The following is a 72,089-nucleotide window of genomic DNA, read 5'->3' on the forward strand; positions in this document are numbered from 1 at the left end:
TTGACATGCAAGCAAATGAAAAAGCTTAGGGCTTAGTTGGTGTCTGCCGGCAGCCAAAGCGGAAAGCGGACTGCAGACTGTAGTTGACCCGCCACATGCATACGCTATGAACACCACGCTCAGTTATCAAGTGGTGAGGGGGAGGCAATAACAGCAATGAAGCTGAGAGCTAGCCAATGTGGATGAAATTGTAGAAGCTCAGAGCTGCATACAGTCTTCTCTGCAGATTGCACGTCCTCCGCACTTGACCCGAAACACACGTGTGCTACACATTTTGGAGATGACACTTGCTGATTACTATGGCCTGCCACTCTTCCCCAAACCTCCCTAGGTTGAAAGGACACACCCTATCCGAGAGACCCTGCAGTGCAGATGAGCCAGGATACCTGTTCTTCCACATTGAACTGGACAAACCACATTTCGCACTGTGTTCACTGCACTGGAACCAGTAGAACCGGCCGGTGCTGCTTTTGACCTGCAACAGACTGGATGGTTGGCGATAAATGCATATTGGCCAAAATAAATCGTACTTGTTCTATAAAGGATCCCCCAGATGATAACAACACGTCGGTAAAACTTGCAAGGAAGAACTACAAGAAACTGATTGAAGTAAAAAAACACAAGATGAAATGGATAAGAAGTGGAAAGTGCGTGAGAAGGCTGTGTACGCAACAGACCAAAAAGCCTTCGGGCAAAGAGTGATTGAAGGATCTCTGATATTAATCCACATGATTAACATATAGTAGAATCATGTTGATATTCACGTTATTAACTTGTACTCCTCTTATAACGGGAGTGCAGTCTCAAATGAGGACTCTGAGGAGACAATATTACACTTTGGTCCATGCATACACAGACACTGAGTTGTTTTGCTTCACCAAAACTGGGATTATCAGTTCACTGAAGGCTCAAAACCAAACAAAGCTCCAGGATTGGATTGTATCCTTCCAGACCTTTTGTAAATGTTGGGATTGGGGGCTTCAGTGGCTTGATTTTTACTTCAAGAGGTGGCCCATTGCCTCTGCGGGACGCTAAGCTGTGGACAGCACATTCAAATCATGAGTGCCTGGAAACAGGAAGGACAAAGCAGGTCCAGGAAAATGATCACCAATGTCTCCGTTTTCTATGCCAGTTTCAAGCCGTTGAAATATGTCCACAGTGAATGTTTCTGGGATGTGTTATAACATTGCCATTGTATTTCCTTTTCTTTATTTGTTGCATATCAGCGCCTCATGGGAGATGATACTAACGCTTCAGGTTCCTGCACTAAGTAATTAACTGCCATGTTTCCAGTCTAGCATGTCAGTGTGTGTCTTCTTACTGAGGGAGTGGGGAATTGTTTGGTTTAAGGCGGAGCTCTGTGTTAGTTAGAGCGACAACAGTAGGGATTATTGGCAACACTGTATTGTCCTTGTTCCTAGAGTATTGAGGATGGTAGAAATCAGGACGTAGGGGTGGTTCAATGGAGAACATTTTCCAAATGAATGTACCATATATTTATGGGGTACAACTCTTTTAGTATTGTTTGTAATTAAATGTAATGTTCTAAAACAAAACATAGAACGCGTCTCCTTATCTTCCTGTAGCACAACAGCCATGTCCCAGCTTTCACGAACAACCTAAAAGAGATGCTCACTCAAAATCGCCCCGAGTTGCCAGAAACTGTTGCAAGCACAATTCAAACGTTCAGAATATGTTTTCTCTATTAAAATAAGTCACATTCCACAGCATTTAAGACTTCCATATAAAGAAGAATATAGGGCAATAGACCTCAAAGTTTCACTTTTGCAATTGTCCTAAGAATAAAAACAAGATGTTTTTTGATACAACCACATTCGGTTGACAGTAGAAATCCTAACTCCTTTGCATGCACCAACACAAGTTCCCCTTTCCCGATATATTTCCAGACAACTTTGTATAATAACCTCACCCACTGGGCTGCCATTGCACAGTGAAAAACAACATTGCAGGTTAGTTTTGCTCCAGAGGTTTCCTTATGGTACACAATACGGAGACACGGGTTTTTGTTAAACTCCAAAAAAGAGCAACTTGTAGTCTAATCATGAAAGCTTTCTGTGCAAGGGACCATTTTAAAAGTGTTTTCTACTCTTCCGTACATACGTATACATTATCTGAGGAGTAGCAACTCAAGTAATACATGTTGCCACTTTTTTTTAGCAAGAAACAAGCAAGGACAAGAGCGATCTTTAAACCCAACGTGAAGCACGTTATAATAAAAAAAGAAAATAAGATAATAATGCAAAGTAGTATGACAGTCGGGAGAACCTTTCACAATTGCTTTTCTCAGCATTATGTCAAATATGTTTACAGAATAGCACAATTAATACAGAAACTGCACCAGAATCGGTAATTACTATTCCCCACACAGGCAAGACTACCTCTTCATTATCCCCTCTTGGAATTGATTGTGTACATCAAACAGTAGAGATATAAATAAAATATGCCTGCATGCATAATGCACCCACATTAAAGCAGGAGCCAATTAACCTATGATTTTTCATTAATGAAAATAAAATCCATCCCTAAAATGTCTCAAATCTAAATGGGTTTTTCCAACGGGTTCTATTCTGTCATGTGGTGCAGGTTGCCTTCATAATTATCAGTCAAATAAAAGTATGCTAAATCTTACTGATCTTATCAAGTGGTGTCAATTGCCTCATGCAACTCGGGAAATTCGCAGGAGAAAAGGGTAAGCCCACAATGTTTTTGGTATCTAATCATTTTGGAATGGCAGTTTCACATGCAGATTTGGTTTTACTTTTTCACTGTATTTGTATGTTTCAATATGTACAACATATTATAATAAATGGAATAGAAATTTCACTCAAAATTGAATGCAAAATTGCATTTTTTGTGCTACCATGGAAAAATCGTTATATGGCTAGATAGGTGTAAAGGTACTCAAAAAAAGAACACATACAGACATTAAACCCTTTCAATGTAATATGATTCATTTCAGGTTGAGCTTAATAGGTGAATTGTAAGTCAAATTTACAAACAAATGATTATAGAGCACAAAGAAGCAATACTAAATATATGTAAATCTCACTGTGGCATAGCACCAAAAGTAGAATTGCTAATGATGCATGCCAAACGCAACTGCTCACTGCTACCCTAGAATCCATCAAGACTACATTGTACCCAGATGACATTCCCCTCCCTCCATACTCAAAAAGCTTCCCAACGAAAGACTAGACACCTTGTCCCTGTTGGGATGCACATACAGCTCCCATGCAAGGCCAAACGATTCAGGCTCAGAAAAATATATTAGTGCACGAGAAAAAGTGAAGGTGCGCGGCTGCAGCGGGGCGGGGAGCGCAATTGGGAGCAACAAATGTTTTTTTAAAGTAGTTATACAAGCGTAGGTAGGCACAGGTATAGGGCATGGGTGATATTGTCTAGCAGTAGTGAAATATAATGTGTAACGATGAGGATGTAGAAAAAAGGGCCTGGGTGGGGGAAACACTGAAGCATCGCCATATTGGAAGTGAGGGCTAGCATTTTATATTTTCTGTTGGAGGTGTAGCAGCATGGCATAATGAAGAGTTTGAATCATTTTCCCTTTCCCAAGCCCCAGGAGTGTAGCTGAGAATAGTGTCATTGTTTAATTGAATCAAGTTGTAGGCCTGTGGAACCAGATGGGAATGTGAAGGACAGAGTGAGGGTAGGGCTGTGCCCTTCCCAAAGGACAAATCCATGGGAGCCAGACCAGAGGGCTCGAGCTGCCAAAAGACTTGGTTTAGATTTAGGGCACTGCCCCCCTCACGCCCCCCAGGACAATTGCTGTCCCATTTGAACTGACAGGTAGCTGGAACATAGAGTACATAAATCCAACGGTGTTGGGACAAATTAATGTGGTCCTTGAGAGAGCAAGGAGGTGTACCGTAGGTGTGCAACTGATAAGGGGGGAGCGAGGAACAGAACATCCCATGATTTGTGATCTGAAATGCAAGAAGTGATCCCAACAAATCTAGTCCAAAGCTGGGGAAGCATTTCTGGGGCACCTGCGTGTCTGGTATCAAGAAGAGTGCACTCTTATTTCAAAGGGCCAATTTGACCTCAGAGTTGTCCACCAAGCTCATGCTAATGGCCAGGTGCACACCATGTGAATAAACCAATGAGGCTGGGAGCAGGGATGTCATTTGGGGGATGCCAGGGGTCACAGCCGTGACCCCTAAGGTATCCCTTGCTACCCCTGTGGTCTCCCATGATAGCCCTAGAAAAATAAAAAAAAGTAAAACTTTTTTGGTGTGTTTTATTAGATGTAAGCTCCTGGGCTGTGGCTAGCGCCATGTGGCTATTTCTTTCTGGAGTGGCTGGCTTTCCTGTACAGGCCTCTTAAAAAAGAGTGTGTTCCACAAGTGTAACACTTTGTGAGCAGTGACCTTGAATAAGAAAGAATAGGAATAACAAATAATTTGTCTTTCTAGAATTCTATACAATAATTGCTAGACTCATTAAGGGTTTATTGCAGTCACACCTCAGGGGGTAAGTCACTGATTTAGTCTGTTCTTTAACACCACAACTCAGCCTTTAATAGTTCTGAGGTCGATAAATGAGTACCAACACAGGTTGGGTGATATTGTATGTATGTTTCTTCTATAGAAAGCACTTACGCGTAAGTGCTATATAATAACACATCATTATCATTTGGCATTGGACGTCTGCTTGCAGTCACAGTCATTTGTTAATATGGGCCAATACACACTGATATTAACGATCCATATGGTGATCCATTCTTGTATGAAATGTATGTCATATTATAATGTAGTGTACTTAGAAACAATGCTATGTGATACCACTTTCAGTTTTGTCAAGGGGTGAAAGGTTATGTTCCTTCGCTTCCTGTGATGTCACTTCAGTGGTGGGGTCAAATGACATCACTTCCTGTGATGTCATCAGAGGTCAAGGGTCATGTGATCTCACTTTCGCTACCCCTGGCATTTTGGTGAAATTACGTCCCTGGGTAGGAGATTATTACTGTATATTGTCCACGTCATGAGTGACAATTTCTTCCTTTAAAACCTCATAATAGATTTAAACTAACAGAGAGCTTGGTACCAGTTTGGTTCTATGGAACCTTCTGACACCTTTTTCCTTTTTGTATACAAAATAAATCTTGTTTTCCTTGCAAAGCGGTGCTCCAAGACTTTTTCCCTAGAGGGTGTTTTTATTGTATGGTTCTCTGGAAGTCTTGGATAACTGAAGGGATGGCCCAAAACAGGGTCAGGACTATGGGCTTTGAATAGATTCACACTAGAAGGGGGGCGTCCTGTCTGTAGTAGTTACTGATTGCAATGATTTAGATGCAAATTCATTTAACGGTGTCAAAAACATCCATGGCACATATTGCTTTTTGCCATGTAATGAACCAACGTGCAATATATAAACACACACTCGATTTTAGTACTGTACTACAGCTTTTTATATTGCTGTGTCTATTTTTTATTATTTTAAAGTTCTAAAGACAGAATTCTTTCTGTTATAGAAATTCAACCACACTTCTTTTGACAGAGGGTGACATAGCTCTGCAAAAGTGCACAAATCAAATGGTGGAAGACAAAAACAAAAAATGGACAGCGTAAAGGAGAAGTACACAATGTGCATTACTTAAGGCAAGAAAACAAATTAGTGCAAAGCAGTGTAACACATAGCAAATTGAGGCATAAATGCACACACATGAAACATATCTTAATGCATGTCAGTATTCTATGTGCATATAACAATCTTGTCCAATTTCAACAACCCATAAAAGAGTAAGTACTGTAGCTTATCTGGGCGAGAGACCTTGGGTAGGTCTACCGAAGCCAGGCTAAAAGGGTGACCTTATGGCAGGTCGACGTCAGGAAAACTAATCAAAGTCCAAAGTTCAAAAGGTGGAGCACGGGTGCACCAGATGGCGCTGAAGTCCACTGACGCTTTTCGGCTTTAAGAGATTAACAGCCTTCTTCTGGAGCCAAGGCATGGTCTCCCCTACAGAAAGTGAAGGGGGAGGTATATTAAAAGGTTCGTTTTAAAATGTGGTACTTAGTGCAGTTTGCGAACTAGATGTCACGGAAGTATAAACACAGGAACAACAAATAAAGGAGATGGCTAGGTAACATAAGTCCGGTCCTTCACTGACCTTAACAATGGCAGCACCCTGTGTGGGCGCCAACTGGCTTAGGAAGGATTGTTGGAGGGAACAATCACTAGGGTAGCAGAGTCTCAGATCCTCTTATGTTCATGCTGATGGTATGGCCCTAAAGAATAAAAGAAATATATGTCTGTGTCAACACAAGTGCTGATTTTACAAAGTAGGGGTCAGCTGGGTGCTGTGAGCAGGGGGACCACATTGAGGGCAGTTACCTGAATGCCAAGGTCGCCGGTGTAATGCGGTCAGGTCGCTTCTCAGTGCGCTGCTCTGTGCATTCTCAAGCGGCTGGGGGTAGAACCCACGCCAAAGATCAGCTTGTAGCTACAAATAAAAGTAGAACAGAAAAGATGGGCCGTTAGAAAGGAGCCAGTTAATGGTACTGTGAGCAAAGGAAAAGTACCTCCTATGCTCGGGGGGAAGTTCTTACCTACGTGGTGGAGCTTCCAGGATCCCGCGGGCAGCGTCTGTCCCAGAGCGCTGGCAAGCACGAATAGAGCTGTGGCTGACGATAGACTGCGCATGAGTGAAGGAGTATTGTGTATCCTTCCGCAGCTATGGGAACGTATAAATAACTGCGGATGGAAACCTGTAGAATGCATGCGAGGCTGCCTAATGAGAGAGGGGGCTATGAGCCCCAATGATCAAGGCTGGTGCGGCAGCATGTGTATAATCAGTCTTAGATGCGTAAGAGACAGGAAAAAAGAAAAAGAGAAAGGAAGACAAATGGCTGGTGCAACAGCATGTGTCTACACTGTCTCCAATAAGTTGGAGACAGGAAAGGAAAACAAGGGAAAAGGGGGGGCAGGTTGTCCCTATGCAAATAGTGTGTGGAAAGTAGTTGTTGTTCTAATAGGGGCCACCCAGAGGTGAGGAGCCCGGGGCGGCGGGGTATCTAGCTGTGGCAGGTAAGGATACCTGTTGTGGTGGTGTGGACTAAATGTACAGACGGGCTGCATTATGTTTGCACATAATGGCTGCAAAAAATGGGGCAATCGGCACCCAAGGATAAGGGCGGGTGGCATGCAGTTCAAATGACGAGGCCAGCTGGTTGTGCCTCATTGAGTCCTGTGGATATGAATTTGAGCTTGAAAATCCACCAGGATTCTTTGAAGTTAAGTGAGTTGGTGGTATTGTTGGTGTTGAGCACTTTATCTACCACACACCATAGCAAATTGTCTGGTCCATGCTGGAATTCGAGAAAGTTGGAGACAATGGGTGCTGTGTGAGGTTTACATCAGATTTTAGATCTATGCTCACCAATTCTTTTGTGGATAGGTCTGGAAGTATGTCCCACATAACGTAACTTGATTTCTTCTGTGCAGTTGTTTATCCAGTTGAAGAAATCAGTAAGGGTGTTGTTCTCTCCTTTCCAAATGAAGATAATGTCGTCAATATAATGATGCCATAATGTGATCTGGTCAAGAAAAGGATTGGAGGTTAAGTACGCAGTTGTACTCATATTCCGCCATAAAGATAATGGCCATACTGTGGGCAAAGGCTCTGGAAGTCTTGCCTTACAAAATTGGTGACCCCGACCTGATCCAAGACCCTCTGCAGTGACTGAGGATTCATGGGCGCTAATCTGGAGAGGCTATGCCCACCTGCAGTGACCAGTCCCCTGTGCACAAACTGGAGAGGTTTACAGGAGCCGTGTTCCCTGAATTGCTGTCTTCTCTTTGGAGCGGGGCGCTGCTCCCAGATTGTGCTGGCCGTTGATGGAACCCCATGACAGAGGTACTTGGGAGAGCATGTTGATGTAAGTGCACCTTTTGTGGTAGAAAACAATTAGGGGACAGGGTGTGAGAGTGTTGATGGTGAAGTGGATGTGGAGTGGAAAGACCATGTGGCATAATATATGTATTCTTTTTTCATTATATGTGGTGAAAGGATACGAATGTAACAGGATTTTCTCTGATTGGGTGAAGGTAGTGCTGCAGATCTAAGGAAAAAAACAGGAATAAGGCACAGGATTTTGAGAGGGCCTGGGATTACCCTGCCCCATATATATACACGGGGCGTGAGGATGAATAGTATATTATTTTGTGGAATGATGGTAAAATAGTATATTATTTTGTGGAATGATGGTACGGTGTGTATAGTTAGTGTGAAAGTGTATGGATTATAGTAGTGTGGTGAAACGAGGCATGAGTGTGTAGAGGGATAAGTGGGAAGGAGGGAAAGAAACAGGAAAGGGGTGGGGAAGGTGTGTTAAGGCACCGCTGGAGCAGAGCCTGGGTTGATTAAAGAGGTTACGAGCAAGTAGGGGAATCCAACATGGAGCCATGGACTCCATTGGAGTATATGTGTATGGCCCTCCATTTATATCGGGACAAAATTGTTAAGTGCTATAAGGAGTGAGTGGTCGAGATGAGAGGAGGAATGTAGAAGCCATGACCAGAGCAGTGTAAGTGATTTCAATCCGGCACACACCCAAGTCAATGCCTAGCATGTAATGCACAACTGTAATCCTTATTTATTTTTGTCTAAAGGTTCTTTATTCTGAACCATATAACACTTATATCACGCCCTTCTCCTGGAGCCCCCCTCCCCCCGGTCACACTGAACCAGGAATCAGGCTGGTTTGCAAAGTTAAAATATTTATTTAGGTATTTACAATTTAATCACACTATGTTTTAATGGGTACACAATAATCACCAATGGGGTGATGTAACACGGAAAGATCTCTTTAATACACAAGGAGTAATAGTAAGCAAAACAATTCAGCACTAAAATAATACTTTTGTGTGTGTGTTCAGATCGGATAGCAGTGTGGTTAACGGGTTCCCACTGCACACCCCTCAACCCCCAATAGGCAATGTAAAGAGATAGAAGGAGAGAGCAGGTATTCAGGAATGGCAAAATTCAAACAAAATAACAATCCCACTTTCCCCCAGCAAACACAAGAGAAAACGGAATTGACTGTCAAGCTGTCAGAATGGCTTTTAAAGTTATCCTTAAAATGAACTGGGCAAAACACTAATATGGTCAAAATTTCTGAAATTGCTATAAATTCTTATGGGATCCACTTTGGATAGTTGCACACAAACACAAGCAATGATTTAATACCAAGAAAATCCAAGTCGGAAGCAATCAAAAGCTGTTTTACACAAGTAAGAATTTCCCTAAACGAAAATTTGTGGCAAACTTCACTGCGTGATAATTGCGATAGCGGGTGAATTGTATAGATTTGGGATGCTGTTTTAGATGCGATTTAAAGCTGTGGATGTTAGCTACAAGCCGTAATGGTATGCCTGGCACAGAGAAGATAATGCTGCCAACCCTTGAAGGCGATTTGATGGCTAATAATTCTTTATCAGTAACCGCATAGTTTAACTCGGGTGCCGAGAACTTTCTGGACCAAAATGCTACTGGGTGAAGTTGACCGGTTTCAGGATCCTTCTGGGACAGGACAGCTCCCATGGCTAAACTGGATGCATCAGTTTCAACTATGTATGTAAGTTCGGGGCATGGATGCTTTAAGACAGGTGCAGATGTGAATTTCACTTTCAGCTCTTGGAAGGCCTTTTCAGCTTCTTCGGTCCACAAGAAGCGTTTGTTTTTTAGCAAAAGTGCTGTGATAGGGTGTACAACATGTGAGAAATCCGGAATTAATCTGCGGTAGAAATGAGCAAATCCGAGCATGCTTTGTACCCGTTTAACTGAACTGGGTGATGGCCACTTGAGGATTGTGTCCACCTTTCGAGAGTCCATTCGGACTCCTTTTGGAGTCAGGATAAATCCAAGGAATTCAACTTCCATAGCATGAAAAAACGCATTTTTCCAATTTTGCATATAACTTGTGCTGGCGTAGTTTCTCAGGGACTGCACGAACGTGCTTCACATGGTCTGATTCTGAAGAGGAGTACACTAGAATATCGTCTATGTATACAACAACACAGACGTCAATGAGTTCACGAAGGACATTGTTCATAAAATACTGGAAGGCTGCTGGTGCATTGCACAACCCGAAGGGCATCACCTGGTATTCGAATAACACGTACTTAGTGCGAAAAGCAGTCTTCCATTCGTCGCCTTTCTTTACACGTACCAGATGATATGCCCCTCGGAGATCTAATTTAGTGTAGATGCAAGCGTCCTTTACTTGGTCTAGTAATTCAGGGATCAGAGGCAATGGGTATCGGTTCTTAACCATGATCTGATTTAATGCGCGGTAGTCTATGCACGTTCTGAGGTCACCTTCCTTTTTAGGCACGAAGAACAAAGCTGAAGATGCAGGGGACTTGGATGGACGAATGAAGCCATTAGCAAGGTATTGGTCCAAGTATTGTCGTAGGTGAAGGTTTTCGGGTTCCGTAAGGGAGTAGATCCTACTACATGGATGTTGTGCACTGGGTATGAGATCGATTTGACAATCGTATGATCTGTGAGGTGGTTTGTCTGTTACTTTTGGAAAACATCCTGGAATTCTTGATATTCCTGAGGTAACTGCACGACTGGAGTAGCGACTGTGGCCAGGCCTTGGTTCAAGGTTTATTTTGGATAACAAGTATGTGCACAATCCGGGAAAGTTATTCTCTTCTCTCGTCAATCAATACAAGGATTATGTGTTTCCAACCAAGGTATCCCCAGTATTATTTGGAACTGTGGGGCTTTGATTAAATCAAACACAATAGTCTATCGATGCCCATCCTGACCCAATAGTGTCATCTCTGCAGTGGAATGAGTTACAGGCCCAGAGGCAATTTCAGTTCCATCGACTGTGGTGATGACATCCGAAGTGGTCTTTTTGCAGGGAGATAGATTCATCCTAGAAGCCAACTCGTGGTCCACATAGTTTCCTATGGGCCCGCTATCAATGTATGTCCTCACTGCGTGCATACGTGATGGCTGCCTTGGATCTATAAGGACCATTGGTATGATGAAGTGCGTGGTCTGAGTATCCTTCTTCAAGCTCGGCAAGTGGACCTCTACGCTTGTCAGGCGTGGTCGTTTCCCGAATCAGGCTCTGTTTGATTTTTATCAGCATCTCAGACTACTTTTTTAGATGTTTTTATAGGGCAATCCCGTCGAAAATGTCCTGAGGCCCCACAGTACAGACACAATTGCTTCTGCCGTCTTATTTCTCTTTCCTTTTGAGTTAAGGTTCCCTTGACCCCCCGATCTGCATCGGTTCTGATACATCTGTTCCTTTGAGGGTAACATTGGGTTTAACCAATACCCGATTCTCGAACTTAGCTCGATCAGCCTTTCTATTCTGAAGTCGGTGGTCTAACTGGACCACTAAGTCTATATATTCTGCACAATCCTGAGGTGGGTTCACAACTTGGGCCAAAACGTCTTTGAGTTCACCCCGAAGTCCACGATGAAATAATGTAATTCGTTTTACCTCTGGCCATCCGGTTTCCACCACTAACCTATTGAAATTGGCGATATAGGTTAGTAGATCCTGGTTACCTTGTCGTAATGATAAAAGTTTGTTATCCAGGGCCTGTCCCTGTGAATGTCTGGCAAACAGTCTTTTCATGCTCAATTGAAAACCTTGAAAATCCCGAAGAAGAGGGTCATCCTGGTTAACTAATGGAATTGACCAATCTGCTGCGCTGCCACTAAGATATGATAGTACAAAGGCTATTTTGGTTTGGTCGTTCGGAAAAGCTCCAGGTCTGCATAAAAAGTGCAAGCAGCATTGGTTCATAAACACGGCAAACTATTTTGGGTCCCCAGCAAAACGTTCGGGTGGAGCTAAAGGAATGCTCCCTGGTAGAACCACTTGCACAGGATTGCTCGATGAAACAGGAGTTGGATTCCCCCCGAGTCTAGGGAATGGTGTTTGCCCAGCTTGGTTTTGCAGTAATTGTCTAGCAAGATCATCAGTGCGCTCCTTTGACACAATCAGTTCTCTCCTGAGGGCATTAGTCTCTTGGCGCGCGGAGTGCACTTCTGCCCTAAATTACCCTAACATTAGGGCTAGTTGGTCAGTTTCTAAGGTTTCCATAACGCCTGGGTGGGGATTTGTAGATAGGCTTCGCGTTCTGTTACGCTCACCTGGCTCCCACAGGGGCGTCGGTTGGACCCGGACAGCTGCGATCTCCACCCACGTGATGCGTAGTGCAGCAATGACTGACTGGATCTGCCCTCCTAATCTTGTCTGCTTAACCCGTAGAAATATTCTCCTTATATTCTTGAAAGATGAGCTCTCCATCCTGCGTGGATTTGCAGGGGCGCATCGATTCCAGTTACTTCACTGGTTTGAAGGCTCGGGAGAGTTCCGGAGAGTATTGACTCTGAGGTTCCTGGTGAGGACCAGTAAGTATTAAGTTCATAGAGTTCAATATGTCTGATGTTCACTCTTGTTTCCCCCCTTCCTTTTTTGTCTTGCAGCTGGCTCGTGTGGCAGCTGGTGGCGCTCAGGTAAGAGTCTGTATTACCCGGCGCTGTCCGGTAAATGTTGCACGAGGAAAACGTGTTGTTTTGTCTCTCTTTACAGATGCGGCATGTGCAAATATGGAGAGTCACAAAAGGATGCCTCCAGTGGTAAATCAGGTAAGTCTATGGTGGTAAGAATTATATTTGTTGGTTCCCTCAGCTCACCTTGTGGTTTTCTTTTGTCTCCTAGGTGCCGAAGTTCGGCGAAGAAATGATGGAGGCAGCGCCGACCCGAAGGATGCTGTGAAGACTGGTGAGTATGGCGCGGCGCTGCAGCTGGAGGTGCGGCGCGTTCCGAAATGATGTTCTTTACAGGTCCGGAGACAAGATGGATCCAGAATCAGGTGTGGAATAGAAATAAGTTTGTTTTCTAACCTTGTCCCTTTCTTTCCTCTTTGTTTTAGGAGCTCCAGATTCGAGGCGGGCGTGGCAGAAGACTGGATGCAGGCTGCAGGCACGGTGCGTGTTACGCTGCTGGATGCAGAATAACGCGAAGCGTGTGTTGCTGGTCGGGTGTGGTTTAAATAGACTCAAAAGTAGTCCCAGGTAAGAGGTCCTTAGAATAACACCCGAGTAAAAAATAGTCCCTGTAGAAAAATAGTCCCTTTCAGGCTTCATGTTGGATTGGAGTCATTTGCAGCATGGTCTGCCTGAGGTAAGTAATGACTATGAGCCTGGCGCCTTAGGCGCCTGGGGGTAGGCATCATGACATTATCTTGAACTTAACCAATATTGCCACAACAAAAGCAACCAATGACATAACTTCTGCGGCGATCAGCCCATCACCAAAACACTTAAAAGTAACTTTGGGGACAAAGCCCACTACTCGCACTGTTTGCCATCCCCATTGCATGAGGGGTGGTCTTTACCACCCCCACCTAGGACCTCCTCACCCTATCTACATGGGCACTACATTTCCCATAAGCACCATGCAGCCCAGTAGTGCACAGATGCCAATACCAAGTCATCAATTCCAATACCCATGTGCAGAAAGACACGACGCAAAATGCTTTGCCTCCCGCACATGCGCACGCATACCATCACGTACCGCTTTAAACAAGCTGACCAGTTGGATCATTACAGAAAACCGAACGTGGAGCAGGGACCCCTGCTTAGGACCCAACTTGCCTTGGGTCAGTGCCCACATGGGCACTACAGGTCCCAAAAGCACCACGCAGCACAGAAATACGGGAGAACAACTGATACCAAACCGCTAGCTGCAATACGCATGCACAGGAAGACACAACACACTTGTCGCCTCCCGCGCATGCGCATCCCTGCCAGCACTTACAGCATTAAACAAGCTGACTAGCAGGACCTTCACAGAAAGCCTAACGCGGATCAGGAAAGAGCTCCAGGCTCCAAGTAAGCGTGGACAAACCCGCCTGAGCCCAGACGCTCTCAGCTTGCCCCCCCCACACAGTTCTTAGATTACGCACCAGTCCAACCATCCCACTTGCACTGCACCCCGAGTCAGCAACTACGCTCAAGGGTGCACCATGAGCCCATGGCACATTTGGCCTGCACCAAGCCCATGCAGCCACTATGGAAGGCGCTAAGCACGCCACTAAGGCACCAGCCACAGCAGGACCCACACACACGTCCATGGGCAACTACCAGGCACGGGCCCCTAAAATGGTCCACACTGAGCCCAGTTCCCCATGTGGAACGGCACAAGAACACCATCAGATGACTAGGAATGCAGGACAACACACCAAGACTAACCATGAGCCATGGCATATCTAAGAGAACAACTGGTCCCGACCTATCAGGCCCAAGCACGCTGAAACAGGCACCCACAATTGATTTGTAAAGAGTTATCCCTACATGCCACCACGAGATTGATAAACCAGCCAACTCACTTGGGCACCATTCACCACCCCTTGTACAGGCACGGCACTAAGGCACCACCGTAAGAAGTCCAACAGACTTCCCACCATACTCACTCTAGGAACCTCTTGTTGTTATTACAGGGCCCAACAAGAGCAACTGTATACACGGGACCACCTATATGAAACCAGAACCCCACAGGGGGCGCCAGACCGAACAACATAGGTAAGGACTATCAAGACCCCACCCAAATTGAATTCCAATTCAACTATGGATCTCTAGCTAACCTCTGCCTCTTCCTTCCTTCCCTCTCTCTGGTTCCTTCCCATCCCTCAACACAATGGGATCAATACGTATATATGTGTATATGAGTAAATACTTGACAAATTGACATACACCACTCTCCACTCCACACCATGCACTATGCACAAATGCAATGTATAACATGTCACCTGAATAATACACTAAAGACCAATTGTCACCAAAAATGATTTTGAATATGTATCAGCCTTGAGAAGGACCTACGGGTCGAAACTCGTGCCGGCTGACCACATGGGGCAATAAGCACCCCTTCTGTACACACCAAAGGTGTATATAACTCTAGAAAATAAACAAACCATGCTACAAGCGAGCACTTAAAGCACAAAACTGTGTGGACAATATATTATTCCATATATCCGACGAAGACAAGGTATCCAGGTTTCCTCCTTTTTCTACCAATTAAATGAGGTGTGGGCTGGACCTCAACCCTAACCTGTGACCTTGCCGCAACTCTAGCAATCAAGGAGCCCCACTACCAGAGCTCAGCAAAGTTGGTTCCACTCTAGAGCCCATGCTACCCCACCTCTTGTTTCCATTACACACAGCATCTACCATACCACCAAATCAAACTGAAATGTATCACTTTCTGGAATTCCTCCATCATAAGCTGAGGCATTAGGTGGGACTGCTCTTTCGGTGAATACATGGATCATTATTCCCTTTGTGCGATCTGGACTATGTCCTCTGTGTTGCTCTGCTGATGAAACACTAATACATTTTATGTTAATTTGCCCTACTACTCTTACTTTAAGGCACTTGTACCAGAAACCATTATTTATCAAACAAAATGTTCATACCACTAATGAAGCCATGCAACTGTGAATGTATGTGCATCAGGCCTGGTTAATGAGGTAAAGACTTATGGGAATTGTTTTTGACAGAGAGGCTGCGACTGTGCTTTCCTCAAGAAGTGCTCTCCTCAAGAATGTGATATCTGATGATGGTGACATCATTGTCCAAAATCGGTTTTTACCATGTATCTTTTTTTAACTTATTGTATGAAATTTATAATTTTGAATTTGTTTTTTATAAATGTTGCTTTCGAGAAAATAAACTCTCTGTGAAGTTGGTGCGCAGGCGAAGTGAATACCCACCAAATTCAAAACTTACTCTCGAAGCCACATTTCTTGATCTTGTAAAAGCCTAAGTTTGGCTAAATACAAGTGCATTTAAAAAAATTACAAATACATTTTTTTTAATCAGTGTTAATGGTCTTTTATCAGTGCTAATGGTTGTTATGCTGAATAAAGCTTTCATGGTGCTGATACAGAGTTATTTGGATGCCAAATAATTAATGTTAGTACACCTGTCCCACAAGCCCTATCAGTTAGTTGCTTCTCCAAAGCGCATGGGATGAAAGGGAAGATCCATTGACCAATGAATGGAATCATGAAAATTAGTGCACAAAGTCACCCACCCCGTCTAGGCTTTGTCGCAGGTGAAGTTAGATATAATACTATAATACTATGGCCATAAAACCAAGCAGAGTCTGAATATCACAGGCCATCATATTGTGATAAACCATACTATGTTTGATGATAAGCAGAGTATCTAAGGAAACCAGTCCCAATTCGAGTCTTATTGCCTCGATCAGTAAAAGCGGGGAAGGGCTAGGGAAGGGCTCCATTGTTTTCGAGGGAAGGTTTCCCGACCATAGATTATGGTAGGAATTATGCTGGGCTTATACATTTTAACAAAGACCTCAATAGAATACCCACCTTGCATGCATATAAAATGTTTAATTAACCTACATTTGTTGCAAGCCTTGTGGGTGACATCATTTTCTATCAAGTGACCAGAAGGAGAACTGCATAACAGCTTACCCAAATAGACGTATTGATCAATTTGCTGGATAAAGTGACCATCCAAAAACCTATTAAATGTGTTACATTTTCTTTTAAAAATGACAAGTATCTTGGTATTGGCATAGTTAATTTTCAGTTCATTGTTTTTTATTATAGTCGGCTAGTACGTGTCAGGAACGTTGTAATCAATCAGTGTCCTATCCAAAATGACTGTGTCATCATTATATTTTAAACAGAGTGTGTGTTGTTTACCAATTTTTAGAGGATCATTATTACAAGTATCAAAGAATCTATACATGTCTGCAATTTATAGCTTTTAAAGTAGCAGAACAAGGACACACCAATGCTTTAGTCTGTTGTTTGTCCATCTCAATGAAAGGAGAGAGTGTGCCAGAATTGTCCAATCTAATTGCAACTGAAGTTGAACTATATAGTTGCCGAACAAGATTTAGTAGAGGACCTCAGTTGTTTAGCTTCTGCCAAAGTTGTTCTCGATTGATGCTATAAAAAGCTGAAGATGAATCTATAGTGGTCCGGTGAAGGGTGCAGGAGCAGTTGTTTAAAGTCTTATATAGAATGTGAAGAAATACCCAACAATATTAAGCCAATTTGCTGGAAATGTAAAAGTCAGTTATACGTCCTGAGCTCATTCAGCAGTATGCTGCTATAAACCTTACTCGAGGTGTCTAGCAAAGCTAATTGACGATAATTGGAAGGTATATTGCACGGACCTATTTGTGTGCACCGAGATGAGTAGGGATTTCCTCTATCATTCAGGGAAGATGACCTCATGAGAGACCTTCCTAAATAATGTGTTTAGTAATTCTGCCCTTAGGATATCCATCCAAACAAAGATGAGAACCAATCGTCTCTGGCTGTTTCATCAGCTTCATCTTCCATCTTTGTATGTAGGGTCGTCAGCATTGTTACTGCCTCTGTCAGGGTCCCATTTTCTCCATCATGAGAAGGTATAAATGTACAGTCAGATGGTCCGACCTTGGTGCACACGCCTCCCTCCATTGCTGTTATCAGATCCTGAACATACCTTCAATGGCGAGTCATCAGCCTGATGGCTCTCAACTCTTCCTTTATTGCATTTAATTCTTTTATTGTTGCATTGATCGTCTGTAACAGCTCCCATCTTGTAATCTGGAGCCACTTGGTGTTTCCTGCAGCTTGAAATCCTGCTGTAAATGTAGATGCCATTATCATGGCAGTCTTGCTGAATAGTGTATGCTCACCAGGAATGTCTTCATAAGCCCTTATAGATTTTAATGAAACATAGTTCTCTCTCTTTAGTCGGCGAAGATGAAATGATCTCTTCTTTCTGTTATATTCCTTCATTTTTGAGAACATTTCAATATGGAGGTCACTTTGGGGAATCACTGGTGCTGGGACATGCACATTTACAATAGAGCACACTCCTCCCCAGTCTTCAGGCAACTGCATATAGGCTCTGGATCTGCAAGACCAACATAGATCCATAAGAACTGCAGTTCCTCCATTAATTCCTGGTATTTCAATTGTGTCTCCACATCCTTTGTTCCTTCCAACATAGACCTTGCCATCATTCTTGAAACAAGTTGTCGCATTCTTTATTTGTAGTATATGCACTGGTCCTGCTTCATTGGCAACCCAAGTCAGCACCTTTGCATGTTTATCCCATGATTCCAAACATTAATTATTGCCCGTTTGCACCCTGTGGACCGAGTTTTTCTTCAGTAAGTGTGCAGGGAATGATATTAGTCCATCTTCCCATCCATTTCCAGTTGTTACAGACCCATACACCAACAGCTGTGCTCCTTTCCAACATCCAGGCTCTGCTGACTTTTCAGTCATGTCTGCAAAATTCATTCTCTTCATGTCAACAGCTTGTATCTACTCTCCAAATTGGGAGGGATACATACATTTTTATTTTGTCCACCCTAATCCACTCTCCATCCTTTTTTTCTTTACATATGTATCTCCGTATGGAAAAGTCTGTCTTGATCGCCATCTTAAAGTTGCCCACTTCCCTTCAAATTGGCCTCTCGTAGTGCAGGCTGCTGGATGACTGAGACATTTTGCATCATGTGGGGACATTTCTTTTGCAATAAATGTTCTTGCCGCATTCATGGCATAGGGTATTAAAGAACAGACATGGCAACTTTCTTCTGACGTTCTCTCTCCCACCTCTTTCATGTTCTCATACCATAAGTTATTTGCCAAATGAGCTGATTTATCTAAATATACTTTAATTATCTTCCTCAGCGACTCTCTTTACTCAGGAAAAGGTTTTTTTAAATTTCAGAACATAATGGCTTTTTTGGGTTCTTAACAGGGACAATGGGAATAATGGCACTAGTGGAAGTTGTCTTATTTTGTGGCTCTTCACTGCTTAACGTGTAAATGCTAATGTTATAAGGGGAATAGTCAAAATACAAATGCCACATAAAACTCCAGTAATTATTTTACATTTTTGGCACATCTTTTTCGTGGAGCTACAGTTGTAACCTCTTGGAACATTTCCATTGTTACCACTTCATTTTTAATCAATTGTTATCGTTTTAACTGTAAGTCATACGTTTATAACAAAAACTGTTAAATGATTGGCAAAACAATTCTGAAAATGATTAAGCCATTCTTTGGATCTCTGGAAAAATGTCACAATTTTTGTAGTTCTTTGTATTGAAGCTGGATAAGACTGAAGTATATAGGAAAAAACAGCAAGTAAGAATGTATGAATGATCGGCAACATAAAAGCTCAAATATTATTTTCCTTCGTTGATTATTTCATAGTCTTCTCTATCTTAGCCTAGGGAGGATGCTTCGGAATACTGCAGATGATTTAATGCATAAAACAATCCTAATCTAAAAGTGTTTTGCTTTCTTTATCCCAGTTCTTGACCATCCCTCGCAAGGTCATTCTTTGTTGCTCTTCTCTTGCTTCACTGTGGGGACTTGCTTTGCTGGGATACTTTTGTCACTGGATATGCTTGCTTCACTGTGGGTGGGTACAGGAGAGGTCAATTTTGCTTCACTTTTCGTCTGATATCATATAGGTGGATCCACGTCCTTCTTCCGTTCAGCTTCACAGCAGTAGTGCTTATGTCCTCCACCTCATTTGGGCCTTCAAATCAAGGGGTACTCCAGGTTCGCACAAATGTGCGTATTAGCCCTGGTCCTCTATATATACTAGCAATGTCTTTAATGCATTTTCCAAATTAATAGGCAAATTGTCTTCTTTGTTTAAATTTGTTTACATTTGACCCCTCCCGTTGACATTTAATCTTTTGAGAAATCAAAGAAATACTTTGAATGATCATTTTTAAATAATCATGCATTTCATCGCCTAGTGCCCTGGCTACACTGTGTGTGTCTGGATTTGCCCTTGTTCGGGTGGCGGGGGGGGGGGTGAGAAGAGTTCACATTTGGTGTCCAGTCACCAGCTCATGGGGCGTTAAATGGTGATCTGGACCAGGTTGGTTTCTTAGTGCATATAATGCAAGGCATAGGTAATGTAGCCATCCTTTCTTTAATGTCAATTTAATTTCTCACATATCTCGTTGGCTTCCAGGTGATAGGCCAAAGCAAATGAATGCTTAATGCCTAAGAGTGAGACTTTTCAAAAAGTTCATTCACAAAATCAGATCCTTTATCGAATGTCAAAACTTTGCACACCCCCATCTTGGAAACACCTCACAGACTAAAAACTTTGCAGCTCATGCAGCATCAGGATGCATGCACGGACCTGCTTCAATCCATCTGGAAAAGCGACAAACTGCAACTATCATGTAACGATAACCATTACATGTTAGCAACATATCCACAGTTGGAAGGGGCCGTTAGGTCTGCGGATTACTCCTCTCACCATTTGCAGGTTGCGCCCTGCCATGAATTTCTGTCACACAATACAGTTTAAAATGAACTGTGCCACATCTTCACTGAGGTTCGGTTTGAACCAGTGTTCTGCTATGGTATGTGTTATGGTAGCAGCTAGACTCTCTCGAGTCACATGCATGGGATAGTGGAGCTGTTCCAATGCTACCCTCAATAATGCTAGAGGCATAATTGTTTTTCCTGTACTGTCCTGTCCCCAGTGTGGCATAAAGAACACCCCCGCTTTTTCCATAGCTCCTTTTCTTCTTGTGATGCTCATCCTTGTATCTGAACTGTATCTTAACTGTACAATGGACGTCATATGTTAATGTTAATGTTAATGTTAAAGGATATTTGTACTGCACACTATCACCACTGGAGTAGTCCCCTGGTGCTCTGGCGGCTCTGAAAGAGGAAGGGAAAGATGGTTAGTGGGAAGTAGCTGGAAAAGTGCAAGAGAGCAGTGATGTGCTGTTGGCGGCCTCAGACTGGTGTGTCCATTGGCTGGGCCTGGGTTTTTCTTTTGCGGCCGGTAGTCGTCGTGTACTGTTGTGCAAGTCTATGAGTGTTTTTTGTTTTGTTGTTGAAATGTAGTGAAGTTTTTGTGGTTTGTTGTGCTGTAGGTTTGTGGTTGTGTTTGGTTTGGGGTTTGAGAGGTGTATGCAGAGGGGGGAATTGTTAGTGCAATTGGTTAGTTGGCATCTTTCTCCTGAATTGAGGAGCTTGCCTTCTGTAATTTCCCCAGGTGGGGTTCAGGAGTGCCCCTCGGCCTTTGTCTAGATCTTGGTCCGTCCGGCCTCATTCCCGCGAGAGATAAGTCTGTTCTTTGTGAATGCGCTGTGCATTTCACAATGGCTATGGTTGCTGGAAAGCTTAAGGCTTCAATGAGTTTGCCTAATAGCCCGATGTGTTGCACTGGAGTACCATCTGCGTGGAGGAAGCCCCTCCTTTTCCAACGCACTAGGTTTGCGTGCACTGTTGATGTCACATAGGCGGAGGCAGAGTATACTGTCTCTTCCTCATCCTCAAAACCTCGTAGCGCATCAATAAGCATGGCTAAATATGCAGCTATGCTGAATAGGTTGATGGTAATCATTGGCTCATTAATCCTTCAGAGGTGCCGTCTCGGGTCACCCTTACTACTGCCGATCCTGAATACCTCACTCCAGTCTGCTGGTTAATTTAGCATGAACCATCATTGAAAAGCACTTTCCCTAACATGGGGAATATCATTGTAACATTGAGAGTATGTAATACAATCATGCGCATCATCTTTTCCCACTGGTTCAGCTATGAATGTTACTGGATTCACTATACTACACCTTACAATTTTGATTGCATGGTTGGAGATAATTGCCTCATACCCGATGCTCTTTGAGTGGTCAAGGTATTTTAGGGTTCTCTAAAATTACAAATAGTGCATGCTTTACAAATAGAGTTACTGAACACCCCATAGTTATACTTGAAGCCTTTTCTATGGCAATGTAGCAGCCGCCAAAGACTGTTCGCAGGGATAGTCTCCTTTCGTAACTGGGTCTGGAATTTCACTGTAATAAGGAAATGGTTTATGATGTCATCTTCTGTGTCAGGACAGCTGTCATGACTTCTCCATTTGAATGGGAAAATAAGTACAATTCTTCACCGTATTTTGGGATCCCTAATACACGAGCTGTACTAATCACGTTTTTTTAATCCATTAAATCTTTCAGTCGTGTCTTCTGTCCACACTAATTTAGTTTTAGCTACATGTGCTTCTTTGGGCACTTTTAAAAGTGGTCACATATATGTATTGTATTCAAAGACCCAGGCCCAGGCCCTGCAATAATTGCATATACCTAAAAATTGCTGCATTTGTCTCATCTTGTTTGGCTGCATGGTTCTCATAATGGCTTCTGCTCTTTCAGGTGTTACTCTTTTGCCTTCATGTGAGATTAACTGTCCTATGTATAATACCTCTTCTTGACAATATTGTAACTTTTCTTTGTCTACTTTGTACCCTTTCTCTGCCAAGTATTGTCATAAGTTTGACCATGTCTTCTCTAATTTTTTCTTCTGTCTCACTGCACACTAAAATGTCATCCACATATTGAATGGTGGTGCTTTCGAGCTCAACATTTCCTAAGTCCATCTGAAGGACTCTATTAAAGATACAAGGTGACTCACAGTACCCATGAGGTAATATATATATATATTCAGTAAAACAACTTTGTTAAAGGGACGTTATGGTTAAGTTGCACTACTAAAAACCTATGAAATTCAGTCACAAAACTGTGTTAAAGGGACCTTATGGTTCCAAGTAAAACAGAAAAACCCCTGAAATTTGCCAGTTATGGTAAGCTAGGAAACCGTAACTCGCGCCACCACCGTGCACTGCTAAGACTAACACCCACGACATCAAAGATGACATCACAAATGTCATTGATGACATCACTGATGACATCACATGTCTGTCTCCCTCTTTTTTCCTTTACTGACACATCTAGGCCACATGGTTTTCTTCAGTAACAGTCAGGAACTAAACATTGTAAACGTACTATATTTGTAGACTTATCCTTCAAGTATGTTCTTACAGTAATTCTCTTAGGGTCCAGTCATATCATATGAAACATATACATAGGGGAAGATACAAGCTTAAAAGACAGCAATCCTTTCTGTGCATGAAAATAATCAGTAGAGTTATTAGCACTTTCTGATAGTTCTGTTGTTTTTTTATTACTATACTAGACTTTCCCTGTATATGTTCATATTTGTAGACATTGTACTCACACTACTTTCCTTAGAGTCCAGTCACATCATGTGATACATATACATAGGGTAAATAGCAGCTTTGCAACAGAGCAATCATTTATTAGCCTAAAGATAATCAGTTAGGTTATGAATTGTTTCTGCTACTACTTCTGCTTTTTTGCTTACTTCACTTTCCCTGCATATACACATATTGGTATGCATTATTGTGTCTTTGTGTTTTGTCTGTAATAATGCAATTATGTAATACGTGGGTTTTATTCGCTACTTATTACATATTTCACAGTACACAAAACTATAATAAGAAAACAGTTATCATTTCATTATTCAACATATCAACATTATGAATATTATACCTTCATCATGTATGCTGCACACTATGCCTAGGTTTCTGCATGAGTAGCTTACTATACTCGATAGAACACTATAATAGAATGCTATTTATATCAATGCATTGCGTAATGCACTAATTAGCTCATGATATTTATTCCAATGATCCTTGACACTTTTTTCTCAACATTATAATAAGAATCCCTTATACAGACATTTCATGAAAAGTAAATTCATATGTGATGTCATCAGTGATGTCATCAATGACATTTGTGATGTCATCTTTGATGTCGTGGGTGTTAGTCTTAGCAGTGCACGGTGGTGGCGAGTTATTGTTGCTTAGCTTACCATAACTGGCAAATTTCAGGGGTTTTTCAGCTTTACTTGGAACCATAAGGTCCCTTTAACAATGTTTTTTCACTGAATTTCATAGGTTTTTAGTAGCGCAACTTAACCATAACGTCCCTTTAACAAAGTTTTTTTACTGAATTTCATAGGTTTTTAGTAGCGCAATTTAACAATAATAACTCTGACTTTATGTACAAGTAACATAGAACTTACTGAACCCCCTCTACTGAATTTGATGTCCGCAAACTCTTTTAATGTCCGCGGACATATGCGGAGAACAGCACCACTACCCAAAAAGTCTGGGGGGTATGTTTAATTGTTATATCATAACATATGAACATTTTACAAATTCACAAACCAGCACACATACACATTATATGTAGTAATAAATACGAATTGTAACCCATATATATAACACACTAACCATTCATTTAAATACAATATGTTCTAAAATGGAATATACCAAAAGAAGAAAGATAGTCTTCCAACATGATTACCTCACAGAAACTCCACAACTAAGAGCAACAGCAGATCTACAGACCAGTCAGAACACACCTTACCAGAAGCTAGTAAGTGTACTGCATTTTACTCATATACTTGTAAACTTTCTGTATTAGATAAAAAAAGAGAATATGTTTTTTTCTCACAGAAATGTCTAGTACTCTGGAGTGGCTAGAGGAGCATTTCCCACGTGAGGAAATGTCTGAAGATAGTGAACCTAATGGTAGACACTTTATTATATAAACCAATTAATAAATATTATTTAATATACATTTAACATATACATTTTTTTTGTACAGACCATACAAAAATTGAAAATACTAAAGAAAAGCAGTATTGGATAAGACTCTTCAGCACTTAGAAGAAAAAATGGACCTACTCATGGCAATTTTAACAATTTAAAAAACTTTGTGGAGGATCACTTGAAACAAACAACTACATACCATTGTCCCACATGTACCTGTCCCCCCTCACCATATCCCACTCAATTATCCCCAAACCCCCTCCATGAACCAAAATGTTTTGATGAGACCCCATCCCTTCTTCACCTCATATAAATCCTATTGAAACCCCCAATTCTCCTGTTTTTGTTTCAGTTTCTGCCTCACCTTCTCTGTCATAAATTTAACATCCATGTACAATAAAGTAAAATTATTATATTGTGTCCTAATTCATTTCTTGTCTTTTTTAAAAAAGCAGTTCAAGTGTCCGCGGACAGCGCGGGTGTCCGGAATGTCCGTAAAGAAACGAAAATGGGAGTATCCTAAGGACACTGTATCGGTCCGTAATGTTTACATGCAAGTTGAAACTGTTCTAAGAACACACGCGGTGTCCTGAAATGTTCGTAAATAAACAAAATGGGGGTGTCCTGAGGACGCTATGCCTGTCCGTATTGTTCGCAGGCAAGTTGAAACTGTTCTAAGAACAAACGCCTGTCCGTAACTGTTCATTTCACTTGTGACACACTTTTAATCACTTCAGGAACCGAACAGTGCCCGTAGAACACCAACGCGCATGCGCAAAACTGTTTCAGTGCATTTGGTGTCCTGCGGACACTCGCTCCCTTCGCGGACATGTTCGCAAACCTATCATGTGACCACGCCCACGCTGAGCGTGTGTTCTGATTGCGAACACTGTTCGTGATCCCGAACAATTTAAAACTACATTTTCAAGCAATCTACAATATTTTTCAATAAAAACTCACCATAGCACAAGTCCCACATAGTAATACTGAGTTTCTACATACTTTATGTGACTTTTTGAACCCTTTTTTCTGTTCGATCTGTCCGCAGACAGCGCGCATGTCCGCGAACCGTGCACAAGCACCCCTATAAAAGACCACACCCTAGAGCTCATTCTCATTGTGTTTCTGGCTATCCTACAGAACAGAGCGAATTTTGCTGGCAACTTTGCAGATTTTCATCTCGAACCTGATGGCTTCCATGGCTCCATTCATGCCACCTGGTGCTGCATCTGCCTCAGCACCACCCCTGCCCCCTCCACCACCACCACCTCCCCAAAGGCCTGAAGAGGGAAACAGGAGTGAGGATGCACAGGAGGATGAAGAGGATGACGAGAATGAGGTAGTGGAAGTTCCTACTACCAGCACTTAGCGTGAGTCTTGGGTGTGGCGGTTATTTACCATTCGTGGTAATGGTCCTAAGGCGCGTGCGAACCAAGTCACCTGCAATTAGTGCAAAATGGTACTCAGTCGCAGGAGGCCTGGTTCATACAGCTTTGGGACAACTACCATGAAGCGACACCTAAGGTCATTCTCACAGTTAAAAAATAGAAGTGAAAATAAATGAAGCAGGGCCCTGTGTATTTTTTAGAAGTCTGCGGACAGTCCACGAACATCTAAAATTTTGGAGTGCTACCCTATCATAACCATTGCAGTTTTATCTGGGAGGAAGTGGTGGCTCTGAAAAGAGCCTTTTGGTGGTGTTTGTTTGTGTTTGAAAAATGTGAAATGCTCAACACCTACTACAAAATGGATGCTGTAATTCCAAAAAAGGTCGCAATGCATTTTGTACATTTCTCAGAAAAATTTGATTGCCAGCATAAGTAAGATGGACTCCATGCCAAAATCTCTTAGAAAGGGACAACCAGCCTTATTGACATTGTGCCTTGCTTTCTCCGTTTGTGGACCAAATGAAGAAGAACAAAGCCACATTTGTCTCTGCGCAATGCGTGAAAAAATTACTTGAGAATTTGGAAACATGTCCATGAACTTCCCAAGTCCTTCTTTCATTGCAAATTGCAAAGAAAAACCAGACACATGTCCTAAACTGTTCCCTCCACAATGAATTACAATTATGTCTGGATGTTCCTCTGTCTCCAAAGTAGCACAGAGAGGTAGCAAGTCCAACCACTTCATTTCACGTACTCCATGCCAGTGCACTTCCACATGTGGGAATCCAAGATCTACAGATACTCCACAGCTTTCTGCATGCACCTTCAACCAATGTATCCACGAGTCTCCAAAATCCAAACAATCTGTTTTCTGAAACACACAGCCATAGCTATCTGTTCTTCTCTCAGCAAAAAGAGTATCTGAGAAACTCTCTCCTGGCACAACACACCCACTAAACTTTCCTGACCAATCTCTTTCTCTGCTCATTCTCATTTGCATGGCTCCCCAACCCAAAATCCCCAGATGTAACAACCGATGTCCGTGGACTACCGCCATGTCTGCGGACATATCATAACATGGACAGTCCTTCTACCATTTCCATTTCACTTTCTGTGCCATTCCCTCATTGGATATACCTAAGAAGTCACATGACCATCCACCAATCACATCCAAGACCTCTACATCTAACTGCATCATCATAGATCAGCACTTCAAATGTACTGTTAATCTCTCTGAGTACAAGTGTCATATCATTGGAAAGCACCTTCTACAAGAAATACGGGACAAGTCTCCAAGATTTCTACTTGCAGCTGCATGCATATCCATATGCATGAACACAAAATACAGGTATGCATATTTTCTGTATAGTACATGTACAATTCTTATAGATTAATATAAACAGATTAACTGACTTTTAGCTTGTATAATCTATAAAATGAATTTACTGTCATTTTTGTCATCTCCTAGAATCAACTGTCACTTCCAAACCTATCTGCTATTTAATTTCTTTTTACACACACATTTTCAAAGCATGTTGAACTAACATATTTAAAATACAATATAAAGAGTTAACATACTCAAACAAAATTGCATGCAGACAGTATGTTCAAATATCAAACAACAATACTTGTACAAAAACATAAAAATGTATTAATGTATTTATTAATTTACTTATATTCATATAGTGTGCACGCAGCCCATGGTATTGAGGCGCTGTTACATACAAGAGCTTAGTTACAGAAATAGTGGTATTCAGTGGTACATAATGAATTCCACAAGGCATAGAAATTGTATTTTGGTTGGTACAGTTAGTCATTACAATACAGTTTATGCATTAAGAACATATGATATGTATTCAACTGGTGCGACGCATCTTATGTGAATAAGATAGTTTTCATGGTTTTGAGGAAGGCGCTGAGGGTCAATGTCAATTTTAAAAAATCAATGTCTGAATTAAAAACAGTGCTATATACAAACAAAATTACTAATTTGTTTCCTTCACAATTGCAGTGAAGACCATTCTCCTGAAAAGAAGCAGCCACATTTGAAGTACAAAGAGCAACTAAGAAGAAACCTGCTCATTTCAGACAAAAAGTAAGTTTAATACAACCATATTATTTGTACTATTATTCAAACACACTGTAAGGTTAATTCATGCTATTTCTGTGCCTAAAAATAGAGATTGTGCACCATTCTGTCTACAAATCCCCATTTCTTTAACAGAGATTTACAGGCAGAATGGCGCAGAATTTCCTATTTTTGATATTATAGAACAAACAACTGTTTTAATTGTATACCATTAGATTTACTATTTGTACTTCTCCACACCACTAGCTTACATTTGACTGTCATCTGAACCCCAGTTTAGTAGCACATAAATTCAAGAATACCCATCCCAACTAGTTGTAGTTGCCCAATGCACAATCACACACCATTACATACATCTTTATTATCTTACTCAGACACTCATGCACACAGCACACATACATTAAGAACACCCCAACCCATACCTTATTTATTTTTTTCAACAGACCCTAAAGAATGCCTACCAAAAATCAAGTCCGTAGAAAGCAACGGAGAAGCAGAGGAAATAAAAATAGAAGTGTCCAAAACAAGCATCCATCTCTAGCAGAATTTGTAAAAGAAAGTTAAAACAAAACAGCTTATACAGTCATTTAGCGAAACAAAACAAGCTTCAAGTACAGAAACTTTACATCATCTATCAAAATGTAAAACGAACCACAAAACAATTAATAAAAAATCAGCTACCACTACAGATAAAACTGCTCCTATAAATCTTGATATAGTGCAAAGTAAGCATACCAAAAAAAGTATTTTAGCAAGAATGTTCTGTCACAGAGGCCTTCAAAATCTTATAAAAACAGGAGAGAAATCAGGCTCAACTCTTAAAACCTATCGTAGGAAATTAATCTTAGAAGCCTTGATAGACAGTGCAATCCTTCTCAAAAGAAAGTTATTTATTTTAGTGTTAAACAAAATGAAACCACTAACAAAACTAATGACTAAATTACAAAAAAGACTTCTCAATAAACGAAATGTCAACAGAAATAACTTCTTAAGTATCTGTGGAGGTGAGTGGAGTCATACTAGGAGCACAGAACCATACTTTAATGAAGAAGTATAAAAACAAAGCAATTCCTCAATCAACATCTGAAAAGCAAAGACAAAATCAAAATTAAACTACTGCAAAATATGGATACCTGTCCAGTGCGCAAGTACACAGGACTACAAGGACATTCATTGGCCTGCATTTCAGGACCTACTTGCAAAACAACCTTCCATTATATCAAAATGATATCAACACATCATTCAACTATAAGAAATCTAGTATATAAAATGTACTATGCTAAAAGTCCTGCTTTAGCACTAGCCAATTTAAATAATATTCTTCTACATCAGGGGTGCACAACTGATTTTGACAGAGGGCCGAAAGTACCTTACATGAGGGCTATAGTGGGCCGAAAAGTAAATGTGGGTGGGGCGGTAGGCGGGGCGTGGCAGGAGGCTTTTTAAACCCCCAATTTGTACTAAACACATGGAAAAAGAATGTTTTTGAGGGGTAACGATTTTTATTTGCATTTCAAACTTACATTTTGTACTACACATTTTCCGTTGTTATAATTTATTTCTATTTAGTTATTGTATCTCGCCTGTTTAATTAACTTATATATATTTTATTGACCCTAGATTGGACATGCCGTTATTTTGGACTGCTACAGATTGCTATTTGGGTTGCCCAAGAGGAGTATGGCCTTCGTTGAGTCAGGTTTCCTCAAAAAGCTAAAGATGAACATCTCCTAACTGTGCCTGTTTTAGATTTATTATCGGGTTCACTCTTTGAGTGCAACACTATGCCCCATGGCCCCCTCACCCCCAACCAAACACTATGCCCCATGTCCCTCACCCCCAACCAAACACTATGCCCCATGGCCCCCTTACACCCAACCAAACACTATGCCCAATGTCCCTTACCCCCAACCAAACACTATGCCCCATGGCCCCCTCACACCCAACCAAACAATATGCCCCATGGCACCCTCACCCCCAACCAAACACTGTGCCCCATGGCACCCTCACCCCCAACCAAACACTATGCCCCATGTCCCTCACCCCCAACCAAACACTATGCCCCATGGCCCCCTCACCCCCAACCAAACACTATGCCCCATGGCCCCCTCACCCCCAACCAAACACTATGCTCCAGGGCCCCCTTACCCCCAACCAAACACTATGCCCCATGGCCCCCTCACCCCCAACCAAACACTATGCCCCATTGCCCCCTCACCCCCAACCAAACACTATGCCCCATGTCCCTCACTCCCAACCAAACACAATGCCCCATGGCCCCCTCACCCCCAACCAAACACTATGCCCCATGGCTCCCTCACCCCCAACCAAACATTATGCCCCATGTCCCTCACCCCCAACTAAACACTATGCCCCAGGGCCCCCTTACCCCCAACCAAACACTATGCCCCATGGCCCCCTCACACCCAACCAAACACTATGCCCCATGGCACCCTCACCCCCAACCAAACACTGTGCCCCATGGCACCCTCACCCCCAACCAAACCCCCCACCCCTCAAATCAGCACACACAAACCAGCACCAATACAGACCCGAACTCCCATCCCCCAACTCAGCACACACACAAACATGCACCCATATAGACCCGAACCCCCCACCCCCAACTCAGCACACACACAAACATGCACCCATAAAGACCCAAACCCCCCACACCCCCAACTCCAAACTCCCTACCCCCCAACTCAGCACACACACTCTCAAGCATGCACCCATACAGACCCGAACACCCCACCCCCCAACTCAGCACACACACAAACATGCACCCATACAGACCCGAACCCCCCACACCTCCAACTCAGCACACAAAAAACATTCAAATTAAAACATTCATACACATCCAACACCCACCCCCACCCCCGCATCTCAACATACACACAAAAAACATTCAAATCCAAACATTCATACACATCCGACACACATCCCCCACCCCCGCATCTCAACATACACACAAAATACATTCAAATCCAAACATTCATACACATCCGACACCCCCTCCACCCCTGCATCTCAACATACACATTCAAATCCAAACATTCATACACATCCGACACCCCCAACCCCCGCATCTCAACATACACACAAAAAACATTAAAATCCAAACATTCATACACATCCGACACACATCCGACACCCCCTAAACCCCCGCATCTCAACATACACACAAAATACATCAAATCCAAACATTCATACACATCTGACACCCCCTCTCCCCCGCATCTCAACATACACACAAAATACATTCAAATCCAAACATTCATACACATCCGACAACCCCCCACCCCCGCATCTCAACATACACACAAAATACATTCAAATCCAAACATTCATACACATCCGACACACATCCGACCCCCCCCCTCATCGCAACATACACACACAAACATAAAGCAAAACAAACCCGACACACAAACACAAACAGACCACTTACCGGAGACGTGCTGGAAGGCAGGCAGGTAAGCGGCAGGTAAGCTGGAATCGTACTACGGCTGGCGTGGTCCAAGGCTGAAATGCCTTCCGGCATCAAGCCTTATTGACCACGCCAGCCGTAGTGCTGGCCCTCCATTGGTGCAGCACACACGCATTACGTGGCTCGTAGGAGCGACGTGGTGCGTGTGTGTGCTGAGCCAATGTGGGCCAGTGTTTTGTCCGGCCCGGAAGACAAAAGAGCGGCCGCCCTCCATTTGGAAAGTCTTTGTGCCTTGCGGGCCAGACAAAAGAGCATGGCGGGCCGCAACTGGCCTGCGGGCCGTATGTTGTGCACCCATGTTCTACATGGTTCAGCAAAAGACCTACTTGAAGAAATCGACTATATCCAGAAAAAATATTTTGGAAGTGAAAGCCACTTACCGAATGAAATAGCTTTAAAGCAAATTAGCAACAATTCTATGCATGGCAACCTTCTACTACACACATACAAAAAAGAAATACTGAAATTTAAAAGTACATCTGCTGAAGTACCAAACCATGTGTGTGTATGTTGCCATAGAACTTTTTATAAAAGTAACACAAAAACTGTAGACCTAACATACAAAATAGAAGACAATGAATGATACTGCACTACAAAACTTGACAACAACCAAACTTCTTCACGTGCTATCACAAATCATTTGGAATTATTTCCACTACCATAACCCCTACAACAACTCAATTTATATGAGGGCATCATAATTCAAACAGTGCACCCCTTTCAGGCAATAATACGCCTTCAACCAAAAACAGCAAAATTACCTCCCTCTGAATTAGTGAAAGGTATTCGTGGAAAAGTAGTGTATTTACCATTAGATCTAAAAGAAAATGTGCACACTCTAGGAGTGTAACGTCCAATGGAGCAATCTTTAATTATCTTAGTAAATGGGGTACCTCCAAAAGACAAAAAAATTTGGCAACAACTGGTAGATTTACATAAAGTTAGACAAGCCTTGCAATATCTAAAAGACAATAATGAATACTACAAATAAATAAATATTGAAGAAAACTTGAAGGATACCACTGAAAAAATTCAAAAGACACAAGAAGCTGGTCAATTTGAGCTCCTAGATCCTGCTATAATATGCAATACTTTAGACCATTATACAATTCACCCATTGCACTCTAATGACACTGTAGAAGATGCACTAGAAACGTAGCAAATGAGTCAAACAAAAGGATCACCAATCAGCATATGGGAAAAAAGTATAGAAGCACATGCTTTTCCTCTACTCTTTCCTACTGGCAATGGAGGAAGGTATGACAATAGACCTATTTAAATAACAGCATCAGAATACCGCTCATTATGGATTTATTCTGAAGATCCCAGATTTAGACAAAATGTGGAATACATATTCCACCTACTCTTTGAAAGTGAACTAGCAACTTTATGTTACGGAGTTGCACACACATTAACATCAGGATCCCACTTTCAAAAAATGTCAGCTACACAATTATTACAAAAAGTGCAGCAAAAAGATGAGGTTTTACAATCAAATATTACAAATCTATTAGAAAATATGCGTGGTACTAAAGAGTACTGGTTTCGACGTCATGGAGATGTACGTTGTATGATAAGAAACCTTGGCCCACCCACTTGGTTTGTTACATTAAGTTGTGCAGAATATGCATGGGAAGATTTACATGATTTCCTACTCATATCAAACAAAAACAAAACAAACATAGATATACTAACACCTGGAGAACTTTGTTCTCTAGATCCTGTTAATGTTTCAAGATATTTTCACCATCGCTTCATTGCTATGCTACACTTTATTTGTAATAAAACTACTCCTCCCCTCGGAGAAGTGCAACACTTCTTTTGGAGAAAAGAATACCAAGCCAGAGGAGCACCACATATCCACATGCTTTTATGGATTAAAGATGCTCCTAAATTTGGTCAAGACAGTGATGCCACTGTTTTACAGTTTATTGAAAAATATATCACTTGTGAAATTCCATCAGAAGCAACAAATAGTGATCTTCATGCACAAATGTTACAATTTCAAAGACACAAATGTGGCAAATATTGTCGTCGCAAATACAAAAACAAAGGGAAATACCACACCAAATGCCAATTTGGTTTCCCTAGACCAGTTACAAAAACAGGTCAAGTGAACAACTTCATGTCTTCAGTTAGACATAGTGTTAAAGGTAAATCACCCAAAAATACATATTACATAAAAAGGGAACAGAAGAAGAAAAATATATCAATGATTACAATGCAATCATTGCTCACTTATGGAATGCAAACATAGATGTGCAGTACATTGCAGAAAATTCCACTGCCGTTGCACGATATGTTACAGCATACTTAACAAAAGCAGAAAAAACATAGCTCCAAGACCTCTGGAATGACCTGTCATCAGACAAAAAACTGTCTCAGAAATTATACAGCTTGGGCATAAAAATGCTCTCCCTTAGAGAATGTGGCTCCTATGAAGCAGCAGATCATTGAACTGGTACTGTTCTTTATGGAAAATCTGAAAATATAGAATGGCTAAGTCTTGGTCCTGCTAAATCTAGAAAAAGAGTTCTAAAATCATACGAAGATATAGAAACAATAGCCAAACATGTTCCCAACAGCCAAGACATTTTAAAAAACAATTTACTGGACACATACTACCCAAACAGAAGTAACACATTGGGAACCATGTATCTATACCACATAGCCCAAAACTTCACATACAAACAGAATATAAAACCCGATGAAAAAAAAGGTAAATACAGAGTGACAAATTGTGAAGGCAGCTTAGTAAAACTCACCAAATGAAATTTAATTAATCATATCAAATTGTCATTAAAGACTCCTCAACATAAAGAACTATATTTCATGACCCTGCTACAACTCTTTAAACCATGGAGAAAAGAAGAAGAAATACTAGATACCTATGAATAACTATGAATCATATGAAGACGCTTTCAAAGCAAATGAAAGCACCATAACTGATGTAAACTTTACACAGTACAAAACAATGTTGCACAATGAACAGCAACACGAAGAAGAACTCCAGGCCCAACTAGATAAGGACACTCCTGACAGTAGTCAACTTTCTGCAACAGGAAGCCAAGAACCACTGTGAGAGCTACTAATAACAAATATGGCAGAATTCGCTATGACAGAAGTAGAAAACACCATGTGTCAGTATGAAGATAAAGAAGACTTAGCTAAACTACAATCAAAACTAAACAATGAACAACATAGCATTTTTAAAAAAGTAACAAAAGAAATTGCACATGGTGTACAACATGAAAACAAAGAATGCACCTGCCAACATTACAAACCTATACTACTGTACGCCAGTTGTGAAGCTGGTTCTGGCAAAATATTCTTAATCAAAATCATCTGTAAGATCCTTCAACAATTGACAAACAACAAACTGTCAGCTGTTGTCACTGCCTCCACAGGTTTAGCTGCCTACAACATAGGCGGTGTCACTTTACACCGATTACTACTCCTGCCAGTGGAACACCAAAATAAATTAGACTATTACAAACTTTCTACAGAAGCTGCAATGGTACTACGCAGAGTATTACAACAAATGAAAATCCTGCTAATAGATGAAGTGAGCATGGTCTCCAACCCAATGTTGGCTTTGATTCACCTCAGACTACAAGAAGAACTCAAAACAAACTACAAAGAGCTCTTTGCAGGAAAACACATTATGGTTTTCGGAGATCTTCTTCAATTGACACCAGTGAAAGGTGAGCCTATTTTTAAAACATTAGGACGCAAACTCGGCCGTAAAACCTTTGGCAGGATTGGAAATGTTAGCCTTTGGCAACATTTCGAATGCAGAGAATTAACACAAAATATGTGGCAATCGGCAGGTCTCACTTATGCCAACATCTTAAAAAGTATTAAAGTTGGGATACTATCTCAAGAAGCACAAGCAATATTGAAAACCCAGCACATTCATGCACTTTATGGCGATAATGTATGTGTTACAGATGTTATGGAACAATTAGCCCACAAAAATGTCAATTGTATGGCCTTAATGCCAACTCTTGCAAACTGTTTCAAATTCAATTAAACAATGTTAAATAAAGAAATGCAACCAATAATGGAAATTAGTGCCACAGACGAACTAGACGTACATGGTATGACACTACCCATGTGTGACTAAGCCACAACAAGACTAAATAGTTTAAAAAATTCAATCTCCAACACAGCTGGGTCAGAAAAAATATTAAAATTATCCTTAAATTGCAGAGTAATGCTTAAACATAACCTTGACTTGGAGCCAAGGACTAGTTAATGGAGCACTGGGTACAGTTGTTGGCTTTCAAACATACCCACGTGACAACAACATTCAGTTTGTCAATATTCTCTTTGACAAACTTTCAGAAGTAAAAAGGATAGGACGCTCAACAGCTCAATTCCTTCTCTTCAAAGACATGTATGTACGTAGAGAACAATTTTCTCTAACTTTTGCATACGCAGTCACCATTCATAAATCACAAGGTCTCACCGTAGACAAAGCATTAACAGACATTGGTAACACAGTCTTTAAAGAAGGCATGAGCTACGTAGCACTATCGCGCTTACGTACACTTGACGGTCTATTTCTAATCAACTTTGATGCAAGTAAAGTAAACGCTGATATTCCTTGCATTTTAGAATACAACAGACTGTGTTCAATATACACCCCCATCTAAAAACATATCCTGTTCCACAAAAAGTAAAACACTGTAAAAGAAAACGAAATCAAACAGAAATAAAACAGGATATCACTGCAAATCCTCCAAAGAGAGTAAAAGAAACTAATACTTCATCAAGTACCACAAGCAACAAAGAACCAATTAGGGAAAGTAAACCAGGTACTTCATCAAAGAAGGAAGACAAACTAAAAAAAAAATCACTCAGATACAGAATTACCTGGTCCATTTAAATTCTCAAATATAATTGGTGTAAGTAGCTACGCAAATGCAGCAATGAATATTCTATTTCAATTACCACCAATTGTTGACAACATATACTTACACAGTACAGACCAATTGTGTTTGCAAATGTTAGTACTTCATAGAAATGCAACAAACAATCCTAATAACACATATAGTGTTTATGGAATAAGACAAGAATTGGACTACTGTGCTGGAATGGTGAAATGCACTATAAACTCAAAGGAAGATCCGCATTAATTTCTAATGTACTTACTACAAGCATTGGAAAACAAAAACATACCTATAAATGAAATCTTCCAGATTTCATACATGTGGAAACAAGAACAAATCCCCAATGAGCGTTTCGTATATGTATCAATACCTAATTGTGAATCTGTTCCATTTCAGCAACTTCTACAAAATGCAAACCATGGTAGATTATGTACTACCTGCAATTCGGATAATTACTCCACCTTACTAATACAAACATATAGTAAATACGTAATACTAATGCTTTTACGTTACAATGCAGATGGTACCAAAAACAACTAACTGCAAGCTGACTGGATTCACACATGGTCAAGTATCACTTGGTAAGAAAACCTTCACAACAATACGTATAATCTACCACACAGGAGACACAACCAATGCAGGTCACTATACTGCATATGCATAAAAAAAATGTGGATGGTTCCAAAGTAATGATAGTACAATTACTCTAAAGCAGAGATTACCTGCAAATCTTACAAACGCTTATTTTATCTGCTTAAAACCAAAATGTATTAACTAAACTGTACTTAAACCTTAACTGAACTTCTATTAAAAAACTATAAACTGTTAGAATATGCCAACAGGTATCTAACTGCCCCAAGATTCTACAACAACTAAACAGATAAATGAATACTATTAAATTATATCAAAAATAGATAGTTAGAATACACCAACTAGTATCTAACTGCCCCAAGATTCTACAACAACTAAACAGATACATGAATATCACTAAATTATATCAAACAATAAACAGTTAGAATACGCCAACTGGTATCTAACTACCCCAAGATTTTCAATAACCAAACAGATAAATCAATACCACTACATTATAACAAAAAATAGACAGTTAGAAGATGCCAACTGGTATCTAACTGCCCCAAAATTTTACAATAGCCAAACAGATAAAGCAATACCACTTCATTATAACAAAAATAGACTGTTAGAATATGTCAACAGGTATCTAACTGCTCCAGAAATCTGCAACAAGCCAATATATAGAGCATTAACCAGAAACAACAAGTGAACACTGAAAACAAACAAACAAATAGACTGTAGCATAACAAAAAAGGTTTTTTTTTAATCCAACATGGATTTCTATTCTCCCACAGACCCAATGATTTTAGCAACAAACACAGAAACCGAGCAAATTGCACAGTACACTCGTTTGTAATATACTAAATATGAGGGTAAAAAAAAAAAATGTTGATTATTCAATGTTATAAGTCATTACAAAATACCAATACTAACATGATCTTTTCTTTTATCACAGAAATGAACAAGAAATACATGTACTTCAGTTACTAAACAAACAGTATATTATAATAAGTACAACCATTGCAGCAAATCACACCCATAGTGACTTATAACTTCGGTGCTTATAAATTTGGTGTTGTCCATGCACCCAAGACTATACGCCCTGCCCACAACCACCACAGCATATCACACCCATAGTGGCTTACAACTTTGTTGCTTATAAATTTGTTCTTGGATCCCAAAGTTATAAGCCACTATGAGTGTAATATGCTGTGGTGGTTGTGGCCAGGGCACAGAGTCTTGGGTGCATGGCCATATGGCCATGCACCCAAGACTCTGTGCCCTGGCCACAACCACTGCAGCATATCACATCCATAGAGTCAAACATTTTGACTATGCCATATGGGCACTTTTAATGTCTGCGGACATGATGAGTGTTCTTAGAACACTTTCAGCTTGCCAGCGAACAATACAGATAGCATCCTCAGGACACTCCCATTCCGTTTATTTATGAACATTTCAGGACACCGCGAGTGTTCTTAGAACAATTTCAGCTTGCTTGCGAACAGTACGAACAGTCATACCGTCCTCAGGACACCCCCATTTTGTTTATTGACAAACATCCACCATCTTCAGGACACCCCCATTTTGTTTATTGACGAACATCCCAGGACACATGATGAATTCTTAGAACAGTTTCAACTTGCCTGCGAACTAAACGGACAGACATACCGTCCTCAAGACACCCCCATTTCATCCATTTACGAACATTTCAGGACACTGCGGGTCTTCTTAGAACAGTTTCAACTTGCCTGCGAACAAAACGGACAGGTATACCGTCCTCAGGACACCCCCATTTTGTTTATTTATGAACATCCCAGGACACATCATGTGTTATTAGAACAATTTCAACTTGCCAGCGAACAATACGGACAGCGTCCTCAGGACACTCCCATTTTGTTTATTTACGAACATTTCAGGACACCGCAAGGGTTCTTAGAACAGTTTCAGCTTGCTTGCGAACAGAACGAACAGTCATACTGTCCTCAGGACACCCCCATTTTGTTTAGTGACGAACATCCACCATCCTCAGGACACCCCATTTTGTTTATTGACGAACATCTCAGGACACATGATGAATTCTTAGAACAATTTCAACTTGCCTGCGAATGAAACGGACAGACATACCGTCCTCAGGACAACCCCATTTTGTTTATTTACGAATATCCCAGGACACATCATGTGTTATTAGAACAATTTGAACTTGCCAGCGAACAGTACAGACAGCGTCCTCAGGACACTCCCATTTTGTTTATTTATGAACATTTCAGGACACCAAAAGTGTTCTTAGGACAGTTTCAGCTTGCTTGCGAACAATACGGACAGATGTAGCATCCTCAGAACACTCCCATTTTGTTTATTGACGAACATCCCAGGACACTTCATGTGTTCTTAGAACAGTTTCAACTTGCTTCCGTACAGTACGGACAGTCATACCGTCCTCAGAACACCCCCATTTCATTTATTTAGAACATTTCAGAACATCTGTGTTGTCCGCTGACAAATCGAACACAACAAGGAGATCTACCACCTAAATAAATGCAACATTTAACCTATCTCTTACTCCCCCACCCTCCCCAAACAGTCTTACACACCAACACACTCTACTAAATAGCATTTCTCCACCAAGTTTCACCACGCTGTCCGCGGACGTCCGCGAATTCAAGATGTCGGGCGTTCCCGAAAATCTGACACGCTTCACACTCTTCGCCATCCAATCAGCTAACACGTTGCATGTCCGCAGACATGACGCAAGCCGGTTGGCCAATCAGGAACCCTGTCCACGGAGTCTATGGGAAAAAAATTAGTTTTGGGACCTCCCTTATAACTTTGCCCCCCTGGACCAAACCTCACCAAACTTTGCAAAAAAATTCAGAGTGACCCATATACTTTTTTTTGCAAAGTTTGGTGAGGATTCGTCCAGGGAGAGCAAAGTTATAAGCCACACAAAAAGGGCTCTTCCTATGGAAACAGCAACTTAACCATAACTACACAGCCAGTAATATGGCTGTGTAATATATATATATGTATATGTTCGCCTTTACGTACATCTTTCCCCACTACTTTAGTGGAATCCTTAATGTTCCAATATGGAACTACAGTGTGTGACCTTTCCGTCTCTCTTGAGCCTGTGAATTTCAGGTATCCTTATCTCTCTTCCTTATATAATCCCCAAAAATCCAGTTACTCTTTATGTCTCTTATTTACAACATAACACAATTACAACCCCTCCCCCCATATGTTTTCACCAACTACGATGGTCTTCTTACATCTAGTACTCAGATTGAGTGCTCCGGCATCGACTCTCCTGTAAGCAACCAGTTCGCCTTTCATCCGCGGGACACCTGCAGGGACTGAACAGGAATTTCTTCAAAGGGAGGACCTGTCGAGCATATGTTGATCACGTGATACTTTTTTTAGCGTAGGAAACTTTGTGCTCATCTGGCTTATGGCGGGAGCTGTCGAGTGTCCGGGAATCTAGGTCTGGGTTCTAGCTCTGAGCTCTAGGTCGATTACAAGCCGGTTAAGTGGTACAGCAAGTAGAGCGCTCGCTTTGACATCCGTGCAGAGCCTGCTAACGCAGGTTCGAATCCCGGCAGGGCCAAACTCAGCCTTTCGTCCTTCCGAAGTGGATAAATGAGCACCACACACTGTGGGTAATAATAAGCAGTGCTCAGATATTTGAGGGTTCGTAGCGCTATATAAATGCCAAATTATTATTAGACCAGAACCATCTGCACTGCTACGAAATGTGCTCTAGCTCCTTGAAGCATCTTTTGTGCTAGATGGAGTTACCAATTAAATTATTCAGACTAAATAACCGGACAGACTCAAAGGAGGTGGTAAAATACTACTTTAATCTCAGGAAGTAAAGCAGGGTGAATAGACACTCATTAATTCGACTCATGCAAGATCACAATGTCTTTTTGTTTGTATTTAGCTGATATAATGCTAGATGATTCATCTATGATGTCATCCTATGTGGCAAACAACAAAACCCATCAAAGGGTGGGAATTAATTAGGGGATCATGTCTAACTTTAGAATATATGTGTGTTTGTCACTCATTGGTGGTTTCTTCTCTGTGAGACACACCCTGAGCTACATCTATACACGTGGTGTAAGGCCCTCGTCATAGGAGAGATTGTTACAGCGGAAGATTACTTTGCAACATTTTATGTAAAAGTGCATGGCAGGCTATTATAATTGGTTGGCAACCCAAATTCAGCCTTGGACATTCGACTTGCTAGCAGCACGTACATAGAAATGAAATGCAGGTGCTTGGAAATACGTCAAATTTCCAATTGTTTTCCCCAATTAGTGTACCCTCTCTTAGCAGTAGGCCTCATGCCAGAGTCTTTTGTTTGAAGGTTGATCTTGCCAGTCTGCACTCTTAGAACATTCGAGGGAGTGTAAGCACATCACTATCTTAGCTTCAAACTTAATTAATAGCCATTGTTTGCGAGCTCTTCGTCACATGTTACAAGACAATGCAATTAACACCATTTGATCCAATTATGCTAGCTGCAGTTGCCTTTAGAGACTTGCTCACTCTATACCATATTAACTTTATGCCCTGTTAATTGTCCAATATTTGGCATCCGCAAATGATTTTGTTACTCCTAATCTTTGGGAAATATGTCCTTGCGCATGGTCTGCTCGTACACTCCCTTCGTGCTCATCCTTCATCTCTCGAAAATAGCATCCTTGATTCCGGGTCAATGTACTCCTTTATTCTGCAAGGGAAAAACAACTTCTTTATCATCTTTCTACGTTAAGATCCTGGGCTCATGTTTTGAGGTACTTGGGTTGATTGACATGAGCCATCGTCCACCTTGTTCTAATGGTCATCCTAAATGTTGAAAATGTACCTCTTATAAGCAAGCTTCTCTGTATTCTTTCTACCTTGCATTGCAGCGTATTTACAGTTATTGACCAGTGAGCCACTTCACTCTTCTTTGTGTGATAAGTACTGCATCATGGAGTACGTATTTCTCTTAGTGCTTCAGTTACAGGATCTGCGTGATATTTCTGTTGTGGAAAAGTCAGTGATGGAAAGGTGTGCATGGGAAATGTAAGCACTACAAATGTTCGTACATTTCCTATGCGAACATCCAATAGAAAATCATACATACATACACCCCCACCCACACCCACTGAGCCTCCCAGTGATTGAGCGCAACACCTACTACAATCAATCTCAATCACAATTGACACTCTTGCGCCAGAAAAAATCATATTGATTAAATCAGACACTGTCAAGATGGCTGGTTTGATCATGATATCATCGAGGCCAGGAAACAAAAAAGAGCCGTGGAAAGGGAGTGGAGGAAAAACACTTGCTCTGGTTCACAGATGGCCAATAAGGAATCTATACAAAACTTTAAATGTATCATCACTGAGGCCAAATGTACTGATTTTAATAACAGAATCAATAATACCAAGTCCAACTCTAGTGAACGTTTTAAAATCTTAAAAGAGTTTGCGGGTAAACTCCCAGCATCCCTCCCTGTAGCGAGGAATGTAACCTCAGTTCAGGAAATACAGGGCGAGTTCATACGGAAAGTTGTCGGCCATCGACAGTTAATTCTATCTTGTTAAACTTCCTTGAAAAACTCAGGTCTAAGGAATGGGTTCTCTCAGACTTTAGACAAACCTATAATTAAGCCCACTGTTCCCAAGTTTGAGTTCAGGCATTGCATTGAAACTGAAATTCTTGAAATAGTATCTAACCTGAAACCAACATCTTGCATTGGAGACGGCTGTCATGTGAACATCTTTAAAGAATCCCTTGACCTGCTTGCTCCTTGGATCACTAGTATCATCAATACTTCTTTGAGAGATGGAGTGGTTCCTTTATGCATGCCTGAAAGAAGCATGGATTACTCCACTTCTGTAGAAAAGCAGTCTGGACACCTCATTGCAAAAAACGATTGTCCCATCGCACATGTCCCATACCTTCTGAAGACTCTGGACTGGGTTGCATACCTGCAGCTCCAAGAATCCATTGAAACCAATAGCATGTTAGGCAACCGTCAATCAGGATTCAGATCTAAACATGGTACGGAGACAGCACTACTGGATTTAAAGTCCAATATTACCAGTATTGTGGAAAATTGACATCTCCCACAATTGATGTTGTTGGACCTCTCTGCCGCCTTCAACTTTGTGGACCATACACTACTAGTGGATAGCCTCAAGGCCACTGCATGCTGCTCTGAGTCAGTTGCCCAGTGGATTCAATCCTTCCTAGGTCCTAGAAGATCTAGAGTGGCAACCAAGAATGCCCAAGCTGCTCCCATCACTACCACCATTAGAGTACCTCAAGGCTCCTGCTTGCCACTACCCTTATTCAATATATGCATCAGACCTCTTGGATAATTTGGAGGATGCCCAGTACGCCAACTATACTGATGACACCCATATTCTCCTTGAGCTATCAGGTAATCACTCTCAAGACACTGAGACCATAAACAGAGTTTATTTAGCGATTCAATCTTGGATGGCCATAAACTCTCTTGCTCTCAATAATGAGAAGACAGAGCTCCTTGGGGTTGCCCTGAGCACTCGACTGAAGAATCTAGATCCTCTTTATAGATACTTCTCTATCTGGGGTTGCACGATTCCAGGGCTGGGCAGGTTAAAACTCTGGGAGTCTACCTAGATGCGGAGCTGTCCATGAAACCTCATGTTTCTAATCTACACTCCTCTTGTCGCTAAGTAGCAAATTTCCTACATTAGATAAGGCCATATCTGTCTGTTGAAAACAGATCCTTTCTTGCAGCTCCTCTTGTTAACACATGACTTGATTACTGCAATAGTCTTTTGATTGGAAAATCTCGAGCTAATGGTCACGCTTTCCAGACTTTGCAGAATAGAGCCGTAAGAGCCATCCATGGATTATCTAAACATGGTCATGTAACACCACCTAGACGAGCCTTGCACTTGCTCCCTGTGGTGCATAGGATCACCCACAAACTACTGTCACTGACATACAAATGTCAAACAGGCTTGGCCCCCTATATCTAATGAGCCACCTTGTAACTCATAAACACAGGTGAAATCTGCAATCCAAGAATAACCACAAACTTTTACAACCACATTTTAAGCTTGTGAAGTTCAGTGGGATGACCTTTGATGTGCAATTCCCCAAAGAATGGGATGTCCTTCCTTTATCCCTGAAGACATCAACCTTTTTGTCTGTGTTTAAGAAATCCATCAAAACTCGCTTGTTTGTTCTGATGACAAACTGAGCGGAGCAGATGTACCTACCTTCTTCTCCTCTCTTTCGTCTGTAAAAATTGCTTGTTTGTCCTTGTCTGTTATATATGCACCTTGAGGACCATAGGCATGTAGGCGCATTATAAGAATTACATAATAATAATACTGTTTAGATGTTTTATTTTTACCCCAACAGACTTTCGATTTATGGCTGTAAATTCTTGAGAGCTTTATTAAAAGAAGGATGGGAGGGATGACATTTGAGAGCAAAGATAGCATTGGGACAGTACTGGCCAAGAGTAGATGAAACTGATGAACAGCTGGAGTTGCTGCAGAAATCAGCATTGGCTGTAGACAACTCATCAAGAGACAGAAGCTCCTAGGAAATTGATTCAACAAGCTCATTAATCAAAATATGTCTACGATAATGAGGATAACAGTTGTTCTTTACAGAAATTGGCTTATTGATAAATGGGAATGATAGGCAAAATATGAACACAGATGTAATATATAGAATCCATACTTGGAAAATCAGAATAAACAAAGATAAGATCCAAATTGCCACCCTTAGTTTGTGTAGGGCTGACTGAAGAAGTGTTAGGTTATACAAAGTAGTATGAGAAACCAAAGGGGATACAGCAACACGAGGATGAAGATTGGAAACATGAAGATTAAAGTAGGAGGTCCAAAGAGTGTTGATGAAAGATTAAGAGCAAAAGAGCGAATGATAACAAAGAATCAAATTCATCATAGAAATGTGAATTTGTTCAAGACGGGTGATTAACAATACAAATGCGTAGGGTCAAACAGGAGGAGACTAACAAAATGGAATTCAAAAGAGGACACAACAAGTAAAGCATAATATGTATGAGGTACAATCCAGCTGGAACTTTACAGTTACCCAAAACCTCTGCTAAAGCAAGAAGATATGGATGTGTGAAGGAAGGCATATTGGGAAGAACTAATCTGTGAATTGTATGGATAATCCATATTTCCCTAATACATAACAAAATGTAAAACAAGAAGGAAATCCAAAGAAATGTCAGTTGTGCAGACTAAAGATCTAGCATTCTAAAGACCAAAACTAAAATGGAATGGTAAAGTATAACAAACTGGATAGTGTAAAGTATTCAAATTAATTCTATTAACATGTTGAAAAGTAATTTCCATAAAATGCAGGTAATTAAAGGAAGAAACAAGATCACGAAAGGCAAGGCAGCATAATGACTGAAGGAATTATAAACTGTAATGTCCTACCAGTGCTAAAAGTGCAAAGAGGTACAAATAGGGCAAGAACGTCTTCCTTTAAAAGACATCCTTTGAAAGGGCACTTCAGGCTGAATGCCCAGAATGTCTTTTAAAGTAGTAATTTAAAAGAAAAGATCATGTGGCACACATGAAAGAGCTTTACTGATTGGTGGGGTCTGGAGTGATGGCACCATTTTGGCTGTTAAAACAGCTTTAAGGTGACACGGAGAACACAAAGAGCAAACCAATGCTAAGTGGTCTTGAGAAAGCACACTTCCTGATAGCACTGATTTCCAGGTCACGTGACAAGATCATGTGACACACTCTTGAAGAGCTCTGTGGGTGGGCCCAGGAACAATGACAACGTTCTAGTGGTTGAAACCATGGGAAAGTGGCACACAGCACCGAAATAGCAAACCAATGATAAAAGGTCTTGAGTGGGCAGAAAGTAAAATACTCTCAAATAATAAGAGGACAGATTAGACTGGGTGGCCTATCAGGAAGATGTTGGCAGGAAGATATATCTGAGTGGATGAATATAGTTGGATTGCTTTTTCATTCAGAAAATTGTGAAACAAACAGGAACTAGTTTTCAAATTCTTGTTGTAAATGTATCCACTGACTCTCATGGCGTCTGGCAAACCATGTTAAATGTGGAAGAGCTTGACAGATGGGTGGGGTCACCGGCAATGGCAAAAGTATATTGGTAGTTTAAGCAAATGCAGGCATATTTCAAAACTGTGGCAAACAGATCTATTTCACTTTGGTGTTGCTGGTACAAACATTCTGCTCCGAGCATTGGGTCTGCCCAATTACCACTGCAATTGAAACTAATAAATGGAGCATAGTTGCCGTGCCAGAAGAAGTCTTAGTGGTTGGGGGTGTGGCAGATATTTTTAAATTATAACACAGAGATCAGTAGTTTGGTGACTTGCTGATTTGTTTATGGACTTGTTTCAAATATTCCTTCAGAAAGTGTTTAGTTCCTCTACACGTGTTTCACCACTGAGATCAAGCGGCTCATCCGGAGGAAGATAAAGTGGATAATTGTGCATCAATCAATTTCAATAGATTGGCTTCAATGTACATTTTCATAATCTGTTCAAAGGTTTTGGTGTATCTAAAGAAAATTGAACAATTAAAAGAAGAGTAAGATAAGTGAAAGTTAAAAGGTGAACTACTGCAAAGCTGTAAAATGCAGCATAAAAAAGAAGATTTTTGCCAACTCACCCTTATTGCTGTAGCATTGGTACAAAAATAAGGGAGGCAAAACCTCTGTGCAACATCGATATCCCGTTATATGGGATGTTTTCAGAGGGGCTAATTTTCGTGTAGGATGGATGGCCCTGGTTTGAGAAAAATAAACATAAAGCGCACCCCCAATTTTCGGGACATGTAGTTCATAGCCAAAAAGTAAAGATACAGGGATTCAGATTCCAGTTTTTAAAGTGATTAGTGATGTAACACATAGTCACTTATTGTAAGGTAGTCATGTGATTCATGATCACAAAGTGTACATTCAGGGATACAAATTCAGGATTGGAAAGTGATGAGTGAAGTAGCACATAATCACTGGTGTCAAAGGCAAACAGAGAAAGTGACTCACCAAAAAGATGCTGACCTACTGAAAATTATGTTTGTCTTCTTGCAGTCTCAGAACACTGATATTCAACATTCTAAAATGGCCGCCATGTTAAATAGACTCTGTGACATCATCACGCACGGGTACGTGATGACAACACCGTGGGGTCGCAACGCGCATATCCAATGACATCATCATGATGTTGCTACTCTCGGTTTTTGGCTTATAGATGATCCCAGTACTGACAAAAGGTATTGACAGCAGTTACCAATTGGCAGAAAGTGCAAAGCAAAAAAAAGGGGTGAGAGTGTCTAATGTAGTTTGGAGGATTCAAAATGAGTTACACAAAAAATAATATATATAACAGCAATTACAATGTATGTATTGAATTGGACCACAGTGATGGGTCAATCTACCTTGTCTGAGGCATGGTGTTAGTGTTGTCTATGGGGAATGCAGGAGATTGCAAAGGTTAAGGAAGTTTCAATAAAAATATGGCAACGGTATAATAAGTTAAAAAACATAAAAATAGAAAAGGGTAAATTGAATGGTAGGGAATAAAGAAGTACACTTAGAAACAAATATAATATGACTTGTACTAAGTTATATGGGCAATGTAGGAGATTGCTAAGGTTATAGAAGATGCAATGAAAACATGCTAAGGGTACAAAAGATATAAATCGAAGTCAAATGGTAGTAGGAAGTAAAACAGGGCAAATGGAGACAAGAATAATTGGACTTTTAGAAAACTTAAATGTTCATTGTCTTAGTTTAAACCAGTGGAACAGGTGGTCATGGTGGTAATCCTCTTGGTTTATTTTTTTTGCAATAGCTTTTCCCTGTTGCCACCTCTTGGGGACATGTCCAATTGCTCCAGAACAGCACATTGCAGTACTTGTAGTTTTTCCTCTGGATGCTCTATGGTAAAGTGTGCTGCCAATGTCTATCTTGTGCCTTTATTTTGTATTGCTCTGAAATGCTCCGTTAGCCCCATTTTAAGATTGCGTATAGTGCTACCAATGTACCATTTGCTGCAGTGACATTGAATGCCATAGATGACACATTTTATTTATTGCATTTGATAAACTGGTGAATCTTTTTTTGTGTTCCATTTGGCAAATCTATACATGTTTTTCCATTCATCATATCTGGATAAATGTTGCAATTGCCACGTTTGTAGTTTTCTATGATAGCGGGGAGATTCCACGTGCCTGCCAGAGTTGTTGGTTTCATGCAGCTTGGACTCACCTGGTCTTTGATGGTTATTGCCTTCCGTTAGGTGATGCATGGCTGTTGATCCAAGTAATCACTAATGTGGCTTTCCAATTGCAGTAGTTTCCAATGTCTCTTCCAAATCTTCCTGATAGTAGTGCGCTATTCCCTGGTGTGAGTTACTGATAGTGTCATCTGTATTGTGTTGTTGATGATATAGAGTTACAGATCTAGAAAACAGAATTTCTCTGTGCTTTGGTTCATGGTGAGTTTCATATTGAAGTTATTGGTATTCAGGTAATTGACATATTGTAACAGGGTTGGCCTGTATCCATCCCAAATGAGTAAAATGTCATCAATAAAACTTCCCCAGAAGACAATGTTATTGTTGTTGTTTTTATTGTTGTCGGTAAAGGCTGGATATATCCATGCATTCTAAATTTCGTAGTTCCCATTGAAAAGATTGGCGGACGGTGGCACATATTGCAGTTCCTTGTCGTTGCTAGTACAGTTGGTCATTGAAGCAAAAGATGTTATTTGTGAGTGTGAATTCCAGCATGGATAATTGAATGTTGTTATGCTCATAGTATGAGATAGATCTTGCTTTGAGGAAATAGCTTGTAGTTTCTATGGCTTTTGGGTGTTGGATGGGGGTGTAAAGGGATGTCACATCCAATGTTACTAATCTGTAGCTTTTAAGTCAGGTAATAGAGTACAGTTGCTGTATCACATCGGTAGTATCTTTAATGTAGGGTGCCAAGCTTGATGCTAGAGGATGAAGATGGACATCAATGTATGCTGCTATTTTTTCTGTCAGTGAGCTAATTCCATGAATGATTGGTCTGCAGGGTGGGAAACGGGTGAATTGTTTATGAATTTTGGATATGAAGTATATTGTCACCATTGTTGGAAATTCGGTATTCATGAAATTATACTCAACTTCATTCAGAAAACCCAGGTTCCACCAGTTTTTACTGATTGATCTCCATTGTTTCATCAAGTTCAGGATAGGATTTGTTATCAATTTTTTATAGCTATTTTTGTCATTCAATTGATGTTGTGCTTCTCTAATGTAGTCTGTCTTGTTCATTATGACTGTTTTGCCACCCTTATCTGCAGCTTTGACAATATAGTTGCTAATCTCTTCCAAGATCTTTAAAGCTCCTTTCTCTGTTAATGTCATATTATGGTGAATTTCTGGTTTCTGATTTTTTAGATAGATTTTTCTCAGATCCTCAATTACTGCTCTATGAAGAGGTCCACTGTATTGTCGGTGGTAAAATCGGTACAAAGGTGGAATAAGGTTTAAAGTTAGTTTCTTCTTCTAGATTGAGGGATATATTCTGTTCTCTCATGAATATTTTCAGGGTATAAAATTCTTCTACCACTTCAATATTCAGTAAGTTGACTGTTGACTCAGGCATTTACAGAGTTAGGCTTGAGGGGATTCATATTGGGTCTTCTTGTGTTTTTTTTGGTGCCATTCCGAAGGATTTTTTTGAGTCTGAGTCATCTACAGAATTTGTAAATGTCAAGGTTGGTTTGGAAATAGTCAAATTGGTTTGCTGGACTGAAAGAAAGCCCTTTGTTCAAAGCTGACTTTAAGTCCTCATTCATGATTAGGTTAGAGAGGTTCATAACTAAATCTATTTGTTGCGTCCCGTGTTTTTTTGTTGTGATCTTGTTTGCATTCCTGATGGATCTGCATTTAGGTTTTTTAATGCCGCCTCTCTTCCCTCTTTTGTGGGTCTTATAGAGTTCAAAGTATTTGGGTTTGACAAGGGGTTCTTGCTTGTGTAGTAGGTGTCTGTCTGGGTATAGCCACATCTGGTGCTCTTTTTGTACCTTCTGAGTTCTTCTAAAAAATGACTTTCTCTGTCTGTGGTGGTTGTTTGTGGGGTGACTTCTTGGTCTGTGTCGCTATTGCTTGCCGAGTCTGCCTCTGAAGATGAGGGTGATGATGTGACTACCATTGGTGTAATTATTTTTCATGGCGTTGGTGCACGGGTTGATGTTAAATAATGTTTTTTATGAAAAGTATAGATCCGTTTGTTTTAATAGTTGTTTTCGTCTATAATGAACGTCATCTGTTTTTGTATTTCAGTTCTGCAGTGAATTTCGCCTTTAGTCATAAAGAATGTGGTAGTTTTAAAAGGTTACATCAGGTAGATTCAAGTTTTCTCTCTGTTCGTTTATGATAACTATTTCTGACATGGTGCATTCATGTGTTTTGGAGGACTAATTGATGATTCTTGTCTATTTACTGCAGTGGCCATTTTAGAATGCCAAATTATAAAGGATCAGAATTCTGAGACCACGAGGAGACTGAAACACCATTTTCAGTCGATCAGCATCTTTTGGTGAGTCAATTTCTCTGTTTACATACTTTTGCCTTTGACACCAGTGATTATGTGCTACTTCACTAATCACTTTACAACCCTGAATTTGTATCCCTGAATCTACACTTTTTGAACATGAACCACAGTACTACCTTGATATCAGTGATTATGTGTTACATCACTAATCACTTTAAAAACTGGAATTTGAATCCCTGTATCTATACTTTTTAGCAATGTACTACATGACATGAAAATTGAGGTTGCGTTTTAACTCTATTTTTCTCAAACCAGGGCCATCCATCCTGCTCAAAGGATTAGCCCCTCTGAAAACAGCCCATATAAAGGGATATCGATGTTGCACAGTGGTTTTGCCTCCCTTATTTCTGAACCAATGCTACAGCAATAAGGGGGAGTTGGCAAAAATCTTCTATTTTATACTGCATTTAACAACTTTGCAGTAGTTTACCTTTTCACTTTCACTTATCTTACTCTATTTTTCATTTTTCACCTTTCTTTAGATACACCAAAAACTTTGAACAAATTATGAAAATGTATATGTAAGTCAACCTATTGAAATCGATCGATGCACAATTATTCACCATATCTTCATCCTGATGAGCCGCTTGATCACAGTGGTGAACCTCGTGTAAAGGAACTACGCACTTTCTTATGGAATATTTGCATCAAGTGCATACATTAATAAGCAAGTCATAAACTACTGATCTCTGTGTTATAATTTAAAAATATCACCACACACCCATCCAGTAAGATTTCAGCTGGCAAGGCAACTTTGCTTCATTTTGTGGTTTAAATTCCAAATGTATATTGGTTAAAAACTCTGACAGGTGCCACACAGAGCCGCCCAAACAACAAACGGGAGGTAAGAGATCTTGCAAAAGCCCACTTCCTGATAATGCTGATTTTGCTGGTCACATGACAAGATAACTTGACAAACCCCTGAAGAGCTTGTAAGGTGGGCGGTGCCAGAAGCAATGGCAGAGTACTTGCAGTTGAAACTGTTGGCAGGTGACAAATCACCCAAACAGCACACTGATGGTAAAAGGTATTGTACAGAGCACATGGTTCATTTTTATTCGAGGGTCAAAGTAACCATCAAATATTTAGGCCAGCCTTCACGTTAACCATCAGGACAGTGTGAAATAGATCTTTTACTTTGTCTTCCACTAAGTTCACAAAACACCATATTTTATATGAATGGTTTTCGCACTCATTGTAGGTTTCAAAATTTCATACCCATTATTTCAACCCTGGGACCAATGCTTGAACGTCAGACATTTCAAAAGTTGATGGTCTGAGAAATGCTGATGTCCCCTTTGTATCTGAATTGGACATCTTGCCAGTGGTCCTCATTTTTAATTGTTGCATTTAATGTTTGTTATTTCTTTTATTTATTCATCTGTTTCTCATTGCTTACTGCACTGATTACTCTTTTATGTTTGTTCGTGGAGGTTTCTTATGTTATACTGTTTACATGTTGACTTTTCTCCACACAGGATTGCCCCCACTGTATTCTACTTAGACCTTCTTTTTGTTTCTTTTTTTCAAACCCTTTTTAAAGAAGATTGCTTTGTTGTATCCTATGTTCATGTTCTTTATTCTGTTTTCCTTTTACATGACCATTCAACTATAGCCGCTGCATGACTTAGGGGTCTTTCTCATCAGTGGCTTCTTTGTCGAGCACTGGTCACCCCCTTGCCTAGATGTCCACACTCCTATTCCAATATGGTTGCCTTTCATAATCTACTGAGCTTTCCTTTCTTTATGGTACCTGCTTTTGAGCTTTGCATTTTCCCACTCCCAGCACCTGCACTATTGGTCCTCTGTCATTCACCTTTTTGTTCTTGCATCATTAAGGGGCCTCATAACCATCTTTTTAGTAATTATGAACACTCTTCATGATTGGGTCCACTGCCCTGGGGTGACCTACTGAAAGTTTTAGTCTTCATCCAGTGTTCAGGGAATCCATCATGGATGTGGGCTATAGGGTGAGAAATTCACGATGCACCACCTGATGACGATCCTTCTGCACATGGGTATCGTGGCATCCCACCTTCTTTGACAGATGTCATGTCTTTGAGGGACTGGTGGATTGCTAGAGATGACTCTACAGTGAGTTAAGTCTAGTTTCTTTATTATTCCTAAATTCTAGTTTACTTGGATGCTAATGTGTCCTTCTTCTCTTCCTGATGAGCCCCGTGCTCCACACTTTTCTTGTTCTTGTCCTACCTCAGGAATAGGGAGTGGTGTCTAGGGACAGGGGTCACATAGTTCACAAACTTACACTGGCCATAAAATTTAGCACTGCAAATCTACTCATAATAATCCTTTTCTGGGCCTTTGGATGCTCAAGACACAGGAGGCTATTATCTACGATTGGGAAAGCAAACTTAGCCAGTGGAGGTGTCATAACATATTGCTTAGGTGAAGAGAACATTTGCATATTATGAATATTAATATTTTAATTTGTATTTATTTATGTGTGTTCATTTTAAAATGTATTATAATATATATTTATTTAATATTATTTTTATGTGTTTAACATTATGTGCCTGCTTGTTCAAGCAGTTGGCGAATTGGGGAGCGGTGCCATGTTGATAGCCATCAAGGTCCATTCCTAATTAGTTTCTAGATGAATAAGCCAGTACTGAATTGACGTGTGGTTAATAAGATGGCTCCCAAAATAGTTTAAGAATAATTAGATTTTCTTTTATTGAAGGGGGAAATTGTGGTCATTTTACCTCAAACAACCTGCTTTACTTGTCAAGTGGCCCCTTCTGAATGACAAATACAACTAATCCTTTAGGTCATACCATATAGTGAGAAAAAAGAAAATACAGTTGGCAGAATCCAACATGATGTTGTTGTAAAAGCAGGAGTAGCTCAAGGTGTCACATATGACATTGGGCGGTTTGTGCCTGCATTGTCGAGTTTCCCCTTAACCTGGAATAGCTTCTGCTTTCCATTGGTCTAGAAGATAATGGACAGCTATGCTTGCATTCATGAATGCCATGTTTGCGTCCTTTGTATTCTCTCAAATCACGGGTAGTATTGGGAACAGCGCTATAGAAGGGCATAGTGGATCGAGCGACTGCCCGTTGTACCCACCAACCTGCACAATCAGATGCAACTATCTTGTTTTTCTAGATTTCTCACGCATAGCTTGACTGGTGTGTTAGGAATTTGCAGTTATACACAGTAAAAAGCACACAATATGGAAATCACGTACTCGTGCCATGTTGTTAAGATTTACCAAGGATTTACAGCTTTGCCCGTGAAGAGATCTGTAAAGCTTGAGCAAGCAAAGCAGACGCTCCAGAATTACTTGAAGTAGCACTGTTAAAACGGAATGCATAATGTCGGGCCCGGAAGCCAAACACGTTCTAACTGTTGAGCAAATGCAGTGACCACATCGACAAACCCACAAGTGGAATTAAAGACCGTAGTTATTTTAAGCTTCTTTGGGAAATCGAAAGTTGTTTTGTCTTCAGCCATTTCTCACGTTGAACTGTATTCCCAGTCCATCAGGCAGGTTGTATGCGCGCATTTTTGTTCAAATGCAGTAATTATTTAGACCCAGCCGTCTTTATGAGGGGCTTAGAGAGAGTGATTAATGACACACTTGGGCAAAGATATGATTTAGCTTAGCGCTGAATAAACACGACCCTGAGACTACCTTGTCAGCAAAACACAGGAAAATGCCTAGAAATATAGTCCAAAATCAACTTCACAGGACTCATAATGACACCTGACAGGGCAGACCGACTTCATTAATGCGTCACCATTGTGGGGAATGCCGAAGGGCAAAAGAGACGCCTGCAGCAGATTGGGGATGGGACTGCAGCTGTCTGAGAACACTGAAGGAAAGAACACGGTAACAATGGGATAATACCAATAACAAATCAGTGTTTTCCTTACAGTCGCTCCAAGCAGAGGACTGTCACCCTTTACTGATCAGCAGTCTGGAAAGTTGAAGCAAACCTATTGCATTTTCAATGGTCCTGTAACAAATGTTTGTTTCACCCTTCTTTATTGGCATTTTCAGCACTCCACACCAATATACCAACAGAGCCATGCAAAGCAATCTACCTTTGACATTTATCACCCCTGAACCACACGTAAGGGCAGTCAGATACTAGTAAAAAGAGTGATTTGGCCTTCACCTGTGCCTTCTATGCATAAAAGATTCTCAGTGATTTGACTCTTTTCTCCACCTACTAAATTCCTGTGGGGTTCTCTGTGCATTTGCCTTCAACGATGCTCGTGCGGTTCTCAGTGGTTTGGCCTTCTTTAGGCCTACTAACTGCATCTGGGGTTCTCACTGCTTTCGCCTTCTTGTTGTGATTGGGAGTAAGAAAGGAGCAGCCGAGATAGGTGGAACTTACGTGTATTCACAAGTTACAGGAAAAAGCATCCAGCGACCACAGTCCCAAGCAGCAAATGCTGGGAACACTTGGGAACTGCTTCAAACACCTGCAAGATAGAATCTTGGGAGGGTGGAAGGTGTAAGTGCGAGCCACCCACAGGAGTATGATATGGCAAGTACTATTAGCTGCAAAGAACACATCTAATTAAGGGAAGGTTGTTGGCCAGACCAAATAGGCATAACTATGGGAGAGGTACAATTCCCTCTTCTGGTATTTCTGCAAGCTTGTTGCAAACACCCCCAGCACCGCATGCAACCCCAGACGGCATTTCGTACGGGGCAGGCACAGACCATGTGGATGTAATCTTCTAATGCAGTGCTGCATCTGGGGCCGGCACGGTTGTTCTCTTCATTGATGCATTTCATTTTGGCTGGCGTGTAGGGCAGTCTGTGTAGTACTCTGAATCGCAGTATGCAGAATCTGGAGTTGAGGGACACGCTACCCGTCAGTCTACACATATCACACCAATCATTGTCAGAGACAGCCAGTCCTAGTTCATCTCCACATTTCTGACGCAGTGTAACTAAGGTTGTTGGCATAGCAGTTTCTGTTAGGGTATATAGTGTGACCATTATGTTCCGGTAGGCCTGCGAGTGTGTGATGTATATCAAGATTGGGTGTTGTGCCGGCTCATACAGGCCATCTTTCCTTGATGGCTGTTCTCATCCTGAATAAGGCTGTTGAGGTATTGATGGCGGATGCATCCGGTAGCGACAGCAACATCCATTTACATACATATCTCCCATTATGTTAGATTCTGCCCCCGCCAGCTAAGTCCGGTGGATCTATCAATCGTGGGTGAAATGCTAGGTGATCACCATAGTGGCATATGTTTGCTATATGGTGACCCTGTATTTGTCAGCTTAAATACCTTTTGCAATGCCACCAGAGTGGTACCTACTGGGTCGAATACACAACAGTCAGCATATTTGTCTGAGATGAGAAGGGTTCGTATTTTGCAGTCGCCCATGGCTGCCTGTTCAATTTTCATTTGGGCTGGGCGTTTAAACAACCAAAACCAATAGGATGCGAAGTGTGTTTGTGCTGCTATCCAATATGATTCCATGTTGGGCTCTTTAATCCCTGCTTCTTCATAGACTGTGGTAAAATATTGCCATTTCTTCTGTACTACTACCAAATACATTGTTGTTATGTAGGGTGCAAAAGTATTTTTTCCCAGGCCAGATAGGGATGTTATGGAATAGATATAGCCATTTCGGTAGAATGATCTTCCGGCTAAGGACATGGGTATGCACTTCCACCTATTCAATTTGGTATTCAGTATCTCTTAGTGTAGATACAGCTGTTGCTAAACAGCGACTGCTGTGTCCTGCTTAGACATACACCAAAATAGTTCACTTGGTATGTCACCAATTGCAGCTCACATGCCACAGGCCTAGGCGTCGGGCTATCTGTGAGTGGAAAAATGATGGATTTAGACTGATTAATCGTAGTCCGGAATACGTGCCATGCTTTATCACATCAATGAGTACTGGGTGCAGATTGATGTGAGATTCCCTGATTGAGAGTTATACATCATCTGCGTGTAGGGACATTATTTTCACTCCCTGTGATTCTTACGCCTCTGCCTGAGTGGTTGAGTCTGATCAAGTCCGCTACCATTTCCATGACCAACGGGAAGAGCACTGGAGACAGGGGGCAGCCCTGTCTTGTGCCTCTGGTTAAGTGTACGGGGGTGGATAATTGTCAGTTTGTGCGCACACTAGCACATGGGAGGGTGTATAGTCATTGTACGCTATGAATGAACATGGACCCAAAGTTGCAGTTTTTCAGAACAGCAAAAGGAATCTCTGGGACACCATGTTGAACGCTTTTTTGCTCATTTAGTGACACTGCTACAGCGCGAGCCGAGGGTGTCATTTGTGCTATGATGTTGAATTACCTACGGAAATCCATCACCGCGGAATGACCGGGGATAAACCCTGCTTGAACGGGGTGTATCATGCGACACGTATAAGGTAGTAGGCAGTTGGCAATCACTTTTGCATAGATCTTTATGTCCATGTTGATTAATGAAAGCCGTCTGTAAGAGGCGCAGCGTGTGGGAGGTTTGTCAGGCTGTGGTAGTAGTATAATGATGGCCTTCCACGTTGTTGGGGGGAGTTCTTTAATGGTCATGGCTTCGTTGCCCAAGTAGATCTTGAAAGACTTGGCAACATTCTGCATTAGACCATCAGGGCCAGGGGGATTTGCCTGAAGGCAGGTCTCTGATGGCTGCAAGTATTTCATCTATAGTGATCTGCTGCTCCAGTAGTCTTTTGTTTCCCTTTGTGATCGGGAGTTCGTCTAGAAAGGCCTTCTCTAGTTCAGCTTTAGTGTTTTGTGACATATGTAAGTTAAAGTCAAAGTTGTGAAACACCACATTGATATCTGTCAGACCACACATTGCTCTCCGGCTGGGAACATATTTAAGAGGTATACTCATTTCCTTGCTTTCACTATTGAGCAGCTTAGCGAGGTGTTTGCTTGGGCCGTCTCCTTTGCTGTAGCACCTGGCCGCCACTGGCCCTGCCATATATTACATGTCCCTGTTCTCTCGTTCATAAAAATTGCCTAGCACCTGTTTTTATATCTGCTAGTGTGTCGGGTGGCGTGCATGTGCTAATTCCAACCTCTGAATATGCTCTTCAGAATTCAGTATGCCTTTCCTAATAGTTCGTAGCACCCCCATTTCTGTGGACATGGCAATCCCTATGCTGTGCACTTTCAATGCTTGCCAAATCGAACTCGTTGACTGGGCAGTGCCCTGTTTCTTTTCAAGGTACAATTGAACATGGTCATGCAGACTGGAAGAGAATATCAGGTACTGTAGTGCTTGGGTGAAAACCTCCAGCAACAGTGTGGCTGTTCCATAGCTGGTAAGGCTAAAGTGAGAGCCACTGGGGAGTGATCCGAGTGTGTACTTTGTGCAGGGCTGTGACTGAAAGTAGAAATATGTCAATTCTGGAAGGCATGTCCTGAACAGTCGAGTAGTACGTATAGGCATGAGTTGTCGGGTGCAATGTTCTCCCTACGTCGGCAAGGTCCAGGTTGTGCATGCCAGTTTTGATGCCGATGGCCATCTTGGTCAGTGCCCTGCCTGCAGTGCCCGCGCACACTAATTCGAGGTCTAGGATTGTGTTTATTTATTTATTTATTTTATTTATTTAACATTTATAAAGCGCTCACACAGCCCGCAGGCATCGAGGCGCTGTTACAGGAATTGTTTGTTTTTTCTTAGTTGCGTAATTGTGTTTTTTTTGTCTTAGTTACGTATTTATAATGCGCTTAAACACCCAGAGGTTTCTAAGCGCGGACCCGGGGATCGAACCTGTTGTTCCTTCGTGTCGTCTTGCTTCCAAGATGCGCACGCTGCCGCTGAGCTATCCTCCCGGGATGTCACCGCCCCAGATAATCAATGCGTCTGGTGTGCATGACATAGAACAATAATATGACCAATAATACCTGCGTGTTTAGGAGCATTGCATGCAATGATACATAACGGCCCATTGTATATCCTTCGGAGTCGAGCTGTGTGAAATGTAGGGATTTATGAACAATGATCAATACGCCCCTTTATTGTGTCACGTATTATGTAAAGAACCTATAGTTCCCCCATAGTTTGGCACCAGAGAAATAAATGGGTGTCATGTTATGCATTTCCTTCAGAAAAATGACATTTGCCTTATGATGCTCTTTATGTGCAAGGATCTTGCTGGCCTATATCGGGTTACCCAAGTCCCTCACATTCCAGCTTAACACTAGCCCATGACAATGTCTTATAGTGTGTGTAGAATTATGCTATCACTTGATATGAAATCGTGTAACATAATAAAATGTAGTGCACCATTCCTTGTTATGAGTAAACATTTATTAAATGGCCCTCCTGAACTACCCCATCCAATCCTACCCTCACCACCTCCCCCAACTTAGTAGTGTCTGCCCATAACATATCCAACATATCCAATAACGGAAACAAACTATAAGACACTGGCAATCTTGGGCAGACTTCTGTGTCACCTTATTAAACAGAATTGTCAAGAGCCGCTCCACCCCCAAATCATGGAAGAGCGCTGTGGTGATCCCAATCTTTAAAAAAGGGGACCGAACCAACCCAAAAAACTATAGACCCATAGCACTCCTCGACGTCTTGGGGAAGATCTATGCCACACTCCTTAAACAAAAACTCCTGAGCTGGGCCAAAGACTCCAACCATGTAGACCCTAGACAAGCAGGGTTTGTAAGGGGGGGTTGGTTGCGGCCTAAACCTGCTCTTATTGAATCTACTAAAGATGGAAGCAATTAGATCGAACTCTAAGACCTACCTGGCACTGATAGACCTCTCTCAGGCGTTTGATAGTATAAACGGGGAGTTGCTGTGGAAAAAATTGGCCGAGTGGAACTGCCCCTGAGTCTAGTGGGCGCAATTCGTGAACTACATACGGATACCTCCATCAAGATCGGACTTGACACGAAGGGCACGCTGTCTGCCCAAATCAACACATACAAGGGTGTGAAACAGGGTTGCCCTTTGGCAGAAGTTATATTCAACTTGTTTTTATCAGACCTAAATGAGGCATTTTGCGGTGTGAATACGTTCCCTCCTAAAATTCACGGCTCTCCCATTGACTACTTAGTCTACGCTGACGATCTTGTCCTGATAGATCAGGCCCCGGTAGGTCTTCAGCGTAAACTGAACCTCCTGGACACCTACATAACATCCAACGGGCTGCACATTTACAAACAAAAATGTGAAATTTTAATTCTGGAGAAACTATCAGGTCTACGTGGAAGAGGAAAGAAGTTTAACTGGCACATTGCCAAGAACGAATCCAGATCGTAAAACACACCACATACTTAGGCATGTCGATCAGTGCGAGCAGAAACGATGCACCATGGGCAGAAGAAGCTAAAAGTAAGTGTCGGAAGTTGGCGTGCCAAGCCTCCCTGATTAACAACAAATTCAGAAAATTCTGATTAAAAGCAAACATCATGTTTTTCCAACAAAAAGTCGTTCCTACATTAACCTACACAGGGGAAAACGCATTTGGATGTTCGAGTGACCTATGGAACTCACTTGGAAACATTTTTTGGACTCGAGTGTTACATGTACCGAAGGGTACCTCAACTGTCTGTATACGGTACGAACTGGGCCTTACCTCAATCCATGCAAGAGTTTCATGGAACCTATTGAGCTTGTTTCAAAAAACAATGCTGAAGCTTCCGGTAGCCCAAGCTCGTATTTTGCATATGCCTGACACAGACAAAGAGTACACAATCCTCTCCAAATGGAACCGCCTCTGTCAAGATCTACTGAAAGAGTACGACATCACCCTTTCAATGCTAATAGAAAATCCGGAGATGGCTAAGAAGAAGATCTGGAGATCAGACTGGATTAACACCTGTGACCTAAGATCCCAATCGAAAATGATGCAGGAGGTGCCAGGAGAGGCAAAAGCTTATGGCCAATGCCACACTTACTTAACGCGCCTGCCAAATCAGCATGCAAGAGCCTTATATATGCGTTTTAAACTAAACGCATTGCCAACGAAAGAACGCTTAGGTACTTGGTTGAAGCATGCCAAACTCAACCCTATGCGCCGTTTTTGCAACAATGCCAAGGAAACCCTAAAACACCTGATCAGGTCATGTACGGAACCTTTGGCCCAGTGATCAAAGTACATCGAACAAGGAGTATTGAGGAGTGGTGGAAAGTTCTCTTTGAAGGGTCTAATAGAGCAGCACTGTTTGCTCTGATAAGCTTTCTCCAAGTGCTAAAAACTCGGTTGGTCGAATTGGAAGTAAACTTTCTCCAAGTGCTAAAAACTCGGTTGGACGAATTGGAAGTAAACTGAATGATTAAGCAAAAACAGAGAGTCTTGTCGAGCAAGGTCGTGGCCCAGTGAGCATCACGAGATAAATTGGACTCGTTAATGTAAAAAGGAGGGAGGGAGGAAGGGAAGATGTTAATGTTGCTATTTGTTGTCTTTTTTTAAAGGTTGAACAAACCAATAAAAAATCATTAAAAAAAAGAAAAAATAATACACTGGCAATCTTGCATGGGGGCTGCTCCAGTTGCTCTGTTCGGGTGTCACCCCCACAACATAAGTAAAGGTTATTACATTTGTCAAATCCATTTTGTCAACCTGAAGGGAATAGCATTAAGGTTCAATTGTCATGAAGGTAGGAGCAGCTTCTTCATGAGCGTAGGTGATGTACTTAGCAAGTGATCCCTGATCAATAACAGGGAGATGGTGGATTCTATAAAGTTAGTGGCTTCTTTCGGGAGAGTGAAGAAAAAAATTGTTTGTTTCTGCTGAAACCTCAACTTTGCTGGTAAGAGCATTGCATATATGACAGCTCTGTCTCGCAGGAGCTACTTATTGCCAGCAAAGGTCGACCTTTCTGTCTCGACAGCCGCTGAGAGGTTTGGGTATATGTAAATCTGGATTGATTCATATCTCAGCTCACTTTGCTCTCTGGCTTGTCTCAGTATTTTGTCCCAGTCCCTATAGTTGAAGATTCGGGCCACTATCAGTCTCTGAGGCAGGCCGGGTTTGGGCTTAGGTATAAGGGCTCTGTGCGCTCGTTCAACAGTAAAATGTGTATTAAAGGGGCGTGCCTCCCAACACGTCCAGAAGCAGCTTTTCAGCGGAGTTCTCCATTTTAGTATTTGCAATGTTCTCTGGGACGCCAATTATATGGATGTTGTTGCAGCAGGATTGGAGCTCCAAGTCGTCGCTTTTTGCTGCAGTGCATTTAAACTCAGTAGATATCCTGACGAGATCTGTCTTCATGGTGCTTAAGTTGGCTTCTGCCATGTTGATTCTGCCCTCTTTCTCAGTGATCCTTGTTGCTTCTTTGTCTAATTTGGCACACAGTGTGTTTATGTTTGCTGTAATATTGTCCAGTTTATTGTTCACAGATGCAAAGCCAGTCTGCATGCTGTCTAAAGCACCTGCACATTTGGTATGTCTTGTTCTGGTCAATGTTCCACATTGCCTGCAGTTTGGCCACCTTGTGACCTGTCTTTAGGGGCCAACTTGGTAAAGGAGTCAATTTTCCCCTGATTTTGTTTTTGGGGTTGCCCGTTTTTGTCATCTGTAGATGTGCATGCCCCATGAATGCACTGTGATGACATGGCCCTCAGTGCACCAGAATGTTGGGGGAAATGGTGACAGATCGCTCCCCTGTTGAAATTATAATGTGGCTCACTGTAACTGTGGGCTGTACACCTCACAATCAGAGCACTACACCTTTGGTCACTTGCTGGGTGTGTTATCTCCCAAGCCAAGTGGATCTGGGACCTATAGTATACCGAGTAATTACTGTGACAAAACCTATACATGTTCAATTTCGATCCACTGTTAAATGGCTTGGAAAGTATGTTCCACAATGTTTTGATCACATGTCCTGCTTAGGGCAGCGAATTGCGGAATATAGCCTGTTCTGCCTCTGTCCCCTGCCTTGTGCGGGATACGCCAGCATCACAGCCTGGTTCTTATTGTTATCAAGCCAGAGGGGCTGAAATCTTTATTAATTCATTCAGTTTCCTAGACCTGTACAACATGGTAGATTCCTTTTGGTTTCATTGTAATGCAGTCACCATGCACAAACATGGCAGCTGGAATTGCCGATTGATTCGTGGAGGCTATATGTCATGTTATCTATGTAAAAAAAAGAAATCAGACTCAGGGCCTCATCAAGAGTCTGGCAGGAAAACTGCTGGGATACCGCCAGTGCAAATAGCGTCACCGCTACTCAGTCCGGTGCTATTAGTGCCAGATCACGAGTAGTGGTACATCAGTAAGTTCCCATTCCCCACTGGGACCATTTGACCCAATGGTGTTGGGGGGCACTTTTACCGCCAGCAGTAATTGCGGCGGCAGTAATAGCACCAAATCCTACTTACCGCCCGACTCATGATTGGGACAACCCTTAAAAAAAACCTTCATAACATTACCGCTGCCTTTAAGGGCTAAGGCCCAAATCATGATGAACTCTTAGTCTGAGAGCGCGAGCACAGCAGTGACTGCATGATGCCTGGCTGCTGCTGCTGTCCAGCAAAGCCAGGCTAGCACTAAGTGCTTGATTTTGTAAGAAACTTCAGATTAATCGTGACACCACACCAATTTGCAATCATTAGGCTAGTTGGATCACAGCCCAGCACAGGAGCTGCCCAGGCATAGGAGCAGCCATCAGGTACCCAGGGGGGCAACAGGGCAGGAGGAGGCCAAGTCGCTCTGCTCCAGTGAGGGAGAAGCTGCTGCCTGTGAGCCAAGATCCATACAGTGATTCATGTTTATTTAGGTTGTAGTGAGAGACAGTGCCAAAGAATCAGGGATATTTGACCATAGAGAAATAATGCATTTAAAATACTTGTGTATTGTGGTAGTGGGCCCTAGCCCAAAACCACCAGTGGGTCCATAAATAGAATGCAATGAATCTTGTTAGCCCCTCAAAGAGATCATAGGATGGGCAGACAGCCTCACAATGGCTCGGCTCGCTGATAGAAGATGGAAAAGGCAAATAGATGGGAATGGCCACAAATTAGTGCTCCCTGGATGACAATCAGCCACATGATCAAACAGGACTTACATTTGAAGGGCACAACTCAGAACGTTCAGACTTAACCTGCAATTATACATATATGTATGGTTAAGGGCTAAATACAAAGGTTGTGCATCTCCAATCAGGAAGATTAGTTTGGTCTTGTGGCTAACTGCTGGACTTTGAAAACGGGAGACCCGGGTTATTGCCAATTGGCCGGCAGAGATGGATCCCTGCACCCTGCTACGTGTGCCGACAAGGGATCTGCAGCAAAGTAGCCGCACCAAAGTGGCCTGCTTTGCAAATGAGATCGAGATCGGATATGTAGACTGAAAGCGCCTCTCTGCAGTAAATTTGGGACACAAGATGTGTGCTGTTGGTTGGTTACTTTGGACACTGAAAAAACAGACAAGTGCTTGATGATCTCGGACCTCGTCTGCAGGGCTCAAATTTGCACTGTATGGTGAAACAATACTGGAGGTGCCTTTTGCAAAGCCATTGCTCAGAAGAAATAGGTGCAAATGAAGGACCTAAGTCAACTTATTTTTGGGGTGTAGTTAAGAAAACATTTAACGCAGGATTGTGTTGTGCTGGTAAAGTTGACCTAATCTTTTGGGATTGTCAATAATACTCAGTGGTTTACATTATCAAAGCCTGGAGATAAATCCAGAAAGAATAGGATCACTACCTGGCCCACTATGAATTCTTCAAGAATGCTTTTGCTGACATCAAGAAGGGCTGATTCTGTGCTGTGACTGGGACGCAAGCCCGACTGATCTCATGTAAAGAGCATCTCTTCAATGAGGGCACATTTTAAAAAGGGTCTGAAGCTTGTGGCTATTTTCACCATTGAGGAATGATTTCTGCGACAGTTGCATTCTTGAGGCATTATGCAACTAGATTGTCACGTAAAGATTTGTTGATGCAAAAGGTGAGGTCAGAAGCAACCATGTCTGTGATACATCTGTAAGACAAAGGTTTTGAGGAGCAGAAGACGTTCTTGGGTTGGAGTTTGTAGTACCTTTGAGTGAATTAAATTTGAGGCATTACCTTTACTTTACTCAGTGGTCGAAGTGTACGAAAAGAAGTAGTGGAACTATGTTCCCTGCTGGCCTGCACCCACTCCCCACAAACCCCGTCACCACGCCCACTCCCACACACAATACAAACCCCCAAACACATGCACCTGCTGTTTAAGGGAACGTTCAGTTTATTGCACTGAGTGTGCAAGTTTCTACTTCTTTCTACACTTTTATTTCAAAACGAAACCATTCCGGAACAGTTTCTTTAAAAAAAAAAAGCGTTTAGGGACAGTAAAACTTAATTTAAAAAAGTAGAGGAGCTCTGCTCCCAACCGCTCCCGCTCACTTCGACCACTGACTTTACTTTAATATATTTATATAGCGCACCAAATAACCCGGAGGCTTACGGAGAAGACAGCAAGTGACATGTAGTACAAACAATGGGGCATCTAGAAACAGATAACAGAGCCAATCTTGGAGAGAGCAGTCCCATCAACATTACCTAAATGAAAGAAGTGACTGGAAGGTAATTTGGTAGTTGAAGCACTTGAGTTTTATCAACGATGGCAGGTTCTGAAAGGGCAAGCCTGCATTTTCGTATGAACTTTCTAAATGCTGACTGAAGAATGACATTTGGCTTAAGAGATGGTTTTTCTAAAGCGCCATCATTTCATACAGTTGTTGAGCCAGTCAGTTGGGTACCTGTTTTTCTCTAGCAATGCTATAGAAGTTCTCTGGCAGTGCTAAAGAAGCATAGTGTCTACTTATGTTTACTAAGTCTTCAGAATTGTTGCATACATTTTTGTAAACTTGTGTGCCAATTTTCTGTAATGTTCTTTTGCAATCAAAATATATATAAAGCCCGTAAATAATAACAAAAAAGAAGTAAAACAATAAATAACAAATACATGTTTGTATATGAATAGGGAACATATAATTTGTGGCATTTGATCATAGACATAATATGGACAATATTTAGGGGGGAATGGAGTGCACTTGAGGTTCATGGTGGATGTCGATGTGCCCTAAAGAAGTATGTAGCCTTACGCCAAAGGCTGAAAGCGTCCAAAGCCTTCTACTATGTACAATCGACAGGGAATATCTGTAGGCCTTGGTCAGTAAGAACTATGCTCGAGGGTGGCCTTTAGCCTTGCCGTCAGCACAGTGACTCTTTTGCACAGTTTCCACGCAGCATGCCCATTAACTATATCCCAGAGAAAGTAACCTTTGCTTCAGTGCCAGGAAAGCATGGCTATGCACTAGCACACCAGACACTGCTCGCCCCAGGCAAGGCCTGCTGCCTGCACTGATGCAAGGCCCTCAGCTGCAGTGAGTGCAGTTATTGGCCTTTCATTACAACCCACAATGTCCCATCATCACAATGCACCTGCATTATGCATCAGAAGGGCCTGCCCTGCTGCCCTGCCGTATAGGCATTGCGCTAAACCCAGGGTCGTAGCCTCTAAGCACAGTGTAATCAGCACTGCACCCCAAGCATGAACTGCAAGGACACGGAGTTTGTGGGTTTTTAGATATTTAACCCGCCCATTAACTGATCATGCTAATCCCTATGGCCCTTCCCACCATCTTTTCTTTCCTGACCAAAATGCACCCTGCTGGGATCTCTTTGAGCTTGCTATAACCTAGCAGTAAATTCATGCTTTTGCTATTTAGGGCCTGCTTGTGTTATTTGTAAACGGACGTCTGAGAGTTAATTGCAGCTATAAATGTGCTCCTTTGGTAATTAATGCTTTAACCAAGTGGTCCTTTATCTGCTTGATTCATAAGCAATGTGTCCTCACATCTATTCCTTGCACTGACATCCTTTTGAATATGCATTTGATCAGTATATGCCAAGCACAGACCTCATGTGCCCATGAACTTCCATCATTTTTTTTTGCTGTTGCTATTTTCTTTACGGCCAGTTAGTACCATTAAGGTGGTACTTTTAAAAAAAAGTACCTGGCTAATGCTGACACAAAATACAAGCAGTTTTGGCTTGCGTTACGTGGCATTTGTTAAACGTAATTGGGCAGCACGAGGGACTTCTTGCTTCTCCCTCAGGGTCATTGGGTGCATGAAATAAAGAGGCACAACGTGTAAAAGCAAGTAAGAGCTTTATTCGAGGCCACCGGGGTTTACAACAGCAGAGGACAAACTGTGGAGGCACTCGGAAATAGAACACAACGTCACGAGATTCTGAAGAGTCTTGTGCACGTATTACCTATAACATCTCCCTTCCATGAGGCAAAAAAGGAGAGGGGAAAATAGGGGGTGGGGACGAGGGGGGGGCTGGGCTGAGTGCTTACGGGGAAAAGGAAAAGAACAAACTGGGGATTACTGAAAGAAGGTTGGTAAGCCGGGGTAAATTAATAATAAACATAGTCGTTGTTGAAGTTTTGGATGATTTTGCGGTTTCTTTTGGACATTCTTCCAGTGGGGGCTCCTTGATGGATGGGGTGGAGTTTATCATTGTCCACATGTTCACAGAGGGATTTTCCTAGGGAATGCGAGGAGTGTTCTGATGGTCTGTCAAGGCTGTTGTCCTTAGATGTGCTGGGTTTGTGGATGTTTTTTATTACTTTTACAAGATCATCTCCAGACCATCTCTTCCCATCATCCAGGATGACAGACTTCCCATTGCAACTCACAACTCTCTGTGGAGGTCTAAAGATGGATTCACCCTTGAGAGTTTTCTTCGGTTCCTTGACACAAACCCAGTCTCCTTCTCGAACCACCATCTCTTTTACTCCATGTCTGGAGTCATATTGTTTTTTGTATTTTGCTTGCTTTTCTCTTACTGTCTTCTGAAGTAGATCCATGTTCACCTTTGCTTCTCCCATGTTCAAGAACATCCACACCGGCCTAAATCGGTTGGTTGCAACCCTACCTCGCATAAGGGTGAAGGGCTCTATGTTTGTGGTGGTATGTGGGGGTGTTCTATACGCATACAAGGCCTCTTTGAGGGTTTCTCTCCACGGGAGGTTGTTGGCCGTGGCTAGTTGAACCACGCTCTTCACGAGCCTGTTCATGCTTTCCACAAGTCCGTTAGAAATCGGATGGTACAGGGATGTTGTTATGTGGCTGATAGTCCTTTTCTTGAGGAAATCACCAAATTCCATAGACATAAATTAAGACCCGTTGTCTGAGACCAATTCTTTAGGGTCTCCCTCCCTGTTGAAGATCTCTTTCAGAAAGTCTGCAACTTTCTTTGAGATTACATTGTCCTCAGCTATTCCCCATTCTGTCCATTTTGAGGTGTAATCGACAAGCACTATGATTTATATTCTGACTGTTTCGAGGTTCTCGAATGGACCCATGATGTCTATTGCCAGTTTAGACCACACATGTTTGGGAGGTTCAATAGGCTGTAGAGGGGTCTTTCTTAAGATCTTGGACTTGTCACTCATGGCACACGTGGAGCAATTTTTGACTAGTTCTTTTGCTTCTTTCCACATTCTTGGCCACCAATAGTTGTTCCTCAACTTGTTTTTCGTCAAGCTCCTTCCTAGGTGACCTTCATGTGCCAGTTGGAGTAGTTTTTTTCTGAGTTGGATGGGTGGGATCACCCGGTCGCCTCTAAAGATATGCTCATCGTCCATGATATTTCTTCCTTGAAAGGAATGAAACTTGCTAAAGCCTCTCCAGTTTCCCCCAGTCATTGGCCATTGCCTTCCTGATTTCTCGCTGCTCTGCATCTGTACTGGCACTAATTTTCCATTCATCTCTCGAGATAGCAGGGTTTATGACAGCTATGATGTCCCCATCTGAAGATGCAATCTCAGTGTCATGGTTGGTCGATAGTCTGGAAAGGCAATCAGCTACTTGGTTTTGTGGACCAGGAGTATAGCATAGCTGGAGGTTGTATTGCATGATGTTGAAGGAACCAACGTCTGATTCTCGGTGAGATAAGGTGAGGGGTTTTAGACTGAAGTAGATTCACTAGAGGTTTATGATCTGTTTTCAGTAGAATGGGTAAAACCCAAATTAGGTTCCTGAAGTGTTGAAGAATCCACCTCACACCCAGAGCCTCTCTCGCGATGGTGGAATAGTTTAGTTCAGCTCCCCTCAGCACTCTCGATGCAAAGGCGATCGTCACAGTGTTCTCATTTTGTTACTGTTCCAGGACACCACCAAGCCCAGTTTTACTTGTGTCTATGGATATGATTGTTTTGGCTTTACAGTCGAACATTCCTAAAGCTGGGGCTTGGTTAATCTGGGATTTGACTTCTTCGAATTCGTTCCTGCACTCAGCGGACCATACAAATTTGGTTGCCTTCTTCAAGAGGTTCCTCATGCTTTTGGTCTTATCAGCATAGTTGCTTATAAACTTGGAGTAGTATTCTGTCATCCCAAGGAAACTCCTTAATTGATCTTTGTTTTCGGGCTCTGCAATGTTCAATATGGTGTCCATGAGTTTCCTTTTGGGGCTGATGCCGTTGGCGTCGATGGAATGACCCAGGTATGAAACTCGGTCGCATTTTATGTTGCACTTCTCTAATTTAAGTGTGAGACCACTTTTTTGTATCACCTGTAAGACACCCATAAGTTTTGCGTTGTGCTCTTCTTCCGTGTTGGCTGAGATGAGAATATCATCTTGGAAACAGTGTATGCCATCAAGTCCTCCAAATAGATGTGACATTAGCCTCTGAAATACTGCCGCAGCTGAAGCGAGTCCGAATGGCATTCTGTTGAACATAAATGCTCCCAGAGGTGTGACAAAAGATGTTAAATTCCTTGAGCTCTCTTCTAAAGCAATTTGGTGATAGGCTGAGGAGAGGTCCAGAGTTGTAAAATACTTTGCAGGTTTCATGGTAGATAGGAGTTCAGATATGTTGGGAAGTGGGTGTCTGTCAACCCATATGTTTTTGTTTAGGTCTCTCAGGTCGACGCACATTCTTATGAAATTGTCGGGTTTTTTTACTAAGACAATCGGGGCAAGCCATTCTGAACTCTCGATGGGCTGTATGATATTCTCATCGCAGAGGCACTTAAGTTCTTTCTTCAACGCTTCTTTTGTTCCAAAGGGAATTCCGCGGACTCGGTGGGCCACTGGGACAGCACCTCTCTTGAGGACGATTCTGTGTTGAAAACCTTTAAGCAGTCCGATCTTGTCGCAGAACACCTTTGGGAATTGTTTTGCTACAATAGACTTGATATCAGCATCGGTTTTAAGCACACTCAGCACAGGGATTTCTTCTCCAGGGTGTATCCTCACTCGAAGGGCGGCTTTTTCTTCCCATCCCACAACAGAGGAGCCATCCTTGGCTATGAAGGGTTTGCAATATGATTCTCTGTCATGGAACTTGAGGTTCACCCACACGTATCCCATAATATCAATGGGTGTCTTTCCATAACCGGTAGCTCTCACATAAGTGCTCCACAGGTTGTGTACTTTTCCAGAGAGTACACTCAGGAAGGTGTTGAGATCCACCATGGTGTAGGGGGAGCCGGTGTCTACCATTACAGGTAATGATATGCCGTTGATTTTCATGTTGACCCAGGGACTGTTGCTCTGTTGTAGGGAGGTTATGGTGAGTATTTGCACTGTTGGTTGCACTTGATTGATGGATAACATGTCATCGTGCCCTTGGTCACTTTCAATGACTCTCACAGAGGCTGATCTGGTGAAAGGTCGCCTGGTGAAATTGCCATAATTGGTTGACCTTCCACGTGAGTTCTTGCAGACTTTGGTAAAATGTCCAATCTGGCCGCACTTATAACACTCAACAGCCGTAGCGGGGCATTCTTTGTCAGGATTGCCATGCTTGTACCATCCGCACCTCTGGCAGCACGTTGGATTCTGGTAGTTGTACGGCCTCCCTCTGTTTCAGCCGAATCTCGAACTCCTTGATGGCGGAGCCTTTCTCACTGCTGCCACTACAGGCTCGTAAGGCTCGAACTCAGGGCCGACAGATTTTATCTCTACACTGGTCGTGTGGTCAAGTCTTTCCTTCATACACCGATCCCCAAATTCCATGCTCCTTGCTATCTCTGTGGCTTGGTCCAGGGTGGGATTTTTAGTTTGCCATAGTTTCTGTTGGATGCGTGGATCAGCCACATTCAGCACAAGTTGGTCTCTCAAATAATCATCACTGACGCCTGTGAAGCTGCAGGTTGACATAAGCGCCCTGAGGGACGCTATGTATGAATCGATAGATTCGCCTTTGAGCTGTTTTCTGGAAAAAAAACCTGTATCTTTCCAGGACTACGTTGGTCTTGTTGCCAAAATGACTGGTGAGTTTGGCCAATGCTATGTCAAACTTGCGGTTGCCATCTCCTCCCATGTTGCCAGGTTCGGGAAAGGTTCTGAATAGTCTCAGTGCTTCTGCCCCTATGCAGTTCAAGAGGGTCGCATCATATTGTTCCCATGGGCAGGTTGGGCTTCCAGGGCATTGAAGAAACTTGGTGGGAGGTGGAATGCACTGCATGGTGGGTGTGGGTGGTGCGCCTGGTTCTCAGTTGTAATTGTCAAGGAGACAATGAGCACCTATGAGAAGGTAGCTCTTCTGCTGCTTTGGACTAGTTGACTGACTTTGGTACAGTCTGGATGCAATGTTGAAGGAGATTAGCCGTTGTTATAGTGGGGACTATAATATATGGCAGCTGTTTAATGGCAAATATTGCTGTGGTGATCGGCTACCAGACAGAGTTGCAGTTCAGTTATTGTTGGCAGCTGATGCAGACTTGCAGTATTGCTGGCAGCTGATCAGGTGAATTGGTCAAGAAGGCGCTGGGATTCAGCCTTTATTACTTCAGCACAGACTGGAAAGCCTGAAGGGGTTGTCTTGAACCTGACTCAGCAGCAGGCAGCAGGTGGCAGCTTTTGAAACGGATGCAAGGTTCCAATCAGGGCGGCATTGTGCGTTTTATAAGCTGAGAATGGAAGGATCTTTCGGATCCCAATGAAAAAAAACGTACGTTTCGCTATAAATGAAGTGTGCTGCTTCAAAGAGTTTTGGTGATGTGTCCTCCCCCCGTCCTCTGACCTGGTAGATGGACAGCTCCTGCTGTCTGGAGCACCGTTAGAGCAGGGCAGGTGTGGATTGAGCGCCGCTCTAAACTCCCGGCAGGGAGGAGCGGCGCCCTTCACCCCCGGTGGGGGGGGGGCGAGATGGCGAGGCCTCTCTCGTGTCTCCTCAGCCGACGGGCAGGCCGGTGCGGGCACTGGTGGCAGGAGTCGGCGGCAGCGGGAGGAGGATGCTGTGCTCGCAGTCAGGTGGCGGGATATGCTCCCAGGGGCCTCGGGGTACGGTGCCTCGTCGCCAAATGAAATAAAGAGGCACACCGTGTAAAAGCAAGTAAGAGCTTTATTCGAGGCCCCCGGGTTTACAACAGCAGAGGACAAACTGTGGAGGCACTCGGAAATAGAACACAACGTCACGAGATTCTGAGGAGTCTCGTGCACCTATTACCTATAACAGTGCATTGGTGCATTCTGAGTTGCCTCGTGGGTCTGTCTCCCCTGACGTGCAATTCTCACCATCCAGCTTCACAGTTATAACATTACTTA

Source organism: Ambystoma mexicanum, chromosome 5q, assembly GCF_040938575.1.
Source record: "Ambystoma mexicanum isolate Mex_15411 chromosome 5q, UKY_AmexF1_1, whole genome shotgun sequence".
Classification (NCBI taxonomy): domain Eukaryota; kingdom Metazoa; phylum Chordata; class Amphibia; order Caudata; family Ambystomatidae; genus Ambystoma; species Ambystoma mexicanum.